Source organism: Orcinus orca, chromosome 13, assembly GCF_937001465.1.
Source record: "Orcinus orca chromosome 13, mOrcOrc1.1, whole genome shotgun sequence".
NCBI lineage: Eukaryota > Metazoa > Chordata > Mammalia > Artiodactyla > Delphinidae > Orcinus > Orcinus orca.
This window is the reverse complement of record NC_064571.1, coordinates 89,260,236-89,329,802: the sequence shown is the minus strand read 5'-3', so window position 1 is coordinate 89,329,802 and position 69,567 is coordinate 89,260,236. Positions and strand designations below refer to the sequence as shown.

The following is a 69,567-nucleotide window of genomic DNA, read 5'->3' as shown; positions in this document are numbered from 1 at the left end:
TATGCTCCTCGAGTGTCGATTCAAGTGGCAAACTTTGAAGAAGGTGCCTCGGGAACCAGTGGCCCTACCCCGGGAAGGAGCGTTGTGGGGTGGTGAGGCCCATCTGCCCCCGACCGCACACTTCCCACTCAGACAGGCTCAGCAACTTGTCTAGAGGCCCCTTCATTGCCACGGGAGCTTTACAATGAGATTCCCACTCAGGTGCTCTGTGAGTTTTGATTTTTAGCTTAACAGTGTTCTCCAACCTGATTTAGATTTCATTATTCCCATGCTCTGCAAGCCACCCCTCCCCACCCCATGGTGCCCCCGCACGTCACTGTGAGGTTTGGTGAGCAGGTTGCTGGGGCAGGTGGCAGGAGTGGGCTGCCCGGACCACCTGGACGATGTGAAGCCAGGTCTGAGCCACCTGTGGGACCAGCGTACCTGCCCCCTTTGGGCTGCCCTGGTCTGCGTAATGACACGGCAGCCGTGGGCTTTCCAGAAAGGGTTCCTTTCCACACCCTGGAATAATGGGCCATGTGACTCATAAGGCTCTTTAATTGGCATCCTCCAAGGTTGGTCCCAGAGTTAATTTTTTGGAAACATGTACCATTAAGTGCATGTCTATACATGTACTTGGGAAAGAGAAATCATGTCAGTTAGCAAACGTATTTTGGAAGCACTCTGTGCACAGCACTGTATGAGGCTCCTTGGACATGAATGGGCTCACCTCCTGGAAGACAGCTGGGGAACCCGAAAAGTCACATGATGATAGGAAGGATGCTCCTTTACAAGCAGGAACGACTAGCAGACAATGACTAAGATGCCTTCAGCAAGCCCTTCAACTGTCCACGAGTGCTTCTATTTCTGAATCGCCCATGTATCAATTCTAAGGATGCCTTTGGGGGAAGTAGTGTCTCTGGAATTGACTTACAATATTCCAAAACTTTACTAATCAAGCTTTCTGAAAACTCTACTCATGTGATAAATTTGTTGAAGTTTGAACTTGGAAACGATATTTATTATTTAATGAACAGACGTACCACCATATGTTCTGCACCTCTTTTTGAAGTTACCATCGGTAATTTAAATACTGAGGAACTTTAACATGTGTGTCTGTTACTTTGATCATCTGATACATTGACTTAAGAAACAATGTCTCTAGTGTTATTTGGCAAAATGAAAATGACCACACAATCCGCTAAGAGGGTATATATATCCTCTGATTTTGAACACAAACCGTAACCCTAACGGTCACTCTAACTTCAGATAAACAACCAGAAATCCCACAACGAGAAGTCAGGACATGAGCCACAGCCAGCCCTGAGGAGTCTGAAGCCATTGCTAAGGTATGTCTCCCCAAGGAACGGGGTCTTGTCACGGGCTGTTACGACAGCAAGGGAGCAGCCCTCCTCGCCCGGCCATGCACTCAACCTGGCACAGCTCGTGCATGTGTACTTGCCCTGTGTGACCCTGAAGATGTATCTGGAGAGGTTTGTGCAACCCCTGTACCACGGCCTATGCGAGGTCTAGGGCTCTGCTTCCCACAGGGCGGTCTGCTCACAGGGACCCCGCTGCAAAATGATGCCCGAAGAGGTAAATACAGAAATTGACGCCTTAAATAATTTGATAGCAATTGGACAAAGTAACGTTATGCCTGATGAATTAATACAATAAACAATTTGGCTTGTGTTTCGGTACATTCTTGTTTTTCCAAGTTTGTCTAGTAATTAATTTATATTGTGTTTTACAAAAGCGTCGATCCAGCGCTGGCTGGGAAATACATAATGGCAACAACAAATGGGCCCTTCCAGTTGAGGAGCACTGATCTAGGGAAACTGTTGAGAGGTTCAGGCCGACCCATTTAAGCCATGGTCCACGGGAAGAGCCCGGGTTTTATGTGAACATTCACAGCACATTCCGGCTGCTCCTTTCTGTGAGCCCTCAAGGTGAAGGCCTTTGGAGGCTCTTTCCCAGACCTCCCTGTCCATCCCCTTTCACCACCACCCAGTGGCTATTTTGACCAGGGTGAAAAAAAAAAAGCAGGCCTTTATTCTGTTTATTAAAACTGACACTTGATCCTTATTAGTATTTTTATTAAAGTGTTCCATTAGGCATCCATCATTAATTTTTATTACAAAATGTCCTGCCCTGTAAGCCCCACACGGGCATTAGAATGAGAGAATTTATTGTTGCCTAGAGCCATCACTAACATTTTTATATTTACTGCTAGCTGAAGTCCAATGATTGGAATTGTTTGGCTCCCATGACAGAGCTTAAATCGGGAAATCCTGCTTCCAGCTACAGTTGTTTTCCTGTCAACTCGCGGCAGAGGTGAGGTCACATACGGCTCAACCTTTCCCTGGTAAATATGATGTGGACCCCTCTCCAGCGCTGTGGCTTCTTTAGTTAATGTTGGCAGGTTTTAAAAATACAAAATGAAGTCACCCTTTCCTTCTTGCTCTAGCATTTCAGGGTTATAATTTGCCCTTTTAGTGCGCTAGGAAATTCTTGTCTTAGCGTCCCCATCCATAGGGAGTTAGGAAAAACTATCAATTAAACTAGGATGTGATGGAACTAAGTTGTGTTGGGCTAGATATCTCCTAACAATGTCTGTTTCACAGGTCCATTAGTTGAAGTGCTATGTACAAACAACCATCAGCTTTATTGTAATTCACATAACATGTGATTCACCCATTTAAGTGTACGATTTAAAGTCTATGTAAATGATATATATGTGCAACCACCACTGCAGTGCACTTTAGAACAGTTTTTATCACCTCAGAAACAAATCTGATACTCTCGGCTATCAACCTTCCTCTCCCCCAGCCCTAAGCAGCCACTAAGCAACTTTCTGTCTCGATACATTTGACTGCTCTGGACGTTTCATATACATGGTCTTTTGTGACTGTCTTCTTTTACTTCGCATAATGTTTCCCAGGCTCATCCATGTTGTAGCACGTGTCAGTACTTTATTCCTTTTTGTGGCCAAATAATGTTCCGTTGTATGGATAGAGTGCTCATTCATTCATCAGCTGATAGACATTTGGGTTGTTTCCACCTGTTGAATACTTATGAATAATGCTGGTAACATTCCTGTACAAGTTTTTGTGTGGACATATGGTTTGCATTTGGGTATACACCTAGGGTTGGAGTTGCTGGATCATATAATAACTCTATGTTTTTAGTTGTTTGAGGAATTATCAGACTGTTTTCCAAAATGGCCGCACCACTTTACATTCCCACTAGCATCGTGTGAGGGTTCCAACGTCCCCACATCCTCCCAACACTTGTCATTTTCTGAATTTTTGATTACAGCCTTCCTAGAGGATGTGAAGTGGTATCTCACTGTGTTTTTTTTTTTTTTTTTTTTTGAGGTACGCGGGCATCTCATTGTTGCGGCCTCTCCCGTCGTGGAGCACAGGCTCCGGACGCGCAGGCTCAGCGGCCATGGCTCACAGGCCCAGCCGCTCCGCGGCATGTGGGACCTTCCCGGACTGGGGCACGAACCCGCGTGCCCTGCATCGGCAGGCAGACTCTCAACCACTGCGCCACCAGGGAAGCCCCTCACTGTGGTTTGGATTTGTATTTCCCTCAAGACTAATTATGATGAACATCTTTTCAGTTGCTTACCTGGCCATTTGCATATTTCTTTGGAAAAATGCTTCTTCAGATCTTTTGCCCATTCTTAAATTGGGTAAAAATCCAATGTTATTATTTTATTATTAGTCTTTTATTACTGAGTTGAAGAGTTTTTCGTATATTCTAGGTACAAACCCTTTATCAGATATATACTTGCAGGTACTTTTTCCCTTTCTGTGGGTGTCTTTTCACTTTATCTAGAAAGCACAGACAGTTTCACTGTCTCTTGAAGCACAGCAGTTCTCAATTTTGATGAAGTTCCACTATGTGTTTCTGTTGCTCATGCTTTTGGAGTCATACTTAGAAAATCATTGTCAAATCCGACGTCATGAAGAATTACCCCTAGATTTTTTTTCTAAGAGATTTATCATTTTACCTCTTAGATTTAGGTTTTTGATCAATTTTGCATTAATTCTTGTATATGGTGTAAGGTAAGGTTTCAACTTCATTCTTTTGCATGTGGATATCAGTTGTCCAAGAACCATTTTTTTTGGAAAAGACTCTTCTTTCCCAGTTGAATGATTTGGGCACACTTGTGAAAAATTAGTTGACCCATACATACATGGGTTTATTTCTGGACTCTCAATATTATGTGTTTATCTTTATGCCAGTCCCACACTGTTTCGACTAATGTTGCTTTGTAGTAAGTTTGGAAATCAGAAAGTTCGTCTTCCAAATTTGTTCTTTTGGAAGATTGTTTTGGTTATTTGGGGTCATTTACAATTCCACACGCAATTCTGTATTTCAGAATCAGCTTGTGAATTTCCAAAGAAGTCAGCTGGGATTCTCATAGAGATTTCTGCATTGGATCTGTAGATCAATTTGGGGAGTATTGCCAGCTTAAAAATACTAACTCTTGGGCTTCCCTGGTGGCGCAGTGGTTGAGAGTCCGCCTGCTGATGCAGGGGACCGGGTTCGTGCCCCGGTCTGGGAAGATCCCACATGCCGCGGAGCGGCTGGGCCCGTGAGCCATGGCCGCTGAGCCTGCGCATCCGGAGCCTGTGCTCCGCAGTGGGAGAGGCCACAACAGTGAGAGGCCCGCGTACCGCAAAAAAACAAAACAAAACAAAACAAAATGAACTCTTCCAATCCACGAACATGCGATGTTTTCCCATTTGTTTACATTTCCTTAATTACTTTCAACAACATTCTGTAGTTTTCAAAGTATACATTTTGCACTTCTTTGTTAAATTAACTCCTACATCTTTTATTCTTTCTGAATACTATTGTAAATGGAATTGTTTTCTTAATTTCATTTTTGGATTGCTCATGATAAGTGTATAGAAATACAATTGATTTTTGAATATTAATCTTGTGTCCTATGACTCTGCTGAACTTGTTTATTAGTACTAATGGATTTTTAGTGGAGTCCTTAGGATTTCTACAGACAAGATCATATTATCTGTTAATAGAGATCGTTTTACTTCTCCCTTTCCAATATGAATGCCAGCTTCCTTCCTTCTTTCCTTCCTTCCTTTCTTCCCCCTCCTCTCTCTCTCTGTTTCTTAAAATCTCCAGTGCAAAGTTGAAAAGAAGTGGCAAGAGCAGAATCCTTGCCTTTTTCCTGGTCTTGGAGGGAAATCATTCAGTCCTTCACAATTAGATATGTTGTTAGCTGTGGGTTTCACAGATGCCCTTTATTAGATTATGAAAGTTCCCTTCTACTCCTTCTTTGTTGAGTGTGTTTATCATGAAAGGATGTTGGATTTTGTTAAATACTTTTTCTTTGTCTATGAGATTATCATATGGCTTAATAAAATGTCTTTTGTTCTGTTAGTACAGTGTATTACATTAATTGATCTTCAGATGTTAAACTTGCATTCCTGGGATAAATCCCACTTGGTCATGGTGTCTACTTGTTTGTAATGTGTTGCTGGATTTGGTTTGCTAGTGTTTTGTTGAGGATTTCCATGTCCCTGTTCATAAGAGCTATTTGCCTGTAGTTTTCTTTTCTTGTGATATCTTTGTCTGGTTTCAGTATCAGGGTAATACTGGCCTCATGAAATGAGTTGGGAAGTGTTCCCTCCTGTTTTATATTTTGGGAAGATTTTGTGAAGAATTGATATATATTTTTTGTTTACTAATTCAGTCTATTTACTTGACATTGGTCTATTCAGATTGTCTGTTCTTGAGTCATTTTCGGTAGTTTGTGTCTTGTGAGAATTTGTGCATTTCATCTAAGTTATCTGATTTATTGGTATATAATTCCTCTTTTATAATTCTTCTCACTTCTGTAGGTCAGTAGTAATGTCCTCTCTTACATTTCTGATTTTATTAATTTGAGTCTTTTCTCTCTTTTTTCTTAGTCAATCTACCTAAACGTTTGTTAACGTTTTCAAAGAACTGGATTTCAGTTTCATTGATACTCTCTATTTCATTAATTTCTACTCTAATCTTTATTATTTCCTTCCTTCCGCTTGCTCTAGGTTTAGTTTGCTTTTTTTCCCAGTGTCCCAAGGTGAAGGTTCTAATTTTTTAATATGGGTGTTTATAGCTACAAATCTCCCTTCAATCACTGCTTATTGGACACCATAAGTTCTGGCATGTTGTATCTTCATTTTCATTCATCTAAAAGTATTTTCTATTTTACTTTTTGATTTCTTCTTTGACCCAATGGTTTAGAGTGTGTTGTTTACTTTTCACATATTTGTGAGTTTTCCAAATTTCATTCTCACTGATTTCTACTTTCATTTCATTGTGATTGGAGAACACACTTTGTATTATTTCAACCCATTTGTTTATAACCACATATAGGGCCTATTTTGGAGGATGTTCCATGTGTACTTGAGAAGAATGTGTATTATGCTGTTGTTGGGTGAAGTGTTTTATAAGTCTATTAGGTATAGTTGGTTTATAGTGTTGTTCTGTTTCCTTGTTGATCTTTTTTCCAGTTTTTCTATCCGTTATTGAAAGTGGAGTACTGAAGTCTCCAACTATTATTGTTGAGTTGTCTATTTCTCCTTTCATTTCTGTCAGTGTGTTTCCTTTATGATTTGGGTATATGTTATTAGGTGCATATATGTTTATAATCATTATAGTTTCCTGAAGGATTGACCCTTTTACCATTATAAAATGTTCCTCTTTATTTCTAGTAACATTTTTTTGTTGTTGTTGTTTTAAAGTCTATTATGTCTGTTATCAGTAAAACCACTCCAGTTTGTTTGTGGTTGCTGTTTGCATGATCTAATTTTTCCATCCTATTACTTTCAATATATTTGTATCTTTGAATATATAGTGTGTCTCCTGTAGGCAGTATATAGTTAAGTTTTGTTTTTCCATGCAGTGGGACTATTTTTGCCTTTTGATTGTTTAATACATATTTTGTTATTGTTTGTTATTATATAGTTGGAGTTACAGCTACCATTTAACATTTTGCTTTCTGTGTCTCATGTCTTTTTTTATTCCTCTTTTCCTCCTTTACCACTCTTTTGATTTAATTGAAATTTTATAAACGGCATTTTAATTTATTTAGTAATTTTTCCCACTATTTTATTTTTACTTTCTTTCAGAAACGTTACTCTTATATAGCTCTATTTCCATTCCCCCCTTGGTGGCATTGTTGTTTTACAAAGCACACCTATAAATGTTACAAACCCAACAATACACTATTACAATTATTTACAAAATTTTATGTCTTCTGAAGAAGCTGAGAGAAGAAAGGACAGCAAGTTTATTTACATTTACTTAAGGTTTGTTATATTCACCTTCCTATTTATCATTTCTGGTTGTCTTCACTTGTTCCTGTGGATTTAAGTTACCATATGTAGTCATTTTCTTTAGCCCAATACAGCTGTGCTCCCAACAGCCTCCTTTGTGCAGTTACTGGTAAATATATTACACACAGATCACATTTTTATTTATCAAAAGCCCAACATACAGTATATACATATTATTTTTTACTATTGTTTTTTAAATCACTTAACAGAAGAAGGGACAGGAGCTGTGTATTTATACTGTCTCTTATAATAATTATATAATCATCTTTACAGGTGCTCTTTGCTTTTCCATGTTTAGCTGCTGGCCGTGTTACTTCAGTGAAGTCAATTTCACCCTCACAGTGTGAGCTTCTGGTGCTGCCCTTTGGGGGGCACAACCCTGGGGATGCCCACAGTGGCCCTGAGACGACAGCTTGGGTAGAGCTCTCTTTGACTATCTCTTTCCTTAACCACATGCACAGTTAGCTCCACTAATTGCCGTCCGATTGCTCTATTTTTTCAACAACGCCCTGGGCATAAATTGCTCCACATACCAATCCAATTAAATTTGGGTTTCTTTGAAGTGATAGTTTTTGAGGTCAGAGTTTTTTTTTTTGTTTTGTGGTACGCGGGCCTCTCACTGTTGTGGCCTCTCCCGTTGCGGAGCACAGGCTCCGGACGCGCAGGCTCAGTGGCCATGGCTCACGGGCCCAGCCGCTCCGCGGCACGTGGGATCCTCCTGGATCGGGGCACTAACCCGTGTCCCCTGTGTCAGCAGGCGGACTCTCAACCACTGCGCCACCAGGGAAGCCCGAGATCAGTGTTTGAGATTTTTTCTGATCCCAGAAAAGCTTCTTTGAGCTCTTTCCCCGTTCTTTCCAGCCAACTGTCTCGCTTACAGTTTGTACTGCAGTTATATATATATATATGTATATCTGATGAATGTATTAGTCTCAGTCTCCTCTTATAGCTTTTCACCATCACCGCCATTGTTTTTGAGAGCACCTTAGGCTTGAACTTCTCCATACTCTGTTCCACGTGAAGCCCATTTACTGGGAAGAGATTTGGAGCTCTCTGTTCTAGGACCCGCTTCTCCCTGATCTCTGAGCCCTGGCTCTGGAGCTGGGGGGTGGGGACAATGGTGCACTTCTCTCTGACTGACAGCCCTGCTTTAGGAGCTGGGTGCTCAATGGACGGGGGCAGTAGCCTCAGGTCTTCTTGGCTTGTGTCTCTCAATGTGGACCCCCTGCCTTGTGAACTGAGACACAGGCGATCATGGCTCCAGTATCTCTGTGGGGCTGTGTGCAGGGTAGAGCCCCATCTCCTGAGTGGGGGCTGGGTGGAAGGAAGGTGGCCCCCTCTTCTCAGCCACACTCACCTGGAACTTAGCCTCACAACAGGTAGATGGGGCAGAATGAGAACCCTCCTGGGAAGAAAGCCCCTAACTGAGATCTGGGGACCAGCCCTGCGTTCGTGGCTGCGCCTGTGTGGAGGGGAGACTCCACTTCATTGTAGTGGGAGGAGGGAGCAAAGGTGCTGGCCTGGTTCACATACCATAGACTCTCCCTGGTCTTGCTGAGTTTTAGGAGATTTTTGGAATAAATGTGGCTTCATTTTCTGTGTGCCCTTAGGATTATTCCCAGAGACTTTAAGTGGTTGCTTTTTTTTTTTTTTTTTTTTTTTTTTTTGCGGTACGCGGGCCTCTCACTGTTGTGGGCTCTCCCGTTGCAGAGCACAGGCTCCGGACGCGCAGGCTCAGCGGCCATGGCTCACGGGACCAGCTGCTCCGCGGCACGTGGGATCCTCCCGGACAGGGGCACGAACCCGCATCCCCTGCAGGCGGACTCTCAACCACTGCGCCACCAGGGAAGCCCTAAGTGGTTGCTTTTTTCCTGATTTTCACGAACTTCCCTGGGGAATGGGTCAGCAGAGGTCCATGTGCCATCATGCTAGAAGTGGATCTCTCGACCCTCACTTTAGATGCAACATGTTTCTGGTTATCATGCTTTAAAGTAAGACACCAACATGTCGAGACTTGAACACGTTTAGTGATATTGATTGCTCATGGAAACCATCTGTTCTAAAATCAATGGAAGCAACTGAAAGAGCAAAGCCAACAGGAGAGATTTAGGACTTCTCACGTTTGCTAATTCAACAAACACTTATGGTGTCGCTGTGTGGAGCTAGGGGCTAAGCACCGGCCGTATAATCGCTTCCCAGATGATGAGTAGGGCTGAGGCAACAGAACACAAGCTTCCTGAAGACAGGGGTCATGTGTCTGGGCTGTCCTTTGCTCACGCCCACTTCCTAGCACAGGCTGGGGGGACAGAGTAGATGCTCAGTAGCCATTTGTTGTTAAGACTGAACCGACAGGGTCCTCGCCCTTACAAAGTGAGCCACCCAGGTGGGAGATGCACAAGAAAAATCCCGCAAAAACAGTGATAAGTGTCACAACAAAAGCACTTAGTAGAGCCCTGAGAAATTTCTATTTGGCAAATTTTGATAACTGAAATAGCAACTTCATATGTTCAACCCAGTGTGTACAGAGCTTAGGAGTTGAGGGAGCGTCTGAGAGGGTATTGGGTGGGAGCCCTGCTTTGTGGGGTTGGTCCTTGGAGTTTCCTGCACACGTTAAGTCTCGTTCTTGACTGGCAGCCTCCACGGATAGAAGGTGAGGGGTGGGCATGTCTGTATGCAGATTTGTCCTCCCCATCTCCCCCGCTGCACCTTTAACTGCTCCATGAGGATTCTACCCGGGTCCAAGTTTAAAAGGGAGCGGAAGCAGTAGGAGAACCCCATGGGACACCTGGGGTGGGCATGGAGTGGCTTTATTGAGTCTCCCTCAAAGGTACCAAGAGGCATATCTAATATTCCAGGACAGTTTTGATAAAAGGGAGGCTGGATATTAATTCTGTAAAGAAGAACCTCATTTTTTTAAAATGTAAAACCAGCTTTATGTTAACAGACATTAACATTCTACACCATTAAAGCAGATCGTAATGTTCAATGAACCAGAAGAGTGTTGTGAATTAGTCCTGCTAGTGTATTTTCCTGGGTTTTACACCAACACAGTCTGGTTTCATTTACTGTAAATATCAAGGCTCCCACGGTTCCACTGAAAGTTTTTCAGATCACTCAATTTCACCAAATCGTTCATGTACAGATATATAGGGCTGGCTTCAGCAGAATACTCTGATGAATGATTTTGAGCTTCTGTATAAAAAAGCTTGGCTTCCACCTTCTAGGAAATAATCAAACAAATAAAAAGCATTCATTTTATTAGAATCAGATAATGTGAATGGATCTTCGTAGCTATTTTCTGCTCTGCAGACCTAATCTCAGGCTGCTGTGGTTCTCAGCAGCTATTTGATTTTGAGAATATTAGCTTTAGTATTCTCAATTGCATTGCAAAGCAATGTGTTGTAAAAATAAAAATGTAATGCTCTCGTGTGAGTCGGTGTAGGATTTAGCAATGCTGATTTCTGACACCAAACATTCATCTGTGGTGAATTCCCCAATTGCTTTTTGGCCTTCCTGGAGTTATTAGTTCAACAACAACAAAACAATGCAAGCACCTACTACGCGCCATACAAAAAGCAAGCAAGGGCTTCCCTGGTGGCGCAGTGGTTAAGAATCTGCCTGCCAGTGCGGGGGACAAGGGTTCGATCCCTGATCTGGGAAGATCCCACATGCTGTGCAGTAACTAAGCCTGTGCACCACAGCTACCGAGCCTGCGCTCTAGAGCCCACGAGCCACAACCACTGAGCCCACACGCTTAGAGCCCATGCTCCGCAACGAGAGAAGCCACCACAATGACAAGACGGCACGCAGCAACGAAGTCCCAATGCAGCCAAAAGAAAAGAATAGGGCACGACTCTCCCAAGAACATACAGGCCCTTGAATTGTTCTTCCCCCAAATGAAGGTGCGTCCCGAAGGCTACACCTTTACGATACCATGTGCCAGCTGCGCCTAGTATTCCAGTTTCTCCCACGCTCTGCACGGTTCCTGACAATTCCTCCCTGACGCAGTTTTAATTGTCAAGACGGTGCTGCTACCCGCCATCTCCCCACGTCTTGCGCGTCGGAGGGCGGAGGAGTAGTGGGAGGGGTCGCGGTGGGTGCCCAGTGCCTCGCCCCCTGCCCTCCCGCCGCCTTCGCGGGAGCCGCGCCCCGTCCCTTTCTCCAGCTCTGCCGTCCTCACCTGTCCGGACTCTGATGCCCCGTCACCCGCCCCGGCTCTGCTTCCCCCTCACGTGTCCTCTCCCGGGCGGCAGCGCGCTGCGGTCGCAATCGCCGGTGGCGTCAGCGCGGGCGGTGGCGGCCGTGGCCCAGGCAGCCCGGCTGTCCGGCGGCGGAGCGAATGGGCGGTGCGGGCCGTGAGCTCGCGCGCGCCGCACGTGCTGGTGGACCCCGCGCCCGCCAGAACCATCGTGGTGTACCGCAACGGGGACCGGTTCTACGTGGGCCGCAAGTTCGCGCTGTCGCGGCGCCCCGTGGCCACCTTCAGGCGCTGCTGGAGCAGCTGACAGAGCAGGTGGAGGTGCCCTGCGGTGCGCGGCGCCTCTTCACGCCGACGCGCGGGCGCCCGGTGAGCGAGCTGGACGCGCTGCAGGCCGGCGGCAAGTACGTGGCGGCCGGGCGCGAGCGCTTCAGGAAGCTGGAGTAAGTGCCGCCGCGCCCCACGGCCTCTGCGCCGCCCCCCGGCTCCATCGCCTCGCCCCGCGGGGCTGTGGACCGCGACCGGGTCTGCCGCGGCCTGGTGGCCCGTCCTGTCCCCGCGGGGCCAGGGACCGCGACCCGGGCCTGCCGCGGCCTGGTGGCCCGTCCTGTCCCCGCGGGGCCGGGGACCGCGACCCGGGTCTGCCCCGGCCTGGTGGCCCGTCCTGTCCCCGCGGTGCCAGGGAACACGACCCGGGTCTGCTCAGGTCTGGTGGCCCGTCCTGTCCTCGCGAGGCTGGGGAACGCGTCCCACTTCTGCCCCCGCCCAGCGCCGCCGTCCTGTATGGACTTTGTCTGCGAGGCCTTCTCGGGCCGCAGTGCACCCTGCATGCCCCCGGAAATCGCCCCTGCTCGCCCTGTGGGGAGGGCAGACCAGCTACTATCTCCCGACCCATCAGTATTGGAGAGAATTAGAAAGAGGGTGGGGAGAGGGGGCGGCGGGTGTGGCAGTGAAAATAGGGTGCCCAGGGTCGCCTCTTTGAAAAGGTGACCTCTTCGCGAAGGTCTGCAGGAAGAAAGGGAGTGGCCACCGGAGGGAGCACGCTGGCAGGCAGAACGCCGAGCTGGGTTACAGCTTGTCCAGGCTGGTGTCCCCGGGACCTGGGCACGCCTCCTTCCCTGAGAGCACTTACCGAGCTGTGCTGTCGGCCCAGCTCGCTGCTCTCTATCCTGCTGGTTAAGACCCTACAGAGGACAGGCACCCGTGATTTCTGAAATCCTGGCACCTGACGCAATGCCGGCCTACAGTACAGCCTCTGAATGCTGGCCTGGGAGCAAGGACACCCGCCCCAGCGTCTGCTGCCATCAAGACAGCAGCCGCGGACAGATGGCGGCTGTCCTGGTGGAACAGGCCTGTGTATCAACGTCAGGGCCACTCAGAAAGCCATAATGGAGATTGGCCATATTCAGGCTGTCAGTTGTACTTGTGGGCACCCACTCAAAGCGTCGATTTAATTCTTTTTTGTTTAGCCTGGGACTGGTATTGCATTCTCTTTGAGATCTTACTGCAAATGGGGTTATAGTACACTCTCTTACTTTTCTTCCCAAGAGTACCTCAGTCTTTTGTGCACTTATAATCCTTGTAACTTCTCTAAGCTTTCTTGGTAACTGTCATTATACAAATGTCATTGCAAACCAAAGGTGTCTTGCAGGTCCTTAACAAAAGCTATTGTGCGCGTCTCCCTGTAGGGCAGCCTCGGGGCTGCTGCAGAGGGCCTTACAGTGTATGTTTTGGGAAGATAAGAGACAAACAGAAGTCACCACAAAAGAGAAAGTGGTAACGGCTAGGACAGAAGCACAGGGTTAATTCTGTCTAGGTGAAGGACCTCAGAAAAGGCTTCCTTTGCCAAATGGAAGGGAGAACATTGTTTTGTTTCTTAATCCTCTGTGCATTCCTGGGCTGCCTTGGCCTCACTCATTTCTTGTGTCTGCCCCTAAAGATGTTATGACCGTTCCTTACATTGTTGTTAACTCTTGTTTCTTTTATTGTGAGATGTATCGTATATACGGAAGAGTGTATACAGTTTTATGTACAGTTTAAAGAATAGTAATAAAGCCAGCCTCTGTGTAAACTACAGCCCAGATTATGCAAAAGAGCATTACCAGCGTTTTAAAAACCTCCTACCTCCACTCCCATCCTTTGCCCACAGGTAACCACTGCTTTGGCTTTTGGAATAATCATCTTTTCATATTAATCTATCCCTGAAGGGTAGATTTTTTCAATGTTTTATGTACTTTATGTAAATGCAATTATATTGCATATATTTTGTTACTTGCTTTCTCACACAATAATATGCTTTGGAGACTCGTCCGTGTTAAAAGCATGTCGCTGTAGTCATTCTTTTTTACTGTTATGTATTATTTCATTGACTGATATACCAGTTTATTTATCCAATCAGTTGATGGATAATTTGGGTCACTTTAAATTTTATGCTAAAGTAAGCAACGTTGCTGTAAACATCCTTTTACCTGTCTCCTGGTGCACACGTGGGTAAGACTTTCTCTGGGAGAGCATGTGAGTTATCAGTTGGTGCATATCCCATTCGTGCAAGCTTATTGGCGTAAAAGAGCATTTATTATCTCATAGTTCCTGTGACCAGGAAGTCCAGAGCGGTTCTGGCTCAGAGACTCTTGTGAGTTTGCAGTCAAGATGCTGGCTGCAGTCATATCTGAAGGCCTGACCCGGGTAGGTGCTTGCAGGCTCACTCACGTGGCCGTGGCAGGAAGCTTCATTCCTGCCGTGAGCCTGTCCATGGGAGATCTAGCAGCTGGCTCTCCCTAGCGTGAGTGATCCAGGCTGAAGCCACAGTGTCTGTTGTTACAGCTGGTTCTCTGTTGCGCTGTCTTCTCTTCTCCTCTGCCTAGTTACCTCTGTGTGCTGGACATTTTTACTCTTAAAACTTATTTGCAGGGCTTCCCGGGTGGCACAGTGGTTGAGAGTCCGCCTGCCGATGCAGGGGACACGGGTTCGTGCCCCGGTCCGGGAAGATCCCACATGCCGCGGAGCGGCTGGGCCCGTGAGCCATGGCTGCTGAGCCTGCGCGTCCGGAGCCTGTGCTCTGCAACGGGAGAGGCTGCAGCAGTGAGAGGCCCGCGTACCCCCCCACCCCCCCCAAAAAAGTTAAAAACAAAAAACTTATTTGTGGAAATCATTTGAGGCCTGAGGTGATATTAGCTTTTGCCAAAGTGGGGGCTTTGCTTGGCCAGCTGCCTGTTCATCCCAGTTCACGATCACCTGATACAGCTTCAGCGCCCAGTTCATGATCACCTGATACAGCTTCAGCGCCCAGTTCACGATCACCTGATACAGCTTCAGCGTGTGGGATGGTTCGGACTGACCAGGTGTCTGGAAGCCAGGATGCTGCTCACTCCTCAGGTGCGGCCAGTGAGGTCCCAGTTCACTAGGAGGGTGGTTCACAAGGGCCCCCGTTGTTGGTGGGTCCTGAACCAGTGCTTTTCCTGTGGTCACAAAAGGCTGTCAGAACCATGGTTCACCCTCTCAGCTCTCTGTTCCCTGGACCAAAGTGGCCCCAGATGTCGGCCTCGTGGCTTCGGATTGCCTTTCTTTCCTGGAGTGTGGGAATTCCTCACCATCTTGATAGGTGTCTTATGTTTCAAAGACATGTTTTTCAGTGTGTCCGGTTTTGTGTTTTAGTGGAAAGGTTGACTGGGGTTACTTCGTCCGTGGTTCCCAGAGCAGAGGTCTCTTGCCCTTTCCCTTCACGTATGTTTTTGTTATGACTCTGTGGATGGCAGTGTCCTTTAGACCATGAGTGGTATTTTTCACTGTCTTCTAACTTGGTGGTTGCTGGTGAGATATCGGCTATCATCGTTCACTTCTCTGAAAGTAATGTTTTATCTCTTTTAGCTTCTTAAAATGTATGCTGTTTGATTCTGGGTGCTGTGCTTTAAACGATACGTCTCAGTGCAGATTTATTGAATTATCTTGAGTCTCTGGTGTGGTGACTCAGCCATTGTCTCTTCAGGTGATGCCTCTGTCTCATGTTCTCTCTCTTTGCTTTCTGTGTCTGGGTTGATGTGGGTTAGCGTATTTCATTGGCTCTAACCTCCAAGAGTCCCCCTCTTTTTCATGTATTTCTCTCTCTCTCCTTTATCTTTGTGCTATAATCTGGGTACTTCTGCCTCATGTATTTCTCTCTCTCCTTTATCTTTGTGCTATAATCTGGGTACTTCTGCCTCATGTATTTCTCTCTCTCCCCTTTATCTTTGTGCTATAATCTGGGTACTTCTGCCTCATGTATTTCTCTCTCTCCTTATCTTTGTGCTATAGTCTGGGTACTTTAGATTTGATTAATTTTTTTCTGCAGTGTGTACTGTGCTTCAAACCAATTTATTGAATTTTAAATTTAAATCATTCAGTTTTTCATTTCCAAACATTCTATCTGGTTCTTTTCAAATCCTCCATGTTATTCTCTCGAGTCTCTTTGTATTGCATGTATTTTCAAGCTTGTCTTTTGTTGAAATATTGTCTTTCTGTGGTCTGTGCCTGTAATCCCAGTATTTGAAACTCATCTCTGTTTTCTCTTATTTCTCCTGGTTTTCTCTCATGATCCTTTCTGTCCTTGTTAGTTTACTTATTTTTTTTGACTGCAAATGACTCCCTTTCTATGGGGGTTTTTTTTTTTTTTTGAGGAAATTCTTTAAGGGCTGAGATAAAGGTGAGATTCTCCAGAGAGGATTTCTGTTTTCTTCTCCCAAATGCCAGGAATGCTTCCTCTCAAGATACTCCAAATTAAATCAGTAGCTTGAGTTTTTTTGGACCACCCAGATAGTGTCATTTTGTGAGTTAGCTGGCTTGTGATTCAAATTCTTAATGGCATCTGCAAGGATGCAAACTTGACATCTTATTGTTTTTGAAGAAAAATCATAAGTCACAGACATCACAGTTGCTAAGAGGTAGAAAGTTTGGATTAATGCCATAACATTTTAGATTTACATTTATTACTGTGCTAATCCTGGTATGTATGAGAATTCACTGACAAGAATGTAGTCCTCTGTAGATGTTTGATTTTGTTATTATTTTTTCAGGGTTAGTTGCTGCATGCTACACACTGACTGTGTCCCCCTGAAATTCGTATGTTGAAACTGAATCCCTCATGTGATGGTGTCGACTTGAAAAAAATGCACAGTGTAAGAGCTGTGAGTTAAGTTTATTCAGTGTCGCACTGAGGACTGTAGCTGGGAGACAGCCTCTCAGACAGCCCCAGGGAACTGCTCTGGAGAGGGTGGGAGAAGACAGTGTTCCCGTGATTTTGGTGAAGGAGTATGTGCACTCAGGCACCCGTCACAGGAGAAGGTTGCTGCTAGTAGCGAGGAACAGATATCTCAGTTAATGATTTTAGTGCTTTTCTAAGTATGGAAAGTTGCAAGAATCCAGGTTCATAAAAAATTTCTTTTTTTTAAAAAAAATAAATTTAAAATTTATTTTTGGCTGCGTTGGGTCTTCGTTGCTGCGTGTGGGCTCTCTCTAGTTGTGGCGAGCGGGGGCTACTCTTTGTTGCAGTGCGCGGGCTTCTCATTGCAGGGATTTGTCTTGTTGCGGAGCACGGGCTCTAGGCACATGGGCTTCAGTAGTTGTGGTGCCGGGCTCAGTAGGTGTGGCTTACAGGCTCAGTAGGTGTGGCTCACAGGCTTCTCGTTTCGGTGGCTTTTCTTGTTGCGGAGCATGGGCTCTAGAGCGCAGGCTCAGTAGTTGTGGCACTGGGCTCAGTAGTTGTGGCTCGTGGGCTCTAGAGTGCAGCCTCAGTAGTTGTGGTGTGTGGGCTCAGTCGTTGTGGCTTATGGGCTCTAGAGCGCAGGCTCAGTGGCTGTGGCACATGGGCTTACCCCTTCCTCCAGGTGAGGACACAGCGAGAACATACTGTCTATGAACCAGGAAGGGGGTCCTCAGCAGACACTGACTATATCAGTGCCTTGATCTCAGACTTCCAGCCTCCAGAACCGTGAGAAACGAATGTGTGCTGTTTAAGCTCCCCCTACCCCAGTCTGTGGTACTTTTGTTAGGGCAGCCTGAATAGACTCAGACATTGCGTATGCTGGATTCCGATTTCCTACCAGAATCCGGTCTTCACTGTTGTTTTATGACCACAAAAGGTTTCAACAGAAATTGACTTTAAAATCCTTTTCAACTTAAGTGTGATGAAAAGTTTAATTTTACCCCCAAAACGTTTCCTCGTAAAATTGACATGTGTGATGTCTGCGAGCAGGTGAGGAAGGAAGCTTGTGAAGCACCGACTGTCAGGCCTGAACCAAGATCAGGAAATTCTTTCCTCTTTCTGTGGGTTGAGGCACTTTCTAATAGATCCTGTGAGACTTCTAATTTGGTAGGGAGATTTTCAGTGTTTATTTAAAAAGTTTTGGACATGTGGCAGAGATACTGAGAAAGACTTTGAGGTGTTTCTCTTCCCAGATTTCTTAATGTTGATTATTATTTTCTGTAGGGAGAGGAATGTGATCCAGTTCACTGAGCAGGAGGGGAGGTGGGATTCCCACGTGGTCGAGACCCTCTGTTATTTTGCATTTTCCATGTACCTTCATTGCTATCAAACGGATGGGAGAGATTTGCTTATGAAGTTCAACGTGGAGAGGCATTTGGATTTCGTTTTCTCCACTACCTTTTAGATCAATGAAGTATGAAATCGGAACCCAGACGTTGATGAATAAAGCTCTGATTTTAATTTTGGCTTGATTTATACTGGTATCAGTGAGCTAGCACTTGTTGGAATGTATGTTCTGTACTTACTGAGCCATTGAACGGTTGAAACTAATTTTCACCAGCAAATAATCTTCTAATTGTGCCACCAGCAGATGAACTTTGAAGTGCAACCTGATGATATATTAACCGTCCTGGAGGGTTTCTCATGGTTGTAAAATGGGACATTGAGAAGACAAACACCATAACATCTTCCCCAATCCAATCATCATTCAAACATTTCCTACATTTTCTGGAATAAATTAATTTGAGAAGAGAAACATCATTTTTTCTCTATAAAACAAAATATTATAGGCTAATAATCACTTTAAAAATGTATCTCGTAAAGCCTGGAATTAATGATTTCTTTTGTAGAGAAAGTCATATTCACCACAAAATTTATATCAGGGCATTTTGTGTGTGTGTGTGTGTGTGTTTGTATGTATGTGTGTGTGTATGTATGTGTGCATGCGTGTGTATGCATGTGTATTTGTATATATTGTGTGTGTGTGTGTGTGTGTGTGTTTCGAGAGACCCCAAGGAATTTGAATTATAGTAGGAATTTTTCCTATTTACCTTAGGAGTTTGCTGTTGAGATTCAAAGTGAAAATGCTATTTAAATCAAACTATGGCAGCTCCTTGACACCCCAACCTGTACTTTGACTCTCCTTACCACCCACTTGTACCCGAGGACTAGTGTGTAACCGGGAAAGGGGCAAAGTGTGTGGACAGACAGCCACGCCCGAGGAAGAGGAATGTGGTCTCAGAGCCAGAAGACCTGGGGTGAACAGAATCCTGGCTTTTCCCATCTGGGTAGCACTTAGCAAATCAAATCACCTCGCTGAGACTCAGCTTCCTCATCAATAAACCAGGGCCTGGTTAGTATCTGCTCCAATAGGGTGTTGTCAGAGTGAAATGAGCACAGTGCTTTGAAATGCCTGCCTTGATCTGGTGGTTGGCTTCTTCCTTTCCTTTAATCTTGGGAAGCAGCAGGAGGAACATTGCACATTAACATCTAGTATCTGCTTCCAGTTCCTGCCCCCCACACCCCCAGGGAGACCCAGGTGCAGCCAGGAACCTCCTGCAGACACCCGGCTTAAAGACTTGGGGCCACTGGCTCTCTGAGGAATTACTCGTTCCCTCTTTCCATTCTATTTCTGTATTTTTTGGAAGGCAACATTGAAATAGCAAATAACATTTTGTGGGGTTTTTGTGATCTTTTTATGCCTTAATTTCTGTATTTATTTATGCCTTTCGTTTCCATTTAATGAGAGTAAGTTGTCTCATTTGGGGGATTAATGTGCGTCATCAAATATGGAATTTGGGAGCTTAAGACTAAAATACCCATTTGAAGATGAGCACAGGGGGGTGGAGGGGAGCTGTAAGCCGAGGGGGTGATTTGGAGATTTGCAGGCGCTTTGGTTCACGTAGTTTTCGAAGGTTTGAATTGGCTGCCACATTTTATAATGGGGGTGTTCATGTAATATGAAATTTTGGTTTCCATTTAAAAAAAATAGAGGATTTTTGGGACTTCCCTGGTTGCACAGTGGTTAAGAATCTGCCTGCCGATGCAGGGCACACGGGTTCGATCCCTGGTCCGGGAAGATCCCACATGCTGCGGAGCAACTAAGCCCGTGCACCACAACTTCTGAAGCCTGTGCGCCTAGAGCCCATGCTCTGCAACAAGAGAAGCCACCGCGATGAGAAGCCTGCCCACTACAACAAAGAGTAGGCCCCACTCGCAGCAACTAAAGAAAGCCTGTGCTTAGCAACAGAGATCCAATGCAGCCAAAAATAAATAAATTAAACAAAACAAAACAAAACCAGTGTAGTTTAAAAATATAATAAAAAATAGAGGATTTTTATTGTTTAAAAGGACTTAGTTTTATTTATTTATTTATTATTATTATTTTTTGGCTGTGTCAGGTCTTAGCTGCAGCATGCGGGATCTTCCATTGTGGTGCGCGAGCTCAGTAGTTGTGGTGCGAGGGCTTAGTTGTCCCGCAGCATGTAGGATCTTAGTTCCCTGACCAGGGATCGAACCTACGTGCCCTGCATTGGAAGGCAGATTCTTTACCACTGGACCACCAGGGAAGTCCCAAGGACTTAGTTTTTAGTAGCCTGCATTTCCACAGGAAAACAGTGCTCTGCAATTATGAGCACTCCCACTAGCCACAGTCCCCACCATTCCCTAATACCACCCTTTGCGAGCATCATCATTTACTTGCCCAGCCTCTGTAGGCATCTGAGCTTGTGACTCTTGACTGTATATTAAGTACTTAAAAATGTCTTTTTCCTTTCATCTACCGACTCTTAGTCAATCCTTCTCTGACTGTTGCTAAAACCATTGTCAAGAACAATCTCAAATACATTAAAAAATTGTTTTAAATCAGGAAGAAACCCTAACACATATAAATCTTAGCATACTATTTATTATCATTAAAAATATCTGTTCTGTTTCTGAGGCACATGGAGGGCTCTCCGAAAGTCCCCAGGGGTCACGAGTTCTGTTGGCGGGGCTCATACACATTTATTCCAGTGGCTCTTTCCCAGCATTCAGTGTTGGCAGAATGGGCACAGTGATGGCATTCTGTGAGGCAGGAAGGGACAGCGCAGGTGAGAGGGAGCTGGGCAAGGTGTCTGGGACTCTGCTCTGCCTTTGGCCAGTGGTGGGCCCTGGAGCCGTTAGTGATCCAGTAAAGTTCTCTTTGATTGGTCTCCAAGGTTCCTCTTTGATTAATAGTGTTGTATGAGGAAAAGCAATGCCACTGAAGGACAGTTTTCCTGGGTGATGCCCACGGTAGCCAGTATGAACATTCTCCTCCAATGACATTGCTATTGTATATTGATGTGAGCATTTATGGTGCTCTAGGTTTTAGTTTTAAGTTGCTGTGGAGTGGAGTCATCTCTAAAGAAGCTCGAATTTTCTATCTAAATATTTACCTTCTAGTTAGGTTTTTCTTTCTTTTGCAGTTATTTTAATATAGTTCCCAGCAAACCTGCAAGGATGAGAAAGTTGAAGGAAGTAAGTGTTCACTACTAACTACTAAAGATGGGATATATTGGATGATTTGGTAAAAATTAAAATGTCAATATTGAATAACTGAAGTTTGATAAAAGCAGCATTTGGTAGGGAATGCCTGTAAAGGCGTGCTGCTCTTGAAGCCAGAAGTGGCCGTGCAAGCTCGTTCTGTTTGTCAGAGCACTTAAGTCACTAAGATGATGGAAGTCGGTAAGAACGTTTGAAGACCACGGTTAGGGAGAGATCCATCTTTGAGATGCAGAGTGCTAGCATTTATTAAGACTTTCTCCTCCTCTTTTGTTTTGGGGATTTGGAAAGACAGGTGAGAGGAAAAGTTATTTTAAGTTACACGATGTTGAAGCTAATTATAATGTTCAATTTAAAGATTTGCTCTGTGTTCTCAACATTTGTGTCCTTGATAGACATTTGAAAGACTACAAGATGGAACCTTCCATCACTCTGTTCACATCACTTGAGTCTTAGCAAAACAACAACAACAACAACACAACCCAAATTTCCTATGTAAGTTAAAAGAGATCCACCTTTTAAATAAGCGACAAAAATCAGGTTTGAGCGAGATAGCCTGATGGTGGTATTTAGAATGCAAGATGATTTCTACCTTTTAATTTTGTAAATGGACTGTTTGTGGAGTGCTTCGAAGGTGAGCTGTTTTTAGGGTATCTATGTCTCTAAGTGGTAGTTTTGCTATTAAGTTCTCTCCTCTATGGAAAAGAGATGAGAATGTGTCTTAGAGGATGGTTGTGAGGATTACATGATAAACTAGACATAACGTACCAGCACTAGATAAGTGTCGGTTCTCATCCCCCATGCCTTAAAGAAGCAGGGCCTCTTTGTGTCCTTGGACTCCCCGGTGCTCCAGTAAAGGGCAGTCTAGCAGCTCTTGCATCGCCCACAGGCACCAGCCTGCAGAAGCATTTAGCTGCTCCCTTGCCTCTGCACTTTAAGGCTGTGCGATGAACCAAATCAAATTTATTACCTACCCACCTTAGACTGTAACTTGCCAGGGGCAGGAGGGCGAGTTTCCAACAAGAAAGCAATTCTGGCAGTCGTTGAATTTCAGGGCTACTACCTTAATAAATAGAGAGGAAATGGTATATGATTATCCTTAACATCTAAGTCCCTGCATCCCCCTGTCCTGGTGGGGCGGGAGTGGGATTGAACAACAATTCTGAAGCGTACCCCTCGAGAGACTCTGTTCAAGTTTGAGTCTATGTTTATCCTTTGTACATGTCAATGATTTAAAAACATTAGACATGATTATAAGGTAACATTTAGCATTTTAGGACAGGAAGGGAACTTCTAGATTATCTTATCAAAACTCCCTGTTTTCTAGTTGAGGATGCGGTGATGGGAGAGGTTACGAGGGTACCTGCATTGAAATGCCCACAGGAGCCTCAGCCTCCCAGGGTCGGTACTAGATTGCCGTGCACTCATACTAATGAGACTATAGTTGCCCAAAGAGTTTTGTAATTGTTCTTTTGAAATTTACACTCTTTTCATTAAAAAAAATCTGATTTTACAGTCGTTCTTGCTGAGAAAAATGTCAAAAATGCTGTGCAGAAAAGCTCAGTGAGGAAAGTGAAGATCACTTACAATCCTACCTCCCAAAGATCAGCGCACTCTGCATTTTGTCATGTCCATTTCCAGTTGTTTTCTCTGCACAAGTCGCAAATATCTGTCTATCTATCTATCATCTTCACAGATACACACATATATACAATGCATGCATTGATATGTATATATTTATAGAAATGGAATCCATCAACACGTACTATTTTCTTTTTCATTTTTTTAAACTTTTTATTTTATATTGGAGCGCAGCTGCTTAACAATGTTGTGAGTTTCAGGTATACAGCAAAGTGATTTACATAGTATTTTCTTTTCTGCTTTTTATTAACTATGTATCATGACAGTTTAACATAGTAAAGGATCTTCTGCCACGTGATTTTTAGTGGCTGCAAAATGTTCCATCACGTGACTCTAGCATAATTATTTAACCCATTCCCTGTCAACAGACCTTACATCCTTCTTCTTTTTCATTATTGTAACTAGGCATTGGGATGGACCCTGATAGAGCCATCATGATTGTTTATAAAGAAGAGGAGTTACACGCACAGTTTTTACCTCTTTAATATTTACTTCCAGAAAGTTTCTCAGAACATGTATTGCCTCCAGTGGTGCCTGGGAATGCCATCACTGCCCTCGGATGCCGTGGGGTACTGCACAGCGTGGAGGCCTGCGAGGTGCTTGACGGTCACTACCCCGGCCCCCTCTTCTTTGGTGGCAGAAGTGACTCCCTAAAAGTGGCTTGATTATTGCTGCTTGCTGTGTAGTATCTTCGTGGACATTCATCTGTGATGTAGCCCAGACCTCTGCTGGTCCCGTGAGGAGCCTGTTAGAGCAGCCGGCAGTTTGCATCTGTGTCCTGCTGTCCCATATGAGGACGCAGAGTTGCCGGTCACGGGGCTGAAGTTCCTCAGTCCCTTAGTGGGTACCTCTCTTTTGTCCTCCGTACTGCTCACGTAACTACTAACTTAAACTCTCTTTGTCACCTCTCGCTACTCACTACCACTTACTAAACCACATTTTAGCTGCTTTGTGGTTTGTGGGGACGTACCCATGATTCGGGAGATAATATAATACTTAATGAGCTAAAAGACTTATCTTTTTAAAAATAAATTTATTTATTTATTTATTTTTGGCTGCATTGGGTCTTCGTTGCTGCGCGTGGGCTTTTCTCTAGTTGCGGCGAGCGGGGGCTACTCTTCGTTGCGGTGCGCGGGCTTCTCATTGTGGTGGCTTTTCCTGTTGCGGAGCACGGGCTCTAGGTGCGCAGGCTTCAGTAGTTGTGGTTCACGGGCTCAGTAGTTGTGGCTCATGGGCTCTAGAGTGCAAGCTCAGTAGTTGTGGCTCACGGGCTTAGCTGCTCCGCGGCATGTGGGATCTTCCCGGACCAGGGCTTGAACCCGTGTCCCCTGCATTGGCAGGTGGATTCTTAACCACTGCACCCTCAGGGAAGTCCGGGGGAGAAGGTCTTAATATCTGCCACTTAAAAGATGAATCAAGAGTTCAAGACAGGTTAAGTGACGTGTACAGAGTTAGGCAACTAGTTAGTAACAGAACGTGGTGTGAAACTAGAGATGAATCCGGGGTTCCCCCACCCCCTTCCTTGCGGAAAGCCTCATTACTGCACTGTGCAACCTGTGCATATTAAATGGGTTTCTTCTGTTTAATTCACAGAATTAAATTCCGTGAATTATTTCTGGTGGATACATGAGCGCTCACCTTACAGAAAGAGCCGCACTTTGTGCACTGGGGTGGGACAGACCGGATGGTGCTACGCTGCGTCGGCGCAGCGCAGGCTCTGCTGGGGGACCGGAAGCAGAGGGTCAGCGCCACGGGGCACTGGTTCTCCAGGATCTGTGCAGAGGGCTGTGGGAACCGATGCCCCGTAGGATGCGCTGCAGAAGGGGGACCTGGCCCTCCGCAGCGCCACCTCATTCTAGGACAGTGGAGAACAGCGTTGCAAGGACTAAAATCTCCCCAGGCCTTGTGGGGTGTCGAGGCCACGGGCAGCCCCTGCTGCATCTGCTCCAGTCGGCTGGTTCAGTTCACACACTGGGCCTTAAGGATGTTTATAGCAGCATGTTCTTTTTTTTAGTAATTACAAAAACCTGGGAACCACGCGAATGTCCAGCAGTAGAGGAATGGCTGAATGATTCATGACTTGTCATACTGTGATTAGATCTATAGGTATTGATCTGAAATAATACCTCTCGGAATGTTGCTGGGATTAAATGAGATGGTGCTGGGCATATTGCAAGAGCTCAGTAAATAGTTGAAATTAATACTCATAATGCCTTTAAGTCTGGGTAGCTCACCCTATCAGAATTTGAGATCCATGAATGCTACCGATTTGAATACCAGTGCAAACTCTTAGAAACACTAAATATACTATACTGTAAGCTTTGGCCAAGTCCAAATATTCAATGTTTAAGTGTTTTACTAAGTTGTTCCGCCTTGTTTTGTGATAGCAACACAGAGTAGAAGTACCTAGCTTTTTGTATTCTTTCACAGAATTCCCGTTTTGGTCAAAATATATTAGTGGGAAAATTGAAGACACTTCTCAAGAGACCTTGATTCAGTAAAGAAATTTACTTAAAATTAATTAGAATACCATAATAATATACTTCATATAACCATAGAAATGACTTATAAAATGCTTCAATATAATGAATTTGGAATTACGTGTCATTAAACGGAGGAGCAAAGGGAGAATCAGACTCGAAAACAGTGCTCTTGGGATTTTGAGTTTCCATGACTGTGTCTCGTTGATTTAATGAGAAAAATGTCCTTGGTCTCAGTTTAATTCAAGGAGTTCTGTTGCTGCATCTTAGAGTTTGGGTGTGTAATGTCAAATTGTATAAATTTAGGCAGAATTTAGAAGACCTCCCCTGTCCTTTTCTTACAGTTCTAAGAACAAATGAGCCCCAATTCAATATTCTTTTTTGCCCATGAGGATGGTTTTCTGATTCTGTCCTTCCAGTGCATTCATCCTGGTAAATAGCGTACTAATGGTAAAACAATTAAACCACTAATTTTGACCTTAGTTATCTCAAGTTGTCATGGAAGAGAAGGGAGTGAGTCCCTGAGGTGAATTTTCGAATAACGGCGGTTACTGATGATTCTAACAAAAAAGAATTTTAAAATTAACTTTTAATATAAATGTCTATAACGTGATTTATGTGATTCCCTATCTGACTGAAAAGCAAGGGGAAGGAGATTTAACTGTGTTTTGACTCAAGAGTTGGCTGAGGTACTTTGCTCTGACTGAGCCGATACCCAAGTGCATCGTATTCTCTCAGTGGCCTTGACATTGGCTCTCCTTTTGAACGGTCCCGAACTCATTTTTGGAAGCTTCTGTTTCTGTTAAAAAAACTACTATATAATTCATGCTCGTTGTAGAGAAATGAGAAAATATGTGTAATTTAAAAGGAAACACACACATAATCCTATCAGCCAGAGATTAGCCACCATGTTTTTCTAGATGCTTCTAACCTATGTGGACATATATGTGTATATATACAGTTGACCCTTGAACAACGCAGAGGTTAGGAGCACTGACCCCCCGCACAGTTGAAAATCCATGTATAACTTTTCACTCTTTTAAAACTCAACTACTGGTAGCCTCCTGTTGACTGGAAGCCTTACAGATAACAGAAACAGTTGATAACATACTTTGTGTGTTACTTGTATTACATACTGTATTCTTGCAGTAAAGTAAGTCAGAGAAAAGGAAATGCTGTTAAGAAAATCATAAGGAAGAGAAAATACATTTAGAGTACTGTACTGTATTTATTGATACTGTATGCTTTTGTCACCTGTTTACATGAATCGTCTGTCAGTACAGTCAATATTATATGATGCAAAACACCGTAGGTGTTATACATGTTACTAACACCAGCCATCAAAATGAAAAGATAACATGAGAAGGAAATTCATATTTATTTACATGTGTAACGATTCGTGCATTGATAATGAAGAAGCAGCAATACGATTGCTTTATGGTAGCCTGGCTTATACACCAATGTATAAATTGTTATAAAAATTTTATGGCACACATTATTACAGTCATATTCATAATACAGTATTGGAAATATTGTTGCACTAAAAAACCCACTTCCCTGTGATGATAGGCTGATGTGCAATTTCTCCAATTATGAGAGAGAAAGGCCTATGTACGGTAATGTAACTTTTTGAAAGCAAAGTTGTATCAATAAAAACAGAAAGAAAGCTAACACATTATTAATTTTATATTAAATATCACACACCTTATGCCTATATAAGGATAGACTAGTATCTATATATATTTTATGCATTTGTGACATACCTTTTTATTGTTTTGATATTTCTAGGCTATGAAGTTTATGAGCTTTTTCAAAATGTCACAAATGTCCAAAAAATTCTCCAATATATTTATTAAAAAATTTGTATATAAATGGACCCATGCAGTTCAGACCTGTGTTGTTCAATGGTCACATGTATATACTTCTTACTTTATAAATATATTAATTTAAGCACAAATGAGAACATATTCTATGTATTATTTTTTACAAATCCCCTTTTACTTAACAATGAATCATGAAATCTTAATGTGTCAACAAATATGCTCCTATAATAATTTGTAGTGGATTCAGAGTATTCTATTAAGTGATATATACCATATTTTTTAGCTTTACTGAGGTGTAATTGACAAAAGTGTAAGATATTTAAAGTGCACAGTGTGATGATTTGATGTACGTATACATTGTGAAAGGATTCCCTCCACCCATCAAGTTAATTGACACATCACCTCACATATTTATCTCTCTCTCTTTTCCTGTCTTTTGTGAGAACACTTAAGTTCTACTCTCTTAGCAAATTTCAATTATGCAATGTGATGTTATCAATTACAGTCACCATGTTATCCATTAGATCCTCAGACCTTATTCATCTTGTAACTGAAAGTTTGTACCTTTGTACCAATCTCTTCCTATTTCCCCCACCCCCAGCCCTGGCAGTCATTTTTCTACTCTCTGTTTCCACTTTCTGCCACCTGCCCCCCAGATTCCACATATAAGTGACACCATGCAGTATTTGTCTTTCTTTGGTTTATTTTACTTAGTATAATGTCCTCCAGTTTGACCCATGTGTTGCAAATGGCAGACTTTTCTTCTTTTCTATGGCTGAATAATATTCCGCTGTATGGATATAACATATTTTCTTTATCCGTCCATCCATTGGTAGACACTTAGGTTGTTTCCATACCTTAACCATTGTGAACAATGCATCAGTGAATACTAACTGGAGTATATATGTCTCTTCAAGAAAACGGTTTCATTTCCTTCTGATATATACCCATAAGTGGGAATGCTGGGTCATATGGTAGTTCCAGTTTTAAGTTTTTGAGGAGTCGCCATACTGTTCTCCACAGTGGCTGCACCAGTCTACATTCCCACCAACAGCGCAGGAGGGCTCCCTTTTCTCCACACCCTCACCAGCACTCGTTATTTGTTGTCTTTGTGGTGATAGCCATTCTGACAGGTGTGAGGTGATGTCTCACAGTGGTTTTGATTGGCGTTTCCCTGATGACGAGTGATGTTGAGCACCTTTTCTTGTGCCTTTTGGCAACTTGTATGTCTTCTTTGGACAAATGTCTATTCAGGTCCTTTGCCCATTTTTAAACGAGGTTGTTTTTGTTTTTTGCCATTGAGTTGTATGAATTCCTTGTATATTTCGGATATTGACCCCTTATCAGATACAAGGTTTGCAAATACTTTCTTTCAGTAGGTTTTGCCTTTCATTCTGTTGCTGGTTTCCTTAGCTGAGTGGAAGCTTTTCATGTATTAAGTTTGATGTCGTCCCACTTGCTTATTTTTGCTTTTGTTACATCTGCTTTTGGTGTCAAATCCGAAAAATCATTGCAAAGATCAATGTCAAGAAGCTGACTTACTCCCTCTATTTTCTAGGAGTTTTATGGTTTCAGGTGTTATGTGCAAGTCTTTAATCCATTTTGAGTTGATTTTTGTGTTTAGTGTAAGACAGGGGTCCAGTTTCTTTCTTTTGCATGTGGCTGTCCAGTTTTTCCAGCATCGTTTATTGAAGAGACTATTCTCTCCTCATTGTATATTCTTGGATCCTTTGTGGAATATTAATTGACTGTATACACACAGGTTTATTTCTGGGCTTTCTATTCTGTCCCACTGATCTATTGGTTTGTTTTTATGCCAACACCGTACTATTTAGATTATATAAAAATATGTTGACAGATTATATTTATAGATTATAAATGCCTCCATCTTTGTTCTTTGTGTTAAAGATAGCTTTGGCTATTCAGGATCTTTTGTGGGTAAGCTGATAATGGGGGAGAGAATAGGGAGAATTGCTCAGAACGATCTTAAGTGGATGAGAAAAGACAATAAGAGTAATAAGAGCTGCCTCTGGACCTGCCTGTTCTGGACAGTTCATATAAATAGAATCATACAATGTAGTGACCTCGTAGACTTAGCATGTTTTTACGGTTTATCTATGTTGTAGTGTGTATTGATTTTTCGTTCTTTCCTATGGCTGAAGAGTACTCCATTGTATGAATAGACCACGTTTTATTTATCTATTCCACATCTGACGGACATTTGGGCCTTTTTGTTTACAGCTGCGCTGGTGGGTGGGAACTGGTCCTTTTTCTCATTCTTGGAGTGATTTCTCTCCTTGTCATCTGAAACCCTGCCCTCTTCTTATTCCCTCCGGTTGTTTCTCCTAAATTTTTCTTGCGGTGTTAGTGTCATTGTCTGTCCTTGGAGTCCCCACTTCCCTCCAGGTGTTACCCTGGTTCCTTCCCTCTTCTCATTCGGGCAGTGTACCTGCCTCATCCTCCACCATCATCCCTGCGCCCAGGGCACCCAGGCCTCTCTCTAGCGCAGGATCCACATCTCTGTCTACAAGGCACTGTCACTTGGATGTCCCAAGGATACCTCAGATTCAGCATGTCCACGTTTGAACTCACTGGCCTCTCCCTGCAAACCCAGTTGTTATTTTGTGTTCCTTTTTTCAGAGAATGGAGCTGTATACTCAACTCCTAAAACCAGAAACCTAGATAATCGTCTTAGCTTTTACTTGTCCCAGCCCCGCTCCCACCCTGTCCCTCCTGTGCCTTCTCTCAAGCCCATTCAGTTATGGGCCCCCATTCTTGCTGAGGACACCCAGAGCTGCTCCTAGAAAGAGTCGTGTGCCTTCCACCTGGACTTCCTGCATATCCAGCCCATCCCTTTCCAGTTGGATCTCATCAGTTCCCTGGTTCAAATACTTCAAGGCCTGCCTCTTTTCTCCAAGGGGATGGAGTCTACACCGCTAACAGCGGATGTGAAGGCCCTCCTTGATCTGGCCCTGGCTTTCTTCTTCAGCCCCGCCTCTCACCACTCCTCCCTCTGTGACCAGTGTCTAGTCTAGACTTTTCCATTTCCCAAAGACCTTGTATCCACGAGGATGTATCCAAAGTCCTCTAACAGGATTTCGTGTATGCTGTTTCTCCTGCCTCATTTAGCATTTCTTCCCATTCTCAACGGACCGACTCCTGCTTATAAATCAGGTCTCAACCTAGAGGCCGCTTCCACCAGGAAGCCTGCTTTGTGTCGCTGTGAGGATGGAGTGCGCCCCGTGCTGGCCACCAGAGAGCCCTCATCACAGAGCTGCACGTGCTTGTCTCCTTGTTTACGGATCGCTTGTCCAGTGGTCTGTGTCTCCATGCCTCGCAGCCCTCCGAGGCCAGGTGTGATGACGGTCTCGCTCACCTTTGCGTCTCTAACACTTAGCACAGTTCCTCCCATGGAGGGGTGTCCTCCGCAAACAGGGCTTAAATAAATGAATGGAACGATGACCGAGCACCTTCCGGGAGTCTGTAGCCGGGCAGAATTTGGGGCAGGTACTCTCCTCTCCTTGGGTTGGTTTTATTTGTGACCCTGCTTCCGAGTAGGGACTTCCTGGGATGGCCAGTAGGCTCCATAAGTCGCGTGGCTGTCTGTTGCTGTGGGATGGTTCCTCTGGGGGGTCAGCAAATTTGGAGTCATTCAGAGCATCAGTTCCAACCTATAAATCCATCGTCAGCGGGGAGCTGACATCCATTCTACACGGGGCACATAAATCAGCTATGGGCCTTTTTTATTTGATGTTTCGTGTGGAAAAGGCCGTGAGGATGTTCACGGAGGGCTGTCGGAGAAGGATGATGGGGCAGAAGGAGCAATGGCACGAATAACGACCACTGCTGTCAGCTGAGCTCTTAACTCACTGCAGGCACCTTGCTGAGCACTGGAGAGCGAGTTCTCTCACTTTGAGTTACTCATATCGCGAGCAAACCTATAGCATAGGCACTACTTTTTTGTTTGTTTTTTTACCTTTTCCCTTTAGCCAAATTTTAGGTTATATCTGTATTTTTTTATTGAAGTATAGTTGATTTACAATATTGTGTTAGTTTCAGGTGTACAGAAAAGTGATTCAGTTATACATATTTTCTTCAGATTGTTTTCCATTATAAGTTATTACAAGATATTGAATATTGTTCCCTGTATTATACGGTAAATCCTTGTTGCTTATCTGTTCTACGTATGGTAGTTTGTACCTGTTAATCCCAAACTCCTAATTTATCCTCCCCCTGCTTTCCCCTTTGGTAACCGTAGTTTGTTTTCTATGTCTGAGTCTGTTTCTGTGCTGTGTATAGATTCATTTGTATATTTCTTTTTGAGATTCCACATATAAGTAACATCATGTAATATTTGTCTTTCTCTGTCTGACTTACTACCTATACACCACTTGGATCTGCGTTGCATGCACGGAGAAACAGGTTTAGGGAAGCGAGACAACTTGACCAAGGTCACACAGGGAGAAAGTGACGGAGCCAGTCCTGGAATCGTGGATGACTCAGAATAGGCTCCTAGATGGTGTACTGCTGTAGGTTCAAACCTCCGTTTTGCTAAAAACTATCATACACTATTTTTTGATGGCTTAGCCTGGCCAGGACGCTTGATAGCTGTGTGTTCTTGGGAAGATGACATAGCGTCTCTGATTCTTTGTTACCTGGATATTGTGCCTGGTGATTTTGAGGATTGGGTGTGAGTGCTTATAAAGGTCTGAGTGCAGTGCCTGACACACAGCAGGCATCCAGTGAACCGTTGGTGCTACTTGGGGAAACACACCTTTGGCAGCCTTGAGTGTCTTCCGTCACTGAGGCAGATTTGGTTCAATTACCCTGGACCCTTGTTAAAGAGCTCTAAAGCCCGTTAATGTCCTGCCTCTCAGGGCAGGTAAATGACACGAGTCTTGAAACTGTCATCACCATCAGACAGTAACAGCAAAGCACGTTTGCTTGGTACTTCCTCGGAGATTGTTATGTGGAGTGCAGGGGGAAAAGCCCAGAAGCGTATATGCATTTAATTGCTGGGGTCATTTAATTAGGCAGGTGATATCAGGGTTAATGAATCATTAACATGTAAGAAAGCAGTTAGTTCATTGTTTCCATAAATTTATGCAGTCAAGAAAACTGCCTCTTAGGGTAGCTGTGCCTTAATAGAATTTTGCAGAGGATAATTTCTGTTTTGTTTTCAAACTAGGTCTGCAAATTCACGGTCGTCGTTGATATTCATGGCATTGATTTTGTCACTATTAGTACGCAAGTATATATAATTTTATATATAGTATGACAGTAGGGTAACAATGGATGTAGGTGTGCATTGCCACAATCCTCAGCGGACTCACTTTTTCTGGGATTCTTTCCAGAGTATCAGAGCTGTTTCTCACTTGTCATTCATTTGTTCATTCTTCATTCATATTCATGAAATACTTATCAAACTCCTACCATGGGCCGCCCATTGTTCAGGCAATGGTAGTACTTTGTTGAACATGACAAACAAGGTCCCTGCTTTCAGGAGGCTTACACTCTACAAGGAGGAATCAATAATAAGCAAGTAAAGAAACACACAAATATTAGGCAATATCGAGTGCTGTGGTGAACATACATCAAGGTGCGTGATCATCAGGGAAGTCCTCTCTGAGGAGCTGGCATCCACGTTGACTTCTTAATGCAAGAGGGAGCAAACCGTGCAAAGATCTGGGAGAACATTCCAGGGTCCAGGTCTTGTGCTTGTGGGAACAAGCTCGGTGCTTAAAGAGCTGGAAGAAAGCAGGCATGGGAGGTGCTGTGGGAGGGACGAGGGCACAGAGGCAGCGGTGCGAGCCACGTGGCCGCGTGGGCTAGCTGAGGAGTGGGGACCTACTGGAAGTGTGGGTCTTTCCACCACTGGGGCTTTAAGTCAGACAGTGATGGCGTCCTGGTTTGTGTTTACAGAGGCTCCTCCGCTTGCTGTGAAGAAAGGGCTATGGGGGTGGGGAGATGAGTTAGGGGAGGGATGGGGAGGCTTGGCCAGCGGGGTGGCAGGAACAGGGTGGCCCAGGGTGCAGTTTTGAGGTAGAACTGAGAGATGGGCTGATGGCTTAGTTGTGGGTGTCAGGGAAGAGAGGACCCACCAGTGTCTCCCAGGCTTGGTAGTTGAACAAGTGGGTCTAGGGTAGTGCCGTGTTCTGAAATGGGGCGTCTGGGGACGAGCAGTTGGCTGTGGGTAAAATCAGCAATTGTCTTTGGGCTGTAATCCAGCTGAGATGCCGAAACGGTCTCTCTCTCCCTCCCCTCCCCCCCGGCCCGGATTCTGCGTGTCTGTGTGTGTTGGGAGACTCTCGTATTTACTAGACTGTGTATTTATCGTATGTGATAATAGGTATGGCATTGTGCCTTTTATAAAATGTTATCTCATAAAAACCCTGCAAGGTATATCATCCCCATTCCCAAATTAATAAATTGTAGCTCAAAGGTGAAATGCTTCTCCGAAGTCACACAGGTAGTAAGGGGTTGGGCTGGAGTTTGAACCCTGGTCTGTCCGATCCCAGAGGCTGTGGTTTCTCCTCTCCCAGGCTGCCCCCCAGATTTGCTCTGCTCCCTCCGTGACTGAGGCACTCCATGCTTACAGCGAGATGCCGGGGCAGGCTTCTCCACAGCACCTCCGTCTTCCCCTCTCTCCGGCGTCCTCCCCTTCAGAAGACAAGATAACACCACTCCCAGCTCCTCATTTAAAACACAGCGCTGGGGGCTTCCCTGGTGGCGCAGTGGTTGGGGGTCTGCCTGCGGATGCAGGGGACACGGGTTCGTGCCCCGGTCCGGGAAGATCCCACATGCCGCGGAGCGGCTGGGCCCGTGAGCCATGGCCGCTGGGCCTGCGCGTCCGGAGCCTGTGCTCCGCAACGGGAGAGGCCACAACAGTGAGAGGCCCGCGTACCGCAAAAAACAAACAAAACACAGCGCTGGGAAAGCGTGAGCTGCCCGCGTCTGCCTGCACTGATGGTGGGCTGCGCAGCTTGCCCCTGCTCCCGTGGGGAACCTGGAGGATGCTGCTTGGGTGTTATTCTCGGGAAGGGAACTGCTGTAGGTGACTTTTACTCAACTTGGGATAATTAAGTGGCACTGCGCCAACATTAGAGGTTGGCTGGCCTGTCTGTATGTGACCGGGCGGCCTGGCGGGTCAGGGAGGTGCAGGGAGACGGGCGGGTGGGAGGCCTGGGTGGAAACCCTCTGCCGCGGGGCCCTCCCTTCCAGGCCAGGGGCCAGGAGGCAGGCCAGCCCTGACGAGAGGAGGGGGCCCGGGGCTGGCGGGGGGCAGGTCTCGGGGACTCTTGCCTGCCTGGGTGTCTGGGCCCCAGTGGGCGTAAGGCCGAAGTTGAATGGGGCCCCAGAGCTGGCTGAGCCCCTCAGGTTGGATTCACAGAAAAGAGAAGAGAAAGGTCAGGACACGCTGGGAAGGCGTTCTCACCTGCCAGGACATCCTGGCTTGAACCCCATGGCCTGAATTAGAAGCCCCTGTCCCGTCTCGGGGCCCCAGCGGAGCTCACCAGGCTGTGGGGTGAGCTGCTGTGGGAGCATCCTCAGCGGGAACCGCACAGCCCCTTGCTGGGCACCTTCAGCGGGGACCCTGCGGCCCCCTGGACCGCACGGCCCCTCAGCGCAGCCGCCCGCATCGCCCCGTCTGGACTCCTGGCCACCGCCCGGCACGGAGCCCAGCGCTGCCCGGGCCCCTCCCGGGTCCTGCCCTGCGGTCTCTTAGCGAGGCTGCCCCACCTTTACCTTAGGTTTGGGGTCGAATGCTGTGCCTACTGTTGGTATTTAACAAGCGTTTTTTAGCTTGAACTGAATTCTGAGGCTTCTTTTTTCTTTTTTTCAGATCAAGCCGGTGGTTCATTGTGACATAGACGTGCCTCCCAGGTGGCAAACACCCCATCGTTTATTCCGACAAATCAAGTGAGTACAATGGGGTGCGGGGGGCGGTGTCGAGCTCCTTAAAGATGTTGCGCCGCCTTCGCCCCGCTTCTGCTCGTCCCCTCCCTTCTCTCTCTGACGCTCACCCTTCCCCCCCGGGAGCCTTCTGTATGGTTCAGCTGCACGTTCTTCTCTCGTGAACCTTGATTTTGGAGAAGCAATGCCGTTGCCCTGCCGCGGCTGCCGGTTCACGTGGGCTGGAAGTGCAGGGCTTAGTCTTAGCTTTTTGTTTATTTTTGGTAACCTAGCCCTTGCAGCTGCTGGATGGCGAAAGGAAATGTAGAAGTTACGTTCCCACCAAAGCCCCTTGGCGGGGGAGACGGGCTGTCTGATGCTCAACGCGCCCTGGTCAAGGTTGCCTGAGGGCTGGCCGCCTCGGGAAGCGGCTGATGGGGCAGGTGTAGAGGTGCCGGGGGACTCAGTCCCGGTTAATCGGGACCCCCCTGTGGGCCGGCCCGCGTTATGCTTGGGGCTGTAGAAGGAGAACACACTTGACTCGAGTCAAACGTTGGTTCAAATCCCGCTTTTCACCTGTCGGCTTTGTGACCTGCACACGCTTCCTCTCTCTGAATTGCCTCCTCATTTGTAAACAGGGTGGTGATGTGCACCTGCAAAGTCCCAGGAAAGCCCGCCCAGTGCTCGTTAAGGGGCAGGAATTCTCCACGTGGCAGCCATTTCCTCCCAGTCCTGCATACATTGTGCCGCTTTGATATTATAGGGATGAAAATCCCTGACTTGAAGTTCCAGAGGGCACCTTCCCTCTTACCTGGTTCTGTTCCCGGCGGAAGGAATTTCAGTGAGTTTCCAGGGTCCTGGCTCTATGTCTGAGGGGCGGCAGCAGCAGGCCAGTCCCAGCCTTGGGTAGCAGAGAGCCCACACTCCGACGAGTCATCCTTCACGCCCCTGCTGACCAGCAAAGCGCTGGGGGCCCAGGAGGCTGGGAACCCCCTGCCAGACACAGCAGAGCCCCCGGCTGGGAAGCCCAAGGATGGAGCAAGCATGACCTGCTTATTAGCTAAGCTGTTCCTTTCACTTACCTTCCAGAACCCAACCATCGTTTCTTTAAAATACTTTTCCTTAGGCCTCTGCAAGGGAGCCACTCAACACACCTGAGATCCTTCCACTGTGCCTTTTGTACATCTGAGAGCTGTTCTGAAATGATGAGAGACACCTCATAAATTTTACGAAGGACACCGCTTTCTGAAGAATGGATAGAAATCCCAGGGAACATTATTGGCTTATGGGTCCTTTCTGGCAAAGACACGTATCACTAGACATACATTTTTGGGGGGAACCTGACCCACACTGTCCATGGTTCTCACTTATTTTGACAGACTTTTTTTTTTCTGTTATAAACCAGTTATTCTTAAGGCATGTGCTCTATTCTTTATATGGTGTGCTACAAAATTCCACTAGATGGACCCAAATACCCAACCAAATGCAAGGCCTTTTCTCCCAAGGGAAGGCCTGATCATGTTTGCTTGGAGACCTTATAACTTGAAAACAAACGGAAAATAGTTACGATGGCTTTCAGAGTTTTTGATGTTCGAGGTGACAGGTGTTTTGACCCTTCCCGGTAAGCCGGGAGCTGGGGTAGAGGGAGTGGGGGGCTGCTGAGTGTGAGTTCTGTAGCAGCTGGATGGTGGAGAGAGAAACTGTTCCCCCTGACTGTCTGCGTGTCCTCAGAATTCAGCTGGTCGAGTTCAGGAGAAGCCGCCAGCCTGGAGGCGGAGGCTCAGGTCTGTGTCCTGGTCTGTCATTAACTAAGCTGTGTGCTACGGTAAGTGGCGTCACTGCCACTACCACCACCGTCACCGCGTCACCTGGCAAAATCCATTCCTAGATCCAAGTGCTGTTTCCTACTTTGAAAAATTCAAAACATTTCCTATTTAAAAAATTTAAAGTATGTCTCACTTAAAATATTTAAAATATTACCTATTAAAAATTAATGAGCACATTGGGAGGTGTATTGGCAAAGCTGTTTTATGCCTTTAACCTCTCTTATTTCAAAGTAATTTTTAAAAATTAACTATTTTTTATGGCCAGAGTAACTTACACCCATGGTAAATATATCGTTTTAAAAGGTATACATTAAAAGTAAATCTTCTGCCCACTTTATATCCCCAGAGGCGACTGTTAAAGGTTTCTGGAGTGTCCTTGTGAGACAGGCTTCGCATGTTCAAGGATTTAGAGGCGTGTGTATGCTGCAAGCGTTGCTGTGTATCTTCCTTCTTCTTTCACAGAATTTAATATGGCTTCTTATTAGTACATATAGATACGTTGTGCTTTTAAAAATGGCTACCTAGTATTACAAAAGCGGTCTGTACGTAATTAACAATGATGGGCTTTCACTGTGTGTCCAGGAGCTGTGCCTGTCCATTACCTCTCTGTCACAGACTTTCTAGGGAAACAATCTTTGGGTGTATTTCTTGGGGTTGGTCATCCATCTACCTGGATCGTCAGGTGGAGGACGGGCTGTCTGATGCTCAAACAGCACAGACCTAACATCTGGCAGAGCGAGAAGGGTCTAGTTCATTCTCCAGCTCAACCGGAAAGCTTCTGGGGATGTGTTAAGTCCATCACTCCCTCTAAACTTGAAATTTCCTAATTTCTTTATTGTTAACATTTCTTTCTTGATCGTTAACAATTTAAAAAATCCTTTTCTCCGTATTTACATGCTTCGTATAAAAAAGTGGACATCTGGAAATGTGTTAAGAATAAAATCAAAATCGCTCGTTATCCTTCTCCTCAGAGACGGCCCCTGTTAACTTTGAGGGCCGCTTACTTTTAGTTCTCTCTGTACTTGCTGGTGTTGTTTTCTTACAGCATTAATTGTATTTGATCATTTTCCCCCTAAATACAAATCCTGCATAAACAATTTTAAATGGCTGCATTAGTTATTATTGTATCCTGTGCTATGATTTGTTTCACCATTCCTCTGCACTTGGACATTTAGGTGGTTTTTATATTTTAGTTTTTGTAAATACAGGCAAACTTTCTACTTTGTTTTATCGCGCTCTGCTTTCTTGTGTTTCGCAGATAATGCTTTTTTTCTTTTACAAATTGAAGGTTTGTGGCCACCCTCTGTTGTCAGATGATAGTAAACATTTTTTTTAGCAATAAAGTATTCTAAATTAAGGTACGTACATTGTTTTTATAAACTACAGTATAGTGTAAACGTAACTTCTCTATGCACTGAGAAACCAAAAACTTCGTGTGACTCGCTTTGTTGCTGTGGTCAGGGGCCAAACCCGCGATGTCTCTGAGGTTTGCCTGTGACCCTGCGAGAGACGTTTCTACAGGTTCACGTATACGTGCCCACATTTCCGTGGGTTGGATTTCAGGGAGTGGACAGACTGTGTCAGTGATTCCTGGTCCCACGCGTCTCCATGTCTATGTCCCCAAGTCGCCCTTCAGGAAGATCGTGCTCACTTTTACCCACGTCAACAGTGTATATGTGTGTGTGTATCAGCCTGCGAGGGCTGCCAGAACCTGTGGGGGACACAGTTCAGTCCATAACAGCGTGCTTATTTCCCCGCACTCAGCGTGAGAATCTGGTTAAATATCTTAAAAATGTAGACAAAAACACAACATGGCCTTGTCTCAACATTTATTTCTTGTATTATTAGCCGTCTGTGTTTGGAGAGACTTTTGGCGTGCACCATTTAGGAACACGGGTAGGTGGAAACCTTGCAGCAAATCTTCAGGGTAGCAGTAACATCACAGATGAGCTGTGCTACGACTTGCACAGAATGCCCCTTTCGAGGTTTGTTTTGGGGCAGAGGCTTTAAGTACGGAAAAAGGTGGCCTCTGGGGTGATGGCAAGCCTCTTTCCACAGAGCCTTAGCTGATCCTTTTTGTTGTGCACAAACGTGTTAACTTAAAATTTATATTTACTCTGAAACAAGAGATGTATTTCTCCGATTTTAAATTATTTACATTTAAGGAAAAACAACAGTAATCATAAATAACAAATTAACAGATTGAAAGTCAGCCCCGTGAAGTTGAGCTCCTGTCTTGTTAAATGCTCTCCGTAACTTTTAGACTTAAAGAAATAGCCTCATGTTTTACAATATTTTAATAAGAGTTTGAAACTGTTGCTAAGTGGCTTTGACTGTAACACCAGGGAACTAGTAGCTTTGCACTGGGTTTTGTGCGGACCCCAGCCGTGTTCCCAGCCCCAGCCCATAGAAATAAGAAAACAAACCCACCAGGACCACAGGGAAGCTGCCTTAAACTGTGAGAGTGAAACCAGTGGTTTCAATTATCTTTCCAGAGGATTGCACGTTATTTCCTCCGGGACACTCTCTTGGCGCCACGGAGGGGACAGCAGCTGCATTTTAAACGCCAAATTTCCCCGTTTGTTTTCCAAATGGACACAGTTTTCTTCCATGTTCCCTGTTGTCACGGAGGCCTAGTTTTTAAAGAGTAGAGTTTAGTCCTGTTCATCGGGGTGTCTTCTATCCCATGAGGCCGTGTCGCCAGCGTTTCTGGCCCCTCCCTGGTTCTGAGCACTATGGGGCTTGGGGACTGTCCTCCATGCGGTGGCGTGTGGGCCACCAGGGGCTGCTCAGGGCTCCGTGTGGTCTCCATGCTTCTGTAATTGGGTATCTTTCGTGAATTCCCAGCGTTTTCCCCCAAAGTGTGAGGCCCTGATGGAGGCTTTTCCTCTGGTTCCTGCAGTGTTTTCACAAATGGAAGATTATTTACTCCACCTGTAAAGATTATTATACCCAAATTCAGCCTGACGGAGTGAAACTGCGTGCTGGCCATGATCGGAGAGAAGGTCTTTCCTCTGGGAGGCATTCGAAAGTAAGGCTCTGGCCCAGCTCTGGGGACCCGGCAGGAGGGACTCGTTCTGTGCCTTTCAGTGAGAATTTCCTGCCCGTCCAGCAAGGTCTGAAATGATTTCTCGTGAACTCTGATTTTAATTCTTCAGGCAGACAATAGTTCTGCAGTCTTTGGGCCATACTTATTTTTAACAGTTTCATTCATTCATTCCAAAAAGTTTAGCGAGCATCTGCCTCACCGTCGGCGTGGTGAATACAGCTAACAAGGCTGAGATGTGGTCGCCCCAATCCCCCGGGTCCCCCGTGCCCCTGCCGGGTGGCCAGTGATTAACATTCAGTTAGATGCTCAGGTGATGTAATGAGGCCTCTTGGGCAGGAGAATTCGGGGAGCCACGCAGGGGAGCTGGTGTCCGAGTGGTGACGGGGCCCGTCACGGGGGGATGGAACCCTTGGATGGAGGAGATGGTGTGCTGCACTGGCCGAGCAGTGTTGGGGGCCCCACTGGCCTGGACCCCGAATTTGCAGTGGGACACGCTGCAGGGCTGTGGTTTCCTCCGACGCTCGGCAGCCTGGGACTAGGGAGGGGAAGATAGACAGACTCGTCCATGGCCGAGGGTGGGAAGGACCAGCAGAGGAGGGGTTCGGTGTGTGCAGGTGACTCTAGGGATGGCCCGGTGGTCTTAGACCCCGGCCTGGCGGTTGGAGGAGGGCGGGAGGGAGGGAGTGGAGAGCCGCGAGGCTACAGGCTGTAGTGGGAGGTGAAGAAGACCTGGCCTTGGGAACACACGGGGTGATGAGAAGGCCCGGGTCTCGCCACGGGAGTGGGTGGGAAAGCGCAGGAGGACACAGACCTTTAAGGCTGGGAAGTCGGGTGATGTGGAGTGAAGGCCGAAGGACCATTAGAAGCGTCGTCCTCATGGGCAGTTATGGTTCCGGGTGGCTGGCATTGGGGAGGAAGAGCAAAAACATTCAGTCCCTTTTCACTTTTGTGTCAATTAACTCTTTCTCGGGGGTGAATTAAAACATAGAAGATCTATTGACAGTCAAGAGTTGTGATACCAACAATGACAACTGTTGTGTCTACTAGTGAGCAGGACATAACTGTTGGGACATTTAGAGCAATGGGATACTCGCTAGCCTAGTGAGGGTGGTGAATAACAGTGAACACCAATGTTCCAGGAAGACCGCTGTTCACATAATAAAAAGTCCTGTAAGTGCCCAGGTGACTTCAGGATGCAGTTATAAGTATTCGTGTTTCATCCTTAAAGAAATAGGGACAGTTGTCAGGAGCAGATAGACTTGTGCATATTTTTGGAAGAAGCCAGAAACAGTAGTGGGATTAATCATAAGTATCACGTCTAAAATCACAAGTATCACATAGTGGTGAAAGGAAGAGGTAAAATCTTTGTGAGGGGGAAGCAAGCAAGGAAGTAGCATATCTCGAGGGAAAATAGGACACGAGATCAATACGCTCCTTTCTTTTCTTCCCTGGGCTTAAATTAGTTCTCTGTGGCTGAGTTTAGAAAAAGTACAGAGCTTGGAAATAAAGGAAATGCTTAGAAAGTACAAATATTCAATAGTAAGCTTGAAAGGGTGATGTAATAGGCACATTACAGGTTTTTTTTTATTATCAACGTACATGTTATCTTTGAACGGAACCGACAGCTAATAGTCAACATACGTTTGAGAAGTCGTTTGTATCTATCTGTATTTATCATTCCTTAGATAATGTTAATATGGTTCAGTGGAGGTTTCTACTGTACCTTTTTCTTGTGTCGGTTAGAGACTTAGCCAAGTTCTCAGTGGTATTAAAATTGGTTGATTTATTGGATAGTTTTGAACTTTCTGGGATATATATATATTCCAGAGAAACCGTTAAGATTGTGTGTGGGTCTCTGTGTGAGAGATTATTGCTGATCTCGGTGTTAGAAAAATGTGCTTTTCGCAGACGTGTGTTGCGTGCTGATTGCACGGTGGGCACCACGCTGTACGCGGGAGGCCCAGCCTGGTCCGCTCACCCCTGTTGAGCTTGTGGCCCCGCAGAGAAGGCAGAATCAAAAAGCATCACAGTGGAGGGCAGAGTGTGTAGGAGAGGAGCACACCCAGGTGTGCAGCGCAGTCTAGGAATAGCCCAGAAGAGGTTCGCCTTGAGGACGGCAGACGAGTAGAGGTCGGGGTGTGCTGGGCTTGGGAGGAGATGCTGGTGCACCCCTGAAAGCGGGCACCCCTCAGATCTGCACCCCGGGTGCTTCTCTCGCCTCACCCTGGTCCAGCCCTGGTTGGGAAATGCAGTGTTATGGGTGATGCCTGGCCGTGAGGCTGGCCAGACACGGTTCCGGAAAGAAGAGTCGTTAGCACGGGGAGGAACTGAAGAGGAAAGAGGCTGAATTTCCCACGTCCCGCAGCCCTGGGCTCTGTGCACCTGGCAGAGTTCTCTACCTGCTGGAAGAAAAGGGTGGTGAGTGGTCCCTGCCAAGTTCTGAGACTCTGAGATACGACCGTTTCCACCCTCAGTGCTTGATTCAATCCGCGTTTGTCGGGCACAGGTTGGGCAGTGTTGGTGAACTCTTCTGTCTGCCTTTTCACCATCTGTGGACTCTTCCAGTTGGAGGTCTTCCCTCTTTCATTCTGTGACATGAATCTTCATTATTTCTACCCGTATTTCTTCCTTTCTGCTCCTAATTGAACTTATTTTGGGGATTCTTACTGTCTGGTTGATGGTACTTCTGCTCATTTTATTTCTTAACTTCTATATGTTCTATTATCATTCCCTGCTGCTTCCTGGGAGAGTTCCTCTATTTTATCTTCCAAACAAGAATTTGTGCTTCTTTCTTTATTTCATATTTCCCTTATTTCTTTTGTAACGTTTTCCACGTTTGTGTTAAGTGCCTGGTCCATGTGTCCCAGCACTTCTGCTTCTGGTGGAGTCTCCCAAGGAAGGCCCCACCCCCAGCGCCTTGCGGTCCAGCCTCCAGCACCTGAGCTCTGGGGGGAGGCTGTCCTCGCGGCCGCAGCCAGTCAGTCCTGCCGCCTCCCTGGGCCCCTCACTGCCGAGGGCGTCTGCAGCTCCCTGGCTTGCTCCTGGGGACACTCGTGCCAGCTGTGAGCCCTCCAGGGATGGGCACCGATTGTCCCAAGGTGACAACAGGAGAGGAAGGAAGTTCCAAGCCCTGCTTCTCACCTGGAAGCCCTGTGTTCCACTCCCTGGGGCGTCTCACAGTTGCCCCCTGTCTGGAAGTTCTTCATCTTGGTCCTACAGGGTGACCCGAGGCAGCAGGTCCAGGAGCTGCCCTTGTTAGAAACAGATGCTCAGGCCTCACGTTAGACTCACTGAATCACAAACTCCAGGGCGGGGGCCCGGCGCTGTGCGTGAGCCGGCCATCTGGTGGTTCCCTGCTCGCTGAGGTTGGGGGGTGCTCAGGGGAGGGAAGTTTGAGTCCTGTGGGTCCCACCTGTTCCAGGTGCCCTGCATCCTTCTCTCCTCTCCCTTCCTGTGCTCACTGCTGTCATTCGTGAACATGTCGTACGCCCTGCGAGAGCTCTGCGTCTCCTCCCCCAGGTGAGGTGCTTTTCCTCCATCACATCCCACCCACGATGGCCAGCCGCCTGTTGCTAAAACACTGTGCTTACCCCACACTTCCATGCAAATCCCCACTCACTCCGACTAAATTGATGATAAGCTCCTCCCCCTAGAATTCCAGGCTCTGGGATTCAACGTTCAAGTTCCATTTCACCCAAGGGTGCATTTCACCCTTCGGTGACAGTCAGTCCCCTGTGTTCTGGCTTTTTGCAGAGGCCCCTTCTGCTGCCCCAAAGGCTTCATCCCATCTTCACGTGAGGAACTCCTACCTACCCTTGTACATTTCACCTTAGTGAAGCCTACAGTTGCCTTTACTCTTTCTCCTCTTAGAACGCCGACGTTTTGCCCTTCTCTGGTCATACTTGCCTCTATAGGCTTTTATACACTGCTTGACTTTGGGAAAGCAGTGGCTTTCTTATTTCATATGTTTTACACAAGGCCTACCTCATTGGATGGTGCCTAACAGATGCTCAGCATTGAATGAATTGAACATTTCCTTAAATAAATGAATTATGAATTAATACATGCCAAAAAAGAGTGCAGAATAAAACATAGACAAATATTAGTCTTTTAGTGCTTACAAAAAGGCATATTATTTGCTAATAAATGCCGGGTTGTTTTCCAAGTATTGTTATAACAATATAAGCCAATTTGTATTCATTTTAACTGTTATTAGTTAAAATTAATTGAATACCAACCAACAGCTTAAATGTTCTCAGGGCCCTCTGAATACTTGTAGATAATTAAAGATACACTTTAATTAAAAAATCTAAAAATGGAAAGCGAGCCTAACCCTGGCAGAGCCGCTCCCGCAGGGCTCCGTTAGCCCGTTTTGGTTACGTTTGCTCTCAGCGCATCAGCTCTCCTGTGGTGCACATACCAGCCGCATTGTGTACCGGGTGCCCCCAGCCTGATGTCATGGCTCTTAAGTCTCCGGCTCATTTTTTCTTTCTTTACTCACAGATTATTTACAATGAATGGGCATCTTCCGGACATGTACACACGAGCCCGAGTGTTCCTTCACACGACCGTCGGTACGGTGTTTTTGTTTTGTTTTGTTTTCTGTTTTTTTTTAATTTTTGAATTTTATTTATTTATTTTTATGTATTTATTTTTTAACATCTCTATTGGAGTAGAATTGCTTTACAATGGCGTGTTAGTTTCTGCTTTATAACAAAGTGAATCAGTTATACACATACATATGTTCCCATATCTCTTCCCCCTTGCGTCTCCCTTCGGTACGGTTTGTAAGGCGGGCACCGAGCACTGCTCCCCGTCTCCAGGTCTTGCTGAGACAGCCAGTCTGGGGGATTTTGGACCCGTGGCAGCGTAGCCCCCGGGGGTGCGTTTCACCCGCACTAATGTCGGGACTATTTGAGGGCTTGCAGGAGCCCTCCCCGTCGGGCTTCTCTGTCGTGCTCTTATGGTCACTGTGCTGAGAACGAGGTGTCAGTTTTCATCTCGCTGTGGGGCAGGCAGGTGGCCTCAGCCTCGCAGGTGGTAGGCCTTCACCCCACCCCGAGGTGCCCTGCAGGAGCTCTGGGTGCGTTTGGGAGACTTGAGACGCCACCGGGGGAGCAGTGTCTGGGGGCCCTTATGCCTGTTTTGGCTCCTGTGCTCTTAGGTTTTCTACTTTAAGGCTCCCTTCGCCCTGTTGACGGATGGTGACCCCCCAGCAGTGTGATATGCAGGCAGGTGCTTAGGTTAGGGTCCTGCCCGCGCGCCTGGTGAGCGTGGATATTTCCTGACTTTGTCGACACCTTAGTCCGTTGCTGACGGTCCTGACAGCATGGCGGGTGGAGATATGGTGGGGCTGTCGGACTGAGTTGAACGGTTCTCTCTACTCTGTGTCTGCTGCTCCCTGCACGAGTTCCTCTGCCTTTCAGTGTGTTTTGTTTCTTCCCATCTTCTGTTCATGTGTTGAACCCTGACCTGAATCTGCTGGTTGCTTAAATAGCTTTCTCCCTCGCCATAGAGGTTGGGCTTGGGGTGAGCAGAGTCTATAAGAGACTGAGGTCCAGTCACCACACGGGAAGTAGACCAAGCAGGTGCTGGTCTGCTGGAGACCCACGTTGGGGAGACCTTTCCAAACGTGCACGGCAGAGGTTGGAGTCGGTGAAGAATCAGAAACAGCACGTGGCTCTGCATGGCTGTCAGGCACGGAAGGAGAACGAGAGCTCTGCGGTGGGGTAGAAAGAGGATGGACTGGGTTTTGGATCGGATTTTGGTCTCAGTTCTTCTGCTGATCAGCTGTGGGGCATTAAGTAAACCCTCATGTTTGGAGCCCGGGTTCTTCACCAGCCCAGGGGGAGCAGTAACGCTTGTTCTGCATGTCATCGTGAGGGCTGTGTGATGAAACTGTGTTCACAAACGTGATTAATCCACCGTCAAAAACTTAAAAATGTTAGGGTTCCCCTCCTCGCCGCCCCAAGATCATATAGAAGCTTTGGGGCAGAGGTGCCTGTAAACGCATGGCCTTAGGTCAGACGCCCGCCTGCCTCCCGCCCCCCGTAAGTGAGGAGCCATTGGATTTTCAAGGGTTTCAGGGAAGAGCCAGGACCCAGGAGGCTCCAGTTGGGAGCCCTTGGGGACCAGTCCAGTCTGGCCAAAGGGGCAGACGCTCGTGGCACAAGCATGACTTCCCAGGCATCGGGGGTGTGTTCAAGGGCCATCTGGGGTCCACTTCACCTCCCCCCCCCACCTACTGGCCCCAGACCTGCCTTCCAGCACCTACACTTGAACCTCTTCCCATTGTCACAGTCTTTGCCATTTGCACAGCACAGTCACACACACCGGATTACCTCTCCTTTTCTTAAGAAACACACTTTTTAAACCTTATTGTAGGTTTGATCTGTGAGAAATGTTTTCATAATGCAAAAGCACGTGTCAGCTGCACTGGAGCCTGAGGCGAAAGGAAAAATTGATAACACCCACCCTGCCTTCATTTAAAGTTTTTCTATTTTGTTCATCGTGCTTTGCTTTTTGCATTTTGACTTTTCAAGGGCTGCATTCAAGTCGTGTTGATCTTGATGACCGGCTTGTTTGGTGCCCCCTTAAATTTTGTACCCAAGGCCAGTGTCTCACCTACCTCTCTTAGCCCCTTCCCTGCATCATTTAAGTAAAGTTTTAAAATACTAAAGAAAAAAAAGAAAAAAGATTTCAGGGAAGTAAAGTGAACAGACTTCCTTGGGGCCCTTTCTCCTGAGCCTGGGAGCCGCTGTTGATGTGGGCTTGTGTCCTCTGGGGACAGAAAGCGCCTTCCTCGTGGTCGGTGCCTCCTGAGGCTGACGCAGCAGTCGACGTTTTTGTTCAGATGTTTCTGGCTGGGCTTCACACATTTCAAACTTGACTCTCTTTTGTTTTTCAGAAAGTACTCAGACATTGAGAAGTATTCGCGAAGAAAGAAAAAAGTGAGTCCTTGTTAAAAAGGGCCGATGACAGCCGTGGTCGACCCTGGTGTCTTTTGTATGGCTGACTCATTTTGCTGTGCAGTGGAGGCTAACACAACATTGTAAAGCAACCATACTCCAATAAAAATTAATTAAAAAAAAAAAGGACACACGACAGGCCGGCCCCGCCATTGTAGAACGAGCTTCTCAGCACAGGCTGACTCCTGTGAATGGGCCGAGCAAGGCATCAGGTGTATCCCTGGAGCTCAGAGTCTCCAGGGCTGGGAGGCACACCCAGGTGTTAGCGATGCAGCACAGTGAGCGTGGGGATGAAAAGACACACAGGTCTTCTGGCAGTGGTAGGAGCAAAAGGCCTGGCAGGAGCCGGGAGGAGATGTCAGGCAGACGTGGCAACTGGAGGAAGGTACAGAGGGGTGTGCTTGTGTTCATCTGCACGCACAGTCTGACATTGCAGCACAGAGCGCAGGCCGAGCAAGACAGGTAGAAACCAGACCTTGGCGGCTCCGAAGGGCCCTCATCACCTGTTTACATGATGAAAACATCCCAGACCAGCTTATAGAGTCAGTACTTTAGCGGCTCTACTGCGAGAACGTTCATTCAACAAAGCTGTTGAATGTGTACCATGTCCTTCCCGCCTTTCTAGGCCCGTCCTTCAGAACTCGCCGGCCTCCAGGCTCTCCAGGCACTCTCTGTTATTTTCCAATATCTGGCAAACAGCCTTTGGGTTTGCTTTCCTCCAGTTGCAGCCCAGATTTCTTACCCACCATTTATCACCTTCCTGCAAGGAGCTTTGGCTTCCTTACCCCTAGGGGCCACCTTGCATTTGCCTGGTGAAAGCCTGGTCTTGGAGCCCAGCCCCTCGCTCTGTCTGCACTTGCCCTGAAGGAGCTCAGAGTCCCTGCAGGGAATAACGCAGCTGACCTGACGCTCTTCACACCGAGTTCATGGCCACAATCCTCACCCAGCCGGCCTGCACCTAAAAAGCCTCACTACTAAAAGAATACTTTTCTGAATAAGTTTTGCTAAATGTTGTTAGGGATTTTTGCATGTCTCTTTATGAGTGAGACTGGCTTAGAACGCCTCTTTCTCTTGTTGTCTGGCTTGTGGTGTCAGGGTTTTCCTGAATTGATTCTGTTGTTATTTTGGTAGCTTCTTGAGCTCAATGATCATTTTATTTATTTTCGATTTTCTCTAAGGATTGCGTTTAGTGTTAAGTGTTTGTTGGATGAATGAATGAGAATCACGGAGAACACAAAAATGATAGACATGATCCTGCCCTTGGGGTGCGCTCCATCTGGTGGGGACAGACACGTGGACTTACGTCATGACACAAATTGTGTATGAATGAGTCACGTGCATAGGATGATGGTTTGTAGGCTGGGGAGTGATCCACACGTGGAGCTCAGCAAAAAGGTGCAGGTCGTGAAGTGTGATTCAGAGAAGGGGGCAGACAATCCCGGAAGGGAAAACGCCCGCATGAACGCACAGGGTTCTAGCCCCACCGAGTTATTCTTTTCTGCCCTCTCCAGTGTTTTCATGTATGACGTGGGCACCGAAGTTTGAATGATGACTTATTTAGGAAAACGCCTGCATGAACGCACAGGGTTCTAGTCCCGCAGAGTTATTCTTTTCTGCCTTCCCCAGTGTTTTCATGTATAGTGTGGGCACCGAATTTTGAATGATGACTTATTTAGCGTGAAGAGTACAAGCTTGAAATCCCATACTTTCCTGGTTTTGGAAGCCTCTGAGCACACAGGTAATTGAATCCGTCTGCTGAACCTGTAGTGCGGGTTTATCGCTACCTGCTTGTGTTCTGTCCTCATTTCGTGGTGGTGGGGTTTTGACTTTGGCTCCTTAGAGGTAGGGATGTAATTTTCTTTTCATTATAAGTTTAAAATTGGTCTAAAATGTGAGCGTGTTTGTTCCGATATTGTCTGCATTCCCTTTTCTCTTCTGGAAATGGGTCACTGGAAAATTAATGGGTTTTGATGATGATATTTAATACTTCGGAGCCTTTAACAGAATGATCACAAACATGGCATAAACTGTAGTGTAAAGCTGTGTTATTTTAGGAAGGTTAGATCTATCGCTGAGATTCTCCTATGAAGTCAGTGTGACAAGAGCATATAGCAGGTACAGCAAGCACATTTGTTCTAGAAAACGGAAAGCCCTAGAAGAAAACAGAGGGCATTGACTTAACAAAGGTTGGTGTTCAGATACCTGTCAAGGGCTTTACGGTGTCCGTCGTCCCTTATGTACGGCTCGTGGATCTCAGAACTGAGCACTGGACGAATCCTTGCCCCATTTGAGGACTGGGCTGCATTGTGAGAACGGAAACTGCTCCACAGGCCGGGCTCCTTTGTTTGGCTGCAGAAGCCTGGATTTTAGGATTATTCACGGCAACTATATTACGACAAATATATTTGTTCCTTTATTTACTTGTTCCCAATTTTCCACGTCTAACTTACTAGACTTTCATCTGTTTTCTGTGTGAACTACCTCAGTATCCTTTTGGAAAGTGGGGGGAGGAAATTTAAAAATCAACCTGGAAACCCAGGACTGCCCCTCGAGGGGGACATTGCCCTGCAGCACGTGAGGGGCTGTCGTGGACCCTTGGTCATCTTCCCATTCTAAGGCTGTTAGGTGGGCAGAGTAGCAGCTATCTGTAAGATCGAGTGCTGAGTTTTCTTTTAAAAAAGAAGTAGTTTTTTAAAACATTGTTAAAATTGAAGTATAGTTGATTTACAGTGTTGTGTTGCTTTCATGTATATAGCAAAGTGATTCAGTTATACACATATGTGGACGTGTATATTCTTTCTCAGATTATTTTCCGTTATAGGTTATTACAAGATATTGAGTATAATTCCCTGTGCTGTACAGCAGGTCCTTGTTGTGTACCTATCGTGTATATAGCAGTGTGTATATGTTAATCCCAAACCCCTAATTTATCTCCGCTGCCCACTCACTATCCTCTTTGGTAACCATAAGTTTGTTTTCTGTGTCTGTGGGCCTATTTCTGTTTTGTAAATACATTGATTTGTATCATTTTTTAGATTCCACATATAAATAATATCATACGATACTTGTCTTTCTCTTTCTGACTTACTTTGCCTAGTATGATAATCTCTAGGTCCATCCGTGTTGCTGCAAATGGCAGTATTTCATTCTTTTTTATGGCTGAGTAGTATTCCATTGTATATATGTACCACATCTTCTATCCATTCACCTATCAATGGACACTTAGTTTGCTTCCTTGTCTTGGCTGTTGTGAATAGTGCTGAATGTATCTTTTTGGATTAGAGTTTTGTCTGGATATATGCCCAGGAGTGGGACTGCAGGATCACACGGTCTAAATCTGCAAGTGTTTTCTTAAATGTACTGACAGTATGAAGCAGAGACTCTGTCCTGACTCTTCTATGAACTGAACACAAATACACACAGAGCTTTTGACCTGCAGACTATCAGACTTGAATGGAGGCATCTGTTGATGTGTCTGGTGGTCCAGGAAACCTTCATGTGCTGGAGATACAGAGATGAGCTGAGCGTGAGTTTCTGCGAGTGGCGAAGGCAGACGTGCCAGTGAACAGGATACAGTGACTGTAACAGTCCTCACCGGGAAAATGGAATCTGTTCCCTGGCTCAGCCCAAGCCCCCATGTCATCCTGGATTCCACCGGCATCAACCCCTCCTGCTTGCGTTCCAGTAGGGCAGCGATCCCTCTGCTATTAAACTGCCCAACTTTCAGGCGCACCTGTATCTCTCCATCAGCACTGTGCAAAGAGTCAGGAAAACCACAATACCTGAGATGGGAAAGTGGGATGCAGGTGGCAGCCTGGGAAGGCATGAGGGCTGGAAGGGCAGGTGAGACACTTGTATTCATAGGGATCCTGACCTCAGCAAGGGAGTGAAATGAACAGATATGCACTTGAGACTCACTGCTAGTGATGGAATAAAATGTACGGACTGAAAACGGAGCCGGAATAGCCATAGTGGAGGAGAGGCCCGTCCTGAGGCCACTGCAACGCTCCCAGCGAGGGGCAGGTGGGGCGCAATTGGGTTCAAGAGCTGCTGCATGTCACTGATTCTGTGACAGGCATTTTCCCCATCTTTGAGGCTCTGAAGTACGGGCACATCTTTGGCTGATGGCATCTTGGCTGTTGTGCTGCAGGTTCATCTGTTGTCACGGTGAACTTGGCCACAGCTGCTCACTTTACTGTCTCTCCAGTTGAGGAGGTGCATGGCTGACACTACACATGGTGAGCTTACTTGCTGTGTAAATGTCCTCGAAAGGATTTTGCTGTGATTAGGAATTGAAATGAAAGTTATTATATACGTATGGAAATTCATAAAGATAGAAACAGAAAGATGTGCTGTTATTTGTTATTAGTGGGGTATATTCTCCTTCAATTCCATATGTTTTTGCAGAAGAACAGCCAATTCTTTTATGGACCCAGGAAAGGGAGATACCCACACATAGCGGAGCTATCAGCTTCAGTAACCTCTTACTGTGTAAAGAGCCATCCTGGGGACTTCCCTGGTGGCGCAGTGGTTGAGAGTCCGCCTGCCGATGCAGGGGACACGGGTTCGTGCCCCGGGCCGGGAAGATCCCACGTGCCGCAGAGCGGCTGGGCCCGTGAGCCATGGCTGCTGAGCCTGCGCGTCCGGAGCCTGTGCTCCACAACAGGAGAGGCCATGACAGTGAGAGGCCCGCGTACCTCAAAAAAAAAAAAATAGTAATCCACCTGCCGATGCAGGGGACATGGGTTTGAGCCCTGGTCCGGGAAGATCCCACGTGCCATGGAGCAACTAAGCCCGTGTGCCACAACTACTGAGCCTGCGCTGTAGAGCCTGGGAGCCACAGCTACTGAGCCTGCGTGCCTATAGCCTGTGCTCCGCAACAAGAGAAGCCCCTGATCACTGCAGCTAGAGAAAGCCTGCGTGCAACAATGAAGACCCAACGCAACCAAAAATAAATAAAATTTAAAAAAAAAAGAGCCATCCTCAAACCTAGGGGTGTGAAACAACAATGATTTGTTACTTCTCTAGGTTCTGTGGGTTCTGTGGGTTGGCTGGGTGGTTTGGGCCAGTTCACCGGGTTACTTATGCAGCTGCATCTAGCTGGAGGATCCGCTGGGCTGGGTTGTGTAAGGCCATATCACCACGTCTGGAAGCTGGTGCTGGTGGTCGGCACCTCTGTTTTCCTCCAAGTGGGGGTGGAGAAATAGGCTCTCCCTCGGTGGAGAAGTGCAGCCGGGTATTCACTTTTCACACTGCCTGTGCATCGGGGGAGGGGCTTTGCGGCCAGGGGCAGCCCACCACGCTTGTTTGCGTTTTGTTGCTGAGATTGGTGCAGAGGGTTGCCTCCCGTGCTCCAGGCAAGAAAGCACCAGCCTCAAGATGTGCAGAGCAGCTCGGAAGAGAATTCCAGGGGTAATGGAGGAGCCCTCTTTCTGTCCCGTGGAAAAGCACAGGTGGCTTTGAGGCAGAAATGGTTCAGAAGAGCCAGACTCAAGATGTAAAACCTTGGGAGGATGCAAGTCATTTATTTATTGACTGTCTCCCCTTCCTTTTGCACAGGTGTGATATTGATAAATATCTATGTCTAAGTAGTTCCAAAAGGCCTTTTTCAGGAAGTATAGATAGAAGAAAGAACTTCTAGGTAATAAGGAAGCACCATGACATGGTTTAAAGGGCAGGTTGATTTCTTTATTAGCGACACAGGTCATGACCACGTGTCTTACGATTCTTGGCATCTTGATTCGGTGAAATGGGAAGGAAAACAATGGGAAGGAACACGGGTGCGTCTAGATGGCCGTGGAGTGTGAGAAAGTGGAAAAGTCAGGGAGGACCCCAGGTTCCCCGGGGCAACACTGGTGGATCGTGGTGTCAGCAGCAGAGACCTGGGCCCCCCGGGGAAGGTGGAGGAGGGTTTAGGTGTTGGTCCGTGCGTGCTAGATTAGCACACTCACCAAATGAGAGGCCAGGGGAGATGTGCGAGATGCTATTCAGGAAGGAAGGTTTTTGTTTTTGTTTTTGTTTTTTTGGAGCAGAGAAAGGTTCACCGCAGGGCCAAGCAAGGAGAATGGGTGGCCTGTGCTCAGAACCCCCCGAACTCCCAGAAAAGTGTTGTTGATGTCAAATAGAATCCCGTATAATGTGTAGTAGAGGACAGACCTGCTCCTGTATTTGTGTGGGATTATCATTGTGGATTCTTTAATGAGCAAAAAGACGAACTTTCTCTGGATCTAACTGGATGCCAGTGGGTGAATCTTATCTACATATTATGATAACAGATTTTTTTTTTTTCTTAGTAAACCAGTGGCTCCCACCCAGGGAAAGCCCAGGCCTTCAGAGTAAGCATTCTGGACTCTGACTTCCTTGGTTGGAATCCTGCCTCTGCTGAAGCTCTCAGGGTCTCTGTCAGTGAAACCTGGTTCCTCCCTTTTGCTTCCTATTTACCCCCCACCAGGATTTCTGTCATCAGACTTGCCTCAGTGGGCATGAATTTCTAATTTAAGCTAATATAGACACCCTAACAGAGTTCTAAAAAAATTGAAGAGTGAAGCTGTTTGCTTCTTACATCTAGATTTCCACTGAGCACAGAATGAAAGATTTAATCTTGATTTAGCAGAACTTTAAATCACACTTATGAAAATGCCCGTTTCCAAGAAAATGGCAAAGAAATCATATGGGTGCATTTTAACTGATTAGCACACTTGAACCGTATTTGGGATGTAGTCTGCCTTATTTGATTGGCTCAGTTCACTTTATTGGTTGATTCAAATATTTGAATGTTGGAAAACACGTCATTAGGAGGCTGCCAATGCCTTAAATGGTCCAATTAACAGAAGCCATGACTCTCTGAGTCCAATGAAAGTAACTGAATGCAGCTACTCTTATTTGTTACATCAAATTCAGTTTTATAGCAACTGCATTTATGGTGCAGTTACCTTCCGAAGAGGGTATCTGTTACCTTCCAGAGAAGTTAAGGTTAATTTAATAAGTGCTTAAAATTGCATTCGTGTATTAAAATGAACATTTTAGGGTGCAAGCCTCTGTAAAATGTCAGTAAGTAGTTAATAAGCATTGTCTTTATAGCATACCCGCAGTCAGAATGTTAATATCACCTACCTCTCTTTGGCTATAAAGCCCAAGTGTTGGTGGCAGACAGCAATGAACTGAGATCAAGCATCGGCACCCTAAGTGTGAGGGCGTGTGGGGTCTGACACCCACGCTTTAGTAACCGGGTTGAGACTGTGAAGTTCAGTGTGAGACGTAAATACTTTGGAACTGACGTTTGCAGGCTGGTGATGTCAAGTCCACACCACATCGCACAGCAGTCAGGCGGTGTTTGTCCTCATCTTCCAGCAGCCTGGAGATGCAACAGTCAGGTTTAAGTGTTAGCAAGTCTTCTATGTTAATAATTCTCAAAGCAGGGACTGGTTCATTGGTGGAAGACTTGACCCGCGTTGGAGCCAGGCCGCTCCCTTGGGAGCCGGGGAAGTGCCTTTTGCCAGCAGGCCTGTTGTTTTCTACCTGAGGATGGATTGACTCTGAACTGCCTTGTTATGGTCATCAATTAGACGCTGTCTGATTCATCCCAGGTTACCTTGGGAGGCTGCCTTTCGTGTGCCGGAGCCAGATGACCTGTTACAGTGACATTAAAACAGCTAGATTGATTGACGGGGGCTCTGGAGAAAAATAATATTTCTTAAAGCACCACAGAGAAATAAGCCCAGTGTGCCTCAGGTATATTTTCCAAAAATACTTTTAATAGGAAGAAAGATGAAGGAAATTGAAAGGAAGTACTATGGCCTTTGTAACTAGAGCCCACGATGATGTCAGAGGGGCTGGGATGTGAGGACGGAGAGGAGGGTCGGAGGCGTGACGCTCATTTCCTCGTGTTGGAAAGCAGGGGATTCTGATTCCCGCTTATCTGCTGTTTTCCAAGAATGGCTGTAAATCCGTGTGGCTCTGATAATGAAAAGACACCAGAGTGTCCACACGTGCCAAGTGCCGGGCGTGTGAAGATGCAGGCCGCCCTGCCTCGGTCCTTGGGGAGCTTTCAGGCAGAGAGAGAGAGAGTTACATAGTGGAAACTGCAGGCCTGTGGCCGTGGAGCTGTGGACAGAGCGGGCTGGGAGCGGGGCCGGGTTTCTCTCTAGGGACAAGATGACACTGGAGTTAGGATCCGCAGGTGAGTTTGCCAGACCCCAGAGGAGGGAACCCTTCTGGAGAAACACAGGGATTTGGAAGCGCTGGCCTGTCGGGGAATAGCAAGGCGTGTGGGCCCGCAGGTAAGGGCCCCTGTGCCTGGGTGCGGTGCTGGGAGTTTGGGCTTCGTCCCGAGGGAAACAGACCTGGAGGGCCTGCAGAGGAGGTGTGCATGCTGTCCCCTCCCAGACCTGTGCCCCTTCCCTGGAGACCCCCTCCTTGCCTCCCACTGGTCCACCACCATTTCCCCACGGCTCTCAGGACGCAGACCTGCCCACCCATCACATGCACCTCCAGCATTTCATGGAGTGCTTCTGTCTGCCCCGCCAGGTTCTAAAACCTTTACTGGGGTGAAGCTCTGCAGACCTCATGACCACCCCAAAGAGGCAGTATTATCAGTCCCATGTCATCGAGACGCCTTGGGACAGCGTGGTGGGGTGATGTGCTAGGTGCAGAGCTGCTGCGTGAGGGAGGGGACGGCGCTCAGTGTTGAGCACCTACTGTGTGCCAGGTCCAGGGTGGCTGGAGGGATTGGCTAAGAAAGTCTGAGACACCGGGCCTTTGGGCAAGGCTGCTTCTTCCCCACCGCCAAGTCCAGGATCCCAGCTCCACCCAGGCTCTTACGTCCCTTTCCAGTTCCCGTCACACCTGTGCTGGGGACGCGCTGGGTGTGGGCCTGCATACACTTCAGGTCCTGTGTGTCTCGTCCCACTCCGCTAGGTGTGGGTGGTCACACTTGCTAGGTATGTGGGTCTAGTCTTACACTTTGTAGGGTCTTGATGTATTTCTCAGGAGTTTATTTACATGTTTTAAAGTGGAATTTGTGTAAATATTTTGTTTTCTTTCTATACTTTTTCCAACTTATGTTACAGTTTGCTCTGTTTAAATAATTAAGATCATCTACTTAAATGTGAGTTACAGCTGGTTTCAAAGGTGAGCAGGTCAAGATCATGCCGGAATGAAAGGGCAGTGCAGGGAGTTTGGTCAGAGCTGTCAGTTTGCTTGTCCTGCCGGTGGCGTTGGCTGGACGGACGAGGAGAGGCTGGTGGTCCCCGTCCCCAACCAGGCAGACAGTTGTCCTGGGATCCGGCTGTGACACCTGAGATGGGACACGAGTGTGTAGGATCCAGTCAGGGACACGTAACCTTCACCTAATTATGCAGAAACACCGAGCCAACCTTAGATTCTTCCTATAAAACCAAAGAAAACAGGCCTGTGTTCTTCAAAAATTCAGTGTCACGTAAGACGAAGAAAGTCTGAGGACTGGGTCCAGGTAAGAGGGGATGAAGGGGACACGACACCTAGACACGGTGTGTGACCCTGGACTAGTCTGTGCTCGAGGGAAGGTCCACAAAGGATGTCGTTGCATGGAGACCAGATGGAGTGTGGATGGCGGATTAGCTAGAAAGCCTGCGTCAAGGCCGACTTCTTGAATGGGGTGACCGTCCTGTGGTTCTGCAGGGGCGTCTGTCTCTGTGGTCAGGAAACCACCCGACAGTGTAAATAGATCACGTGTCTTCAGTACTCAGTCTAAGGGACTCAGCCGTAAATGTGCGTGGTTCACGCAACTTCCTCCTAAGTAGTTTAGAGAAAATACGTGTTTAATACAAACATGAATGGGAGCTACTCCTAGCAGCCCCTCACCTTTCCTTGTCTGGAGAATGCCAGATTTTCAGCTGTTCTCCTCCTCCTCTGTCTGCATCTTCCTGCTCAGAGCATTGAATCGGCAGACATTTACTGAGCAACTGTTACGATCGCTTAATTGAACACATGTACATATCGAGAGCCTGCCGTTCGTTTAGGGCCAGGAATGTGCGGACGGTGGGCCTGGGTCCTGGAACTGCGTGTGGAGGTGTACGGGACCCGGCAGGGGGGCCCTGGAGGTCAGGCGTGGATGGGGATTTGAAGGATGAGTCTTAGGTCAGGAGGCAGGGCATGGGGGGGAGTTCCAGGTGCAGCTGAGCTCTGTAGGAAGGCGTGGGGTATGCAAAGCCTGCGGTGAAAGGGTGTGAGGAGTGGGCTGTGCAGGCAGGTAGGCTTAGAGCTTGAAGGGCTTTGGAACATCCTCATAAAGTTGGGACCACTCCCTGAAGTGTTTGAAAGGGGGGCGTGATCAGATTCACAGCAGCCCTGTTCACTTATGCATTCAGCAGGTACTTACTGAGTGCCTACTCTGTGCCAGGCACTGTCCCAGGCTCTGGGATCCATTATGAGAAAAGCAGACACACACACGTAACCCCTGCCCTCATGGAGAGTCTAATGCCTCATGGAGACAGGTGAACAATGAACGTATAAATAAATTATCTGTAGATTGAGTTAAGTGCTGGGGAAAATATGGAGAAGGGTAAGGAAGGGAACTTTTTTTTTTTTAAGAAGGGGGGTCCAAGGTATTTTATGCTTCCATATTTTTTTTGTTGTCCTGTCGGCATACGATTCCTCTTGTCTGATGGATTGCTGAGGTCAGTGGTAGGGAAGTGCCCCGTTGTGAAAGGGGGACAGAGCACTGGCGGGAGAGAGAACTGCTGCAAAGTGTCCCAGGGAACCAGTGAGTTAGTGCATCCTGCCAGGTCTAACTCTTGAAGGATGGTACCTTCTTTGTTAATTCAGAGACATTTAAAATGGGGGGAAATAGGGAGGGAGCCGTCAGGGTGGCTCTCGCTGAGAAGGAGAGGTTTGAGCCAACGCTTGACAAGAGGCCAAACCCATGCCACTCTGATTTCCCTGGATTTCACAGGAATGAGGTGTTTTAGAATCTTGCATTCCCTTCATGTGCTTGTTAGGCAAAGTATGAGATTAAACAATAAAACTGGCCTAATGACGTGACGCCCGCCTTCACCTGCCGTCCTGCCCCCCCGGGAGTTCTTGTTTCCACAGCTCCTGGGGTGGTCAAACCGCGATGGGTGTGGTTTGCTCTGTGCTCTCTGCACAGCATCCTCGCTGCTTTTGTGTCCTCGTAACGAGGCTGGGTAATATTTCCTTGTCACTGTCCTCTGAGTGCTGTTTCAGAGATAATAAAATAAATATATGGCCTCTTTATCTTAGAGGCCAAAGATACGGAAAATGCTTGTGACAAGGAGATGTGAGTAACACCGAGAAGAATCTAGTAGGTTTCCCGAATCCCAGCCCCCAGCTGCCTCTAAGGCACAAGCACCATATATCATCTTCTGTTTCTGAAACCAGTCCTGCAAAGATCTTGTTTCCTGTGTTCATGAGCATGATTTCAACTTGCAGGAAAGCCTCCTAAAATAGGTAGAAAGATTTTGCTCGGCTCCTATATATGTGGTTGAAGGACTATTTTCACACTTTAATTTCCACAAGGAAAAAAAACCCCTAGTAGTTTGCATAATACACTATAATGCCATATATAAATGGCACAAGGTAGGTGTTTTTAGTTTGACATTTTCTTAAGTGACACAGAGAGCTCACAAGAAATATCTATTTATATAGTTTTGCCTGTATTCATTTCCAAATACTTCAGTAAAGATGGAAAAAGGGAGAACTAAAAAAGATGGCTTGTATATAAAGATGGGATATATCTGGGATAGAATTGGAATAGAATTGGGATGGTGCTAAGAATTAGTTCATCTTACACTGTGATCTAGTTATGCTTTGTTATTATAGTTTATAGATTTCTTTAGAAATCTAAGTTCCCCTCAATTGTAACCCAAACACACCTGCCACGCATCAATTTTTTAATCAGAGATGCTCCATCCTGCTCTGTGGTTCCAGCAGTGATAGTTTGGTGGTTGTCATGGAAGCGATTTTTATTAGGCTGTAAGGAGTATCTCTAAAGCCCCAGCGACCTCTGCAGACCTGCCTGTCCCCCTTCTAATGCAGACCCTCCTTTCCCAGGCACCACGCGGCCACCTTCATTTGGGAAGAGAATAGCTTCCCTTCCTGGTGAGCTGCTGCCCCCTGGGAGGAGGGAGGGGAGTATTTTTGCCACTTTACAGAAGAGAAATGGAGGCGACAGCCTGGTCCAGATGGTGGGAGAAGGGGGGCCTCTTGGAGGCATCTGGGTCCCATCCCACTGTTCACTCGAGGAGCGTGTGCTTTCCCTGGGCCTTCTCAAAATAACCGATTAGACTCACTGTACGCCTCCGTCCCAACACGCTCTTCATTCTTTGTTTGTACCTTAAGAGGATCCCAAGGTGAAAGAAACTCATAAATACGACAGCGTTCCACCCAAAGCACTGGATTCTATTTTTTACGCCAAAGAAGGAAAGAAGAAACCAAAGGCAGAACCTTTAATCCACAGCGGGGCAGGTAATGTGACATTCTGTGTTGCTGTTGGCAATTCGAAATGCTGCCGGGTCACGAATCTGCTTTTCCAGACCAATTTCATCCTGCAAAGATATGACTTGTAACGATCTGATTTAAAAACCCGACTCGTAACTGTCTGACTTGTTAATAAATTGTTCGGCATGTAGGGCCATGGTAGGGGGAGTAGAAAAGTAAAATTTCAGGGCTGAGGGCGACGGGATTCTCCTACTAGGAAGCCCTCCAAGATAAACGCAGGATTTAAAAGTAATTCTGGGGGCTTCCCTGGTGGCGCAGTGGTTGAGAGTCCGCCTGCCGATGCAGGGGACACGGGTTTGTGCCCCGGTCTGGGAAGATCCCACATGCCACGGAGCGTCTGGGCCCATGAGCCATGGCCGCTGAGCCTGCGCGTCCGGAGCCTGTGCTCCGCAATGGGAGAGGCCACAGCAGTGAGAGGCCTGCGTACCGCAAAAAAAAAAAAAAAAAGAAAAAAAGTAATTCTATCATCTCTGTGGACCTCTGGGAAGGCATATTGTCCTTTAAGGACCAATGACACTGAAAACAGCCAACAAACATATCAACCTTTTGAGGGAAACATGAACATAAAAGCCATCAGAACCCACTGTTTGGGTTTACTTTTTGAGTATGAGAGACTTTTAAAAGATTGAACTTCAGAAGTGATTTTAAAACGAAATAATTTAAAATACACTCCTTTCAGTCCTACTCCTATTCTTACTACTACTGCTACTACCAGTAGTATTACTGTTACTACCATTATCAGTACTACTGTTACTACTACAGTTAGTGCTACTGTTCCTACTATTATGAGCTCTGACTGGGGGCCAGGCTCTGAAGGAGGTGCTTTCTGTGACTGTGTCATCTGCAGGTGTGATGGATACCTACAAGACTTAAGTCCCCTGGTTGGTTGTGGAGAAGAGAGGGAGATGGCGGGAAGGAGGGCTTCCCTTGCCTTCTCCGCAGCATCTGACAAGTTTGCAAGTCATTTCTCTTAAGCTGTCTTCTCCCTCGGCTCCCAGTACCACACAGAACGACTCAGGTTTTCTTCTCTTTGCTCCCCGTTTCTTAGCTTCCTGTGTGTGCTTCAGGCTACAGAGTGGGGCGTTTCCCTAACGCTTTTCTCTGGCTTCTCCCCCTCTCCTGGCTCTCCCCATCCCATGACAGATGCGTCATCCTGCTGTGCACCAGGCGCTGGTCCGGACACGCAGGTGTTCAGGCATGTTCCTTTCATCCTCGGAGCTCATGTCCTGGCAGGCGAGGCAGATGCGTGAGCACAGAGGCCACGCTGTTCTACTCCACCCTCACGGGGCTCATCACGGAGCCTACTGAACCTATACTACCTGAAATTCTGTAATATATTAACAGTAATAGAAAATTTAATCACCGAGTAAAATGTCTTTCTTGGGAAAACATACCCTCCAGGAGTGGCCTGGGCTGCCGGGGAGAGCGTGGCCTGCTGGGACTCAGATTCCAGCTGTGGCCCTCATGAGCCTGTGACCTGGGCACATTCCTTACCTGAAAACGGATGTCGTAGGTGTGTCTGAGGATTGCCATGAGTATTAATATCAAAGGCATGGGTAGAGGAGCCCCTGGGACACAGTGGGTGCCCGCCCTCTCCTCTCCTCTTCCATCCCTTATCCTCCAGCCCAGGGCTCGGGGGATGGTTCTTCCGGAACCGGGGCCAGGAAGGGCCAGAATGGACCCCGTGAGGGGTGGGGAGGTCCAGGACTCTTGACTGAGGAATGGAATGGGCTGTGATCACATCTGTCTCCTTTTGGATGTTGAAGGAACTGGCTAGCCCACTTCTTTTTCCTCTGCTGTCACCTGTTGCTTCTGATCGGGGTGAGGATAAACTTTTCAGGAACCTTGGGATTTTATAAGCATTTACTATTGATACATCCAGTTGTAGTGCCAATTAGATGATTTTGTCTGTCAGCCAAGTTGAGCGGCTTACAGTGTACGGATTCAACCCGTGTCGTTAAAGCCCGGTTCTTGAATATATTTTGAAGTAACGCATCTGTGTGTCCTTAAAATCTGATGTTGGTGTCTCGTGGTTGCTTTGCGCTTATTTCTAACTGAATGAACCGAGCGCACACTTGTCAAACATTCACTGTATTTTGTCTCTGGCCTGAGTCCCCTGGGGTTGGGACACAGGGATGACGGTGACTCCTGGGGTCTGGGACCTTTGTGGAGACAGTGCAGGTGTTGAGGGCCACTGAACCCAGCACCTCGAATGAAGCAACATCAAGGGTGGTCGGGAAATGCAGGGGAGGGGATGTGTGGGTCCCGGGGTCCCTCGGCCAGGCCGCCTGACAGTGACACAGGAAGCTCCAAGGATGCTGAGTTGTAACTCTGGTTTGGCTCAGAAAAGGTATAACGAACATCGGTTTGAAAACCCTGCCTGCATTATTTTTCTCCAGATGGTGACGTGTATGAAGCCCAGACTCCTAACAAGGAAACCCAAGGAGCACCAGAAGTTACGGGGGCCCCGGACGTGCATGTGGAGGTGCCTGTGGCCAGGTGGGTGGCGGGCACCGCAGGACTGTGCCCACTCCTTCTTACTGCCGCTCCGTCAGCCCAGCCTGCATCTCATCCCCAGCCCCTCCCCAGAGCTCTCCCTGGCCTCTAGAATGTTCTTTGTCCCCTGCAGTTAGCTACTGCTCATCTTTTAGATCCTATGCTGTGCATTTTCTTGTCTGCCCATCTTTCCCCCAAGGCTCTTCTGCTACCAGGACCCTTCTTAGCACACGTCACAGTTCGTGACAGCACTTCAGCCTTATTTGGTTGCTGTCCCTTTTCCGCGCTAAGCTGTAAGCTCCACAAGAAGGCCATGGTCTGCGCTGCTCACTTGTGTAGCCCCTGTTCCTAGCAGAGGTCCTGGCACGTAGGAGGCTCTTAGGAATCATCGGTGGAAGGGTGGGATGATGGTATAATCAGACCATGTGGTCGGGAATCATGCCTCTGCCCCTTCCTAGCTTCCCGACCTCAGGCCTCAGTCTCCTTGTGCATGTGGCGGAGATGATGTCACCGTGCAGGTCAGCCTGGGCACCAAGTGAAGTGTTAGTGCCCAGTCCAGGGCCTGGCGCACCGTGGACCCTCTCTCTCTGTGTCCCTCTTCCTGGCCTCATGGAGGAGAGGGGTGGAGTCCTGCGTGGGACAGGACGACTGGAGGGGAGAGGTGATGGGGAGAGGGGCTCACTTTGAGGCCTGGTGCCTGGACAGGAGCAGAAGCAAAGGGCCCCAGGCCCGAGTCGGAGGCCTGGGTTCCAGCTGGCTCTGCCCCGCTCCCCCCAGTGCACCCAGCAGGTCTCCAGGGCCTCCGGGCCCCAATCCTGGGCCTCAAAGGGGAGTCTGTGCCGAAACGCATGACTTTGCCTCTGGTATCTACCTGGAGGCATTAAAGGTCCATTTCCAATTATAGGCTTTTGATAAAATAATTTATATTCTGTATAAGGTCAGTATTAGCATTTGAGTCCCATTTTTGTTCCTCTTAAATAAAGTGGGTCCCAGCCCTGCGCTTGCCCCGAATCACAGGAACCAGCGAGCTTTCCTGCTCCGCTTTCAGTACTAATCACTTTTAACCTTGTCGTTTATTTTTAACTTCTGCAATTTTTTCCCTGTGATATATTTTTAAAATGTCATAACTGTCTTAATGTAGCAGTAGCCTTCCACTTCCTCTTGACATGTTGAACACTTTTCTCATATGTCCTGTTGTATTCCCTAAATTACTAGTAATATTATTCTTTTCCTCAACATGACAAGAAAATGACCCAAAGATTTGGTCTTCTCTTAAAACCCAAACTAACAGTTTAAATATTTTTATTGCATACTTAAGAATTTTATAGTAATAATATTAAGACATTTTAGGCAGTTACTTTTTTATACCAAATTTATCATCCACACTTCCACCTCCAACATGAATTATTGTTATTGATCTATTATTGTGTGTTTTCTGGGCTGTACGCTGAGAGTGTTTGGCACAGTTTTAAATGGAGGTAAAGTCCTAGTGTGTCAAATAGTGTTTCCACACTGTTTGGGAACAGTAAACGTAGATTTCCGTTGCTCGCATATTTGAGTTCCATTGAGTTTGAGGCTGTGGAGTGAGATGGATTTCCCCAGACTGGTGTGTGGTCTGATGGGGGGAAGCGGTGTCCACACCACACGACAGGGGCTGCGCACCTGGAGAACCGCCCGAGAGGCGCTGGCCTTCATTTGTGTTCTGGTGCTAAGCTCTTGGAGCCACTGGTCTCCTTGTGGAAGGAGGGGAGGGTACTTGTTTTCATGCCCTTAGGACTTTCTGGTTCATAATGAAGAACGGTTGGCCTTTATATTAAACGATTTGATTGTGGTGGTTGGTGCCTTTTATCATAACCTGGAGCGCTTTTCTCATGCTTTTGAGTGACTCGCTTTAAGCTGTGGGCGTCTCATCATTCCCTGAATGGCTGGTGGCTGCAGCATTGCGCTTTCTCCACTTCTGTGTTGCCGGAAGGATAAAATGTTACAAGATATAACATCCCAACTAGTCAATTTATGAATTTGGAGTCAAACTGAGATGGACGAAGGGAGCCTCAGGAATGAGGACCCCTCCGGGTCCAAGGGGGCATGTGTGGTTTGTTCAGCCTGTTGGTAGCTGATGATGCCTGTGAATAACAGGGTCGCAGGTCAGGGTTGAGGCCACTCAGACCGTCCTGCAGCAGCGTCGGCCTGCGACACCGCACTCCCGCTGCTGAGTGAAGGTTGAAGTTGAGGTTCGGGTGAGTGTGGAAGGCGGGCTGTCCCTTGTTCTTGCCGGGTGCCGTCGTGTAACATCCGCTTTTTTCGTGATGGTGAGCGAGGCTGACTGTGGCCTCTTAACCTTTCCTTCACTCCAGTGCCTAGAAGCTTCCCCCCAGGACTTCTGAGTCGGTCAGGAACTCCTTGGAGCTGTGCAGAGAGGGCAGGGCAGCTGCGTTGGAGCACGGGGCAGGGGTGTCGGGTGCTCAGTGGTAAGGAGAAATCATCAGCTGTTTAGAGTGTTGGTCTTCCTGACAGTCCAGGAAGGCTGTTAATGCTGCCTTTAGACCTGCGCTCTGATTCCTAAGATGCTCCCACTCTTCTGGCTCTGCCTCCCGATCCTTTTCTCTTTAATTTACCCACAGAGCGATACATGCTTCCAACCAGACGTGTCACTTTTTCTGTCCTCCTACGTCAGCCACTTGGTTTTCCACCACCTGACACCTTTGCAGTTGATTTCAAAGAGCCGCTCATTTTCCTGCGTATGTTGGAAGGTGCGTGCTTACGTTCCAGGGCCTCTGGTCGTAAAAGCTTATTCTGGAGAACAAACTTGACATTGGGACCCTTGTAGAATTCTGTTGACATCCATCTTTGGCTCATGAGAGAATCAGGATCGAGGTGCCGGGTGAGAGAAGCTGTGCTCTGGGTTAATGGAGTGATTTCAGTGCCTGTATCATGAATGGTGAAGCTCAAGCCACTGAACCCTGTTTGTCCTGAACCAAGTGGTTCCTGAACAGGACGAAAGGCTAAGCTGTGGAAAAGATAATGAAAGTGAAAGGGAGAGAATGCTAGGGGTTGGGACTCTGGCTGTGGCAAGACATTAGAAGGCGTTTTACTGATGGTCAACCATGGTGACAGGGACTATGCCATGGGCGTTAGTCACCTTTTTCCTCTTCTATGCTGCACTGTCTCCTTTTGAGTTTTCACTTTTAAGAAATTATGATTTCCTTTCAGTGCCTCGTTTCTCACTGGCTTTAGTAGCGGTTAATGTATCCCCTTGCCATCCACCGCCCCCTCCAACCTTTGTTTATCCGAGCTTGAGTGGAGGACAAGGGTGATTGAGTTAACTGTCTGCTTCATCAGCCTCGATTCTCCCAGAGTGCTGACTTCTTACACCAGCTTCTATTTTAAAGTCCTGAGTTATTATACCTCAATGTTAAGGAAATGATTGTTAGCACTTGTAATATGCACAAAAGTGACATCCAGATATTAAGACCTTGATGTTGAAGTTCTGTCTGATTTAAGGACTACATTTGTCACAAAGTAATATCTTCTGCCAGATTTAAGATTCTATTTATTTGTTTAATATTTTAAAATTAATTAATTAATTTACTTTTGGCTGTGTTGGGTCTCCATTGTTGTGTGCGGGTTTTCTCTAGTTGCGCCGAGTGGGGGCTGCTCTTCGTTGCGGTGCGCAGGCTTCTCATTGCAGTGGCTTCTCTTGTTGCGGAGCACGGGCTCTAGGCGCGCAGGCTTCAGTAGTTGTGGCGCACGGGCTTAGTTGCTCCGCGGCACGTGGGATCTTCCCGGACCAGGGCTCGAACCCGTGTCCCCTGCATTGGCAGGCGGATTCTTAACCACTGCACCACCAGGGGAGCCCCCTATATTTATTTTTATAAGTACTTTAAAAAGAGAAAAATGCCCAGAATTGCAGTCTCTGTTTAGCCGGGACCCTGACCTTTGATTCCTTTTGGGGGAAATAGTTCAGCATCTCTCCGCACATGCGCAGCTCTATTTTAGCAGAGTAGCTCTATGATATCATTTTGCATCAGGCAATAAGCAGGTGTATAAACCCCAGGTCTGCAGTTGATGCATGAGAAGGCTTGACTGAAATCACAGTGGGCTGAGTCCAGGTCTGACCTCTGCTGAAATTCACCTTTTTCAGGGAGTCCCAGAGAGTCCGGCAGGAAGAGAGAGGGCTTTTCCTTAGATTCTCCAGCAGCTACCAGAGTGGTCACCCCCCACTGCACTTGCCGTAGTTCACTTCACTCCAGAGATAAGCTAAGAATAAGACGCTAACTGCAGTAAAACCAAAATAATGTGGACTAATTAGGAGAAGGTCCGTCTGAATTTGTGTAATCTCTGAATTGTTTAATTAGAAAAAACATAACGCAGCTTTAAAGCTTTGTTACTTTCAGCTGCAGAGTGGCTCAGACTAAGCTCATATCTGTCCTTGGGGTTCCCACATTAATGAATAAATTAAAAAGTGTAATTAGCACTATTAGGATGCCTTTAGCTGTAAAGAACAGAAAACCTAAGGAGAAGTGGCTTAAACAATAGGGGACACTCACCACGCATGTACTAGAGGTCTAGAGGCTCCCGGCAAAAGCCACAAAGGTTCCAGAGTTGCAGCCCAGCAGCTTGTGGGGTCACTGAGGGCTCGTCTTCCCAGGGCTCCACTGCCTTCCGCAGCACGTCGACTTTCGGCCTCGGGCTTGTTTCCTTAAGACATTACTTAGGCTCCGGGCGGTACATGGAGACGCGTGAACATCCACAGGAAGGAGAGAGAGACCGTTTCCTTCCCTGAGACTTTTGCAAATAGTGAGAAAAGTCTTTACTACATATTGCTGAATCAGTGAACGAGTCAGCGATCCGCGTCACATCAATTATTCTGTGAAAGAATGTGCTTTGGACTTCTCTTGAAGTGCAGTTTCATCAGCCCCAGCGAGCTTTCTTCGTCATGGCTCCTTCTCTGTGTAGACCATAGAGAGAACGCTCATGTAGTCGGGGTCTGAGTTCTCAGAAGGTTTGGGTGACTGAGGTCTGGGCTAATGGGATCGACTGTATTGAGCGCACTTGTCTACACAGCCGCAGAGCTCAGCGCTGCACGTTCAGGGGTCAGCGGGCAGGAGCCGTCGGGTCCTTGGGGCCTGTCGCTAACATCAATTCTGGTCACTCGGTAAGAGCTGGCTTCTCCACCCACTTTAGTTCAGGTGTAGCTACGTGACCTGCCGTCACCGATGACGGGTGACACTTCCAGGCAGAGGCATTAAGAGCCAGCATGGACTTGGCCACGTGCCTTCTTTGACTCTGAGGTCGAGGAAACAGCAGGACTCGGAGTCTCCTGGGTGACTGATGAACGGGGGGCCTTCACCAGCCCACCTGTTCCCACTGACACAGACACGTAATGGAAGGAGCCCCCGTGGGCACCTTTATTTTGGCCCCAGGACCACACGATGTTCCCCCGGTGTGGAGAAAGGTTCCAGGACACCAAGTATGGTAGCCTGCTGCCTTTTGCCAGCAAGTTATGACAACCGGGAGATTATCCACAGGGGGAGTGTGCACCCGGCCGGGGGCAGCGGGACCAGCCAGGCCGTGGTGGTGCCCCTTGGGCCCAGAGGAAGAGGGTGCTGCTCAGGTCCCCAGGGGTGCGCTGAGAAGTACAGAGGCATCTGCAGTGACCACTCTCTCTGTTCGACACAAAAGGGATTTATAGTGTCTCAAAGTTTTCTCCAACAGTTTTATTAAACAGGTTTGTTACCAAAAGTGGCGTCTGGCTGTTTGCTGCTCGAAAGCCAATACTCGAGGGCAAAGTTGGTGGAAAGGAAAGTTTGCTTTATTCTGGAGGCGGCAACTGGGGGTGGGCGGTGGGAGGCTGGGCTCGTGTCTAAAGGCCGATTCCCGCACCGCTCACCATCAGGGGGTAAGAGCTTTCACAGGCGGAGGGAGGGGGCTTCCTGCGGGAACAGCACAGTCGGCTCTGACGGTCATCTTGAAATTGGTCATCGGTGCTCTGACCAGCATCATCTTGATTGTTTTAAGTACAGTTAGTCTTCAGTTCCAGGGTCGGTTTGTTCCCATTTCTTTGAGACCAAGTCTCAGAATTGTGGCAGCTTGTGTCATGGCTACAGTCTGGTCATCGTGGAGTTCACTTCTCCCACCTGGTGGGGTTTTCAGTGTCTACAAGACAGCTCCCAGGACATGGCTCACATTATTATCTATAGCCCTTGAGGAGGGACTAAAGGTCCTTGACTCTGCTAATGACTAAACTATTATTATTTTGTCCTGTTTGTTTTCCTTTGCTTTGCATTTTCTCACTTCTCTGGTTAAAGTTATTCTTTGGCTAGAGTTTTCCTGCAGACAAGGCTGCTGGAGGACGCGGATGGGGAAAGACTATAGGTCCCTCCCCGTTTCAGGCTGGCCCTTGGTTGGAGGAGCCAAAGGTAAGAATGCAGAGCAGACGCAGCCTTGGACTTGAAGTAACCACTGTGGAAACACGGGTGACCTTTCAGCTTTACCTGTAGAAATGGTCAGAAAGTCACGTGGCTTCACGCGCTCTTTGCTTCTTTAAAGGACTTTGATACAGGTTGACTGCGACTAAATCTAACACGCGGCGCGTTTTCTCCCCAGAAACCAGCCGAGATAGTGAACGAAGAGACGCGCAGTCACTGCCTGATTTTGAAAGCGACGAGGTGAGTGAATTCTACTTTTATTTTGTACTTGATGGCTTGAGGCTAAGGCGCCTTTTCATCCTTTTAACACGTTGGGTGGAGCTCTTGTTTGATGGAGAAGGGGTCAGAGAGCCAAGTCATTCCAGGATACGAATCAGCACAGGGTTGGACCAGAGCGTTCCTCTTCTGCAGGCTGTACCTCACATCAGGTCTCTTGTGTGTCAGAAATTACGGTAGTTTTCGTGGCTTCTACACTAGTCTTTGCCACCTTTTACTATACTTCCAGTCACAGACTGAAAAGCTCTTTTTTCCAACATCTTTCAAGATATATTTTTAGAGGGGGAGGAAGGAGAGGAAGGAAGGACAGGGGAGCCATGGCAGCAGGCGTGGGGAGGCTCCGTTGTCCCGGATACCTTGGACATTGGTTTTGTGGGTAGTCAGTGTTGTGTAGACGGCACGTCTGGGCTGCGGACATGTGCAGCACACGCTCTATAGATGGCAGCACGAGCTAGCGCAGAACGCGCTGTGTGGTTTGTGTTTGTCCAGTTGCTTTACATGTGCCGTCAACGCGGGAAGCATGTCTTTCCATGGTACGTGATGAGATTACGTGACTAATCTGTGTAAAATGTGTGTATTGGGAAAACAAAATTTACTTTAAATTCTTTAGTCGAGGGATATTTCACAACTAAAACTTGTATATTTTTTTTTTTTTTTTTTTTTTTTTTTTGTGGTATGTGGGCCTCACACTGTTGTGGCCTCTCCCGTTGCGGAGCACAGGCTCCGGACACGCAGGCTCTGCGGCCATGGCTCAGCGGCCATGGCTCACGAGCCCAGCCGCTCCGCGGCATGTGGGATCTTCCCAGACCGGGGCACGAACCCGTGTCCCCTGCATCAGCAGGCGAACTCTCAACCACTGCGCCACCAGGGAAGCCCAAAACTTGTATATTTTTAAGG

General features: G+C 46.9%; 1 protein-coding gene across 1 annotated transcript; it reads left to right on the top strand.

Annotated features, from left to right (window-relative positions):
* Nucleotides 1–11,271: 11,271 nt before the first annotated feature.
* DCDC2C (doublecortin domain containing 2C) lies at nucleotides 11,272–68,611 on the top strand. The gene is given in 12 exon segments (XM_049695816.1): nucleotides 11,272–11,289; nucleotides 11,591–11,819; nucleotides 11,822–11,978; nucleotides 21,220–21,271; nucleotides 35,083–35,159; nucleotides 39,861–39,989; nucleotides 44,511–44,577; nucleotides 45,172–45,227; nucleotides 46,915–46,961; nucleotides 59,312–59,437; nucleotides 61,870–61,969; nucleotides 68,573–68,611. Coding segments are annotated over 12 exon segments (1,074 nt in total). The 3' UTR covers nucleotides 68,589–68,611.
* The last annotated feature ends 956 nt before the right edge of the window (nucleotides 68,612–69,567 follow it).